Here is a 72,089-nt window from a genome sequence, read left to right on the forward strand (position 1 = left end):
CTCTCTCAATATCGTCCTAATTGCTTCGGGCACTGTACAGATCTGCGCAGAACTCCTCGGCCACTTTAAATTATCCGTATTGGTAACGCCACTGTACCGGTTATCTCTAAGCGCATAAATTGAATTTTTACCAATGCTTGATTTCCTCTTGACTGCATTAAGGCTACTTCCGTTCTTTAGAACATGCTAAATTCTCTTCATATTATGCATCCTTATATTCGTTACCTTGAGCGTACTGATTATCTGTGAAAGCTCGGTCAGTTCTATTTTGTCTGTTGGGCTAGAGACTCAAATCGTCTGGAACTCAGGTTTGTTAATCAGGTCTTTCGTCTCCAGAGAGAGCTTATTGGTACCCTGCCTAACTTGAAGGAGTGTACGATGGGGGGCTAGTTGGTAATCCATGAACTAAGAACGAAAACCACGCAAAGGACGATACACACGGAAGAAGTAGACAGGACGAGCGCGGACTTGCAATAAACAGTTGCAAGTCCGCGCTCGTCCTGTCTACTTCTTCCGTGTGTATCGTCCTTTGCGTGGTTTTCGTTCTTAGTTCTTGCATAACTACCCTACCACCCACTGCTCCGTAATAATATCTGCGTAATGATATCTGCAAGATTATGGCTCCTTGCTTGAGCACTATAACGTCGTCGCCCTCGGTTAAAACGGAATACGTGTTCTGCAGAGAGTTAGCCGACAAGAAGTACGGAAAGGCCTTCAACGTGTCCATCAACATGACGGGCAGTGTGACGTCGGTGCAAGCGCCGGGCCCATTGTCGACGTGTGCCAGAAGTATTTTTCAATGGGTATCACAGACACTCTGCACTCCCGTACAACGCTTTCCTACAAAGACATTGGATGACGGAGTGCGCTGACCTTTTCTTCGTATTGTTGACGGTAGCTATTTCAGCCCGTGCCATGATCGCGGACACGTCAGGCGGAAGCAGCTCCAGGCATCCGACGCTCTCGGTGCGCACTCCCTTCACCCTGAACTCGTTCCTGGTGAAGAATAGTTTGGTTGCAATAGCGTTCAGTGCTTCTAGGAGACCCTGTGTAGGCGACATAGTGCGTTGCACACTTTTTTCTCGCGAAAAGGTTGATAGGAAACGCGACAAGAACGGCAGCTATATATACTTCATGTCGCAAGTGGCCTACAGCAGCGTTAAAGCGTACAGCTGTCTTGTCCAATCAGATCCAAGCAAAAGAACAAAGAGTCCCTCAAATATTTAAGCAGTGTTGTGACTACCTTTCAAACAATTATTGCAGTAATTGAAAGGCAGTTCAGGAGAGTATTTTTGACAGTACAGCGAGCGTTTCATTCACTCGCTAAATTAGCAAGGGAAGTCCACACGAACTCAGCGCTACGGAGGCCTGCTGCTAAGTGGTGCGCCGCCATTTGTGAATAAGGCATCCTCAGAGTCGACCAAGACTCCTGTGCGCAGTAGCTGGACACTGGTGCGCTTTCCTTCCCGGGATGGAGCCACCCGTCATGGGGATGAGGGGTGCGGAATAACACGTATTGCAGCGTACGCAGTTCTTATTGGCTCAGACCTCCACAGCCTTCACAGCGCTGGAAACGCCTTGTGGTATGGAGTATACTTCTGCTATGCGAGGGTTTTAATGGGAGAGAGTGAAGGGTCTGATGTCGCAGAAAAGCCGGGGTCGTCGTCGTTGGTGTCGTTGGCCGTGAGCGAAAAATCCAGATGGAAGCAAATTAATGAAATTGAGCTGTAAATGAAATTGGATTTGGGTGGATGTGAACCCGAGGCCTTCGGATTATAAGACGGGCACGACACCCATAGGTCATGAAGGCTGTTTTTTTCTTTATTGCATGGAAAAATTGCCGAAAAGGAAAGTCTGCATATCCTCATAGACCATGAAGGCTCGTTGGTTTCGAACCGAATAAATGACCTAGTGATCCCGTTTAGAACTTTAACTTAGTGAAGTGTCTTAGTGACATATAATGGCGTGTACATGAGTAATTAAACTCCTGCTAATTAGGAATAAGGAAACTCAGCAGGCGATGCGAAAGGGACTCCATAACTCTTTCGCGCTCTGCTACTAAATGCGAAGCTTAGGCATCCCTCTCATTTTTGCCAGTGATGTTTGTTGCTTGGAAGGCGCTAGTGGTTACGCCGTCATGATGACATAATGACCACCGGTTTTTCACATGACCATGACATGAAAACCATATATATTTAAGGAAATGAAGATATTATGCGCGCCTGCCCGTCCTACAGTAAGCTATCCTGGTCTGATGGAGCAGCGCCTGCAGCGCCAGAAGAATTTCCCGTTTTCAGGTTTTCTGCTGCTGCACAGTTCTTTTACTAGGAATGAAAAAAAAATAAAACCGCTGTAACAAACAGAAGTGATTCCAAAGAACACGATGAAATAAATTAGAATGCTAAACAAGGCTCGGCTTACCTTTTGATGTGCGTTAAACTTTAGGAGCTAATCTGGTTGTCAGCAGTATTGTACTGGGACTCACAAGAAATCTTGTCTGTAACAATCACGCTATTTTTGGTATTGTGCAAGCACTTACGTGGGCATCATTGCTGATGGTGTCATGAAAACATTGTTCCCTCTGAAGACAGCGTACAAATTTGCCACACTCGACCAGTAGAGCTATGGTCCTTTGACAGTGTCAGTTAATTGTCATGAATCGCGAATTTTCATACAGGACGGTGCCTGTCGCTACAACAGATGCCAGCGTCTCTTAAAGTGCAGCAAGGGGCCTTGCCGCTATCAAAGGACTCTTCCGGACGAAGCGAAAGCGCAATGTTCAGGATATCAGAAAGGTAGCATTTTTTAAACTTCTTATTGACTAGTGTCCCGAATACGCCACGACCGTTCACACACCACTACTGCGTCAAGCTGGGATAGAAAGTTCAACGTCAACATGTTGTCCGCGTACAGCGCTTTCTGGTAAAAATGTTTGACGTCATTTTATTGAGCTGTGCGGAGAAATGAGAAAAAAGCGGCGCGATTAAGTGCCGACCAGTTAACCTCCTTTTCTTCGTTTTGCGACAAATGTTGCAAGGGAAATAGCAACACTTTTGTTGGATAAAAAAATGTTTGCTCTAACTTGGCCTTCGACTTCACTCGAGGCGTTCGATCTTTAGCCTTTCAGAAAACTCTCGACAGCATCACAGAATGGACCACGCTAAGGGTTGCTGATTGGGGGCATACCGATTTGTCAGGTTTTAGTGAGGTGAGCAAAATTTGAATATTGCCTTTTGAATAGGGGTACACTAGCTAGCATAACATGAACCTAACGACTATATTCTTTGATTCATTCATAATTTGGACATCATAGAATTTAAAAAGTTGAGCTCAAAGCTGAATAAAATTTCAAACACAGTTTATGCACTGTTTGTTTAAAAATGCAACGCAAGCTTTTTACACATGTCAAGAACTTTAGTAATGGTTGGAGCATGTTCTACAGAAGAAGAGTAACTTGGTGATCTCTCAAGCTTTACACTCGCGTCAAATACTCTTCATATTCAACTATATGACTTTCTACCCAAACCTTACTCAGACGGGGCCAGCCCTTACAGATTGTCCAAGATGTTCTTGCAGGCTTCTTTGGCCTTGTCGAGGGCGGCTGTCATCTCGAACTGGTTGCGGCTGAAGTTGTGTAGGCCGAAAGCGAACGCGCTGACCACCACAGCACTGACGGAAAAACACCAGTCGGAAACCTGCAGCACAAAACACCATGCTGTTGAAGACAATCTGCGCCGGCTCCCATGCCGCAATCCCATGCCGCAATCCACAAGTATCTGAGGACATATACCGTAAGGGTCTAATCTCGATTCTTCATTGCGCCGCCGCAGTGACTAAGTGGTTATGGCGCTCGGCTGCTGACCCGAAAGATGCGGGTTCGATCCTGGCCGCGGTAGCTGAATTTGTTGGAGGCGAAATTCTAGAGGTTCGTGTACTGTGCGATGACAGTGCACGTTAAAGAACCTCAGGTGGTCGAAATTTCCGGAGCCCTTCACTACGGCGTCCCTCACAGCCTGAGTCGCTTTGGGACGTTGAACCCTTATAAAGCAAACCACACCATTCTTCTTGAGAAAACAGTTTGGTCGTCTGAAACTGGTAACTTGTTAGTTGACTAGGCCGCGGCTTACAAGCGCCCATGGGAAGTGACCGGATCACTCGCTTATTGGTGACATCACCTCACCATTGCATGCATATCGCAGCCAAAAGTGAACCGGCGCAGGTGGCGGGTAGTGAAAGCTATCGTCGACGTGTGGGTTCACTAACTTTTGGTTTCTGTGACTAGCCGCTTGCTGCTTTCGTATGGTGTTGCCACCACGTTGATGTCACGCTAGTCAAATGAAAAATGGATCCTTATAGGATGCGTCCCCTGGTTATCTTTCTAACGTAGCTTGCACACCGCTCCTCGTACGCCGCATATGCCCGTTTCTTCCGCATATTCGTGTGCCTTTTCTTCAGCAGTTTGTGCATCTTCTTAGCGGAGTGGGTTTTATCCGCGGCTCTTTTCTTTTAGCGCGAAAGCGTTAACGCTCCCTTTCTGCAGAACACACGGTGTCGGCGTTATGAGCAATAAAGCAGAGGACCCTCCTGCCACCTAGGAAACGCGACATTGTGACGTCATTCCAACCTGCCCACCGGATTTTGCGCAGACTGCATAGCGTGACAGGTGGCAGTTAAATTACTGTCCGCGAGAAGTTACTAGGGGAGAGCAACCTGGGAATTACAAGCCCCTAGTGGTAGGTGTGGTGGTGAAAACATTTATCATTCCTAATAAGAATGGGGTGGAGCTTATATGGCAGGTTCTCTCAGATCATGAATGGCAGTTTACCAGTATCCCTGAAGAGGAAAGTATACAACAGCTCTATCTTACCCGGTACTCAGCTATGGGGCAGAAACGTGGAGGCTAGCGAAAAGCATTCAGTTTAAGTTCAGGGCAACGCAGCGAGGTATGGAAAGAAAAAATTATAGGTGTAATGTTAAGAGATCGGAAGCGGGCGGAGTGGGTGAGGGAACAAACGCGGGTTAATGACATCCTAGTTGAAATCAAGAGGAAGAAATTGGCCTGGGCAGGGCATGTAATGCGAAGGCAAGATAACCGCTGGTCCTTAAGCGTAACAGAGTGGATTCCAAGAGAAAGCAAACGTAGAAGGGGACGGCAGAAAGTTAGGTGGGCGGATGAGATTAAGAAGCTTGCGGGGATACGCTGACTGCAGCTTTCAGAGGACAGGGTTAGTTGCAGAGACATGGGAGAGGCCTTTTCCCTGCATTGGGCGCAGTCAGGCTGATTATGATGCTTATAGGGTTAGGGCCCTATTGGCCCTTTCCCCTCACAGTACTAGGTGGAGCCTCAATTCCGGGGACCCATTGTCAAGCATCGCCACGTGCACGTCCGTTGAAACAGCCACCTGCCAGGGCAGTGGCGCATCTCTAAACCGCTCCTTTACTGCGCCAGGAATTGTATGAAGACTCGCAGTGCGCTATGAATTTGAAGTAGAGAATGACCAACTCCTTATCAGTGGGCATGTAGGCAGAACCTTGGCGAAGTGGTATGCAAAGATTACCCCAGCGCGCTGAAGGGAGTCTGTCATTAACGCTATCGTATGACACCCTTAAAAGGGAACCTAAGTGTCCTATCAAGTCTTTTCTTCAGTGCTAGGAGAAAAGTGCTGCTTTCATTTGCATAACACTAGGATCAAATTTTGCATACTATAATAAAATATGCAATCATTCCGCAATGAGGTACTGAAATTTGGTGGTGAATTCGTGCGCCGAGAGTTTTTAGTCTGACGACTGAACTGATCTGTGTGGGGCCCAGAATCACTTAACTGGCCTTAGCAATAGATAACCACGTTGTAATGAAAGGGGGTTACGTTCAGTTCTCTTCTTCGTTGCAATATAAACGTTTTTGTCGAATGTGGGGCACGCACTGACTTCGTCTTTTAACTGGGATAATGACAGCGGCAGGATACATGTACCTACTAGATGAAAGTTGTGTTTTCCGATGGCGTATGCCTGGCGAAGATCGGTGCCTGTAGCCCTACAGAAGCGTCGGTGCCCGTCCGGTATGAAGCAGACGTGCGCCGGGACGGTGTCCAACATCAGGAGCCACATCGTCAGCCTCCGACACAGGTCCGACAGGGCATCCAAGACCAGGCTCTTGAAGCTTCTTGTCTCATCGGTGGCCATGGCTGGGATGAAGTTATCGAAGGATTCTTGAACAGAAAAATTTTATGTCCTCTTTTTGTTCAAATAGGAACCCTTATAGCACTCAAAGCTATTTTGTGCTTTCGGCAGCAATGGTTCTTACGTGACAGTGTCAAGATCACACGATTTTCTTTCTTTTTTTTCAGTGCAGTTGCTAATAGCTGAATACATGCACAACGTATCACAAAGAACCCTGGAACTAGGCCCCGTAACTTAAAGGGGCTGCGAAACACTGCTTGGGGGATATCGGCTATACTTCAGGTGGATTCTTTATGTCACACAGATGCCGACTTAAAAAGAATTACAGGAATCGATGCACAGGAATGGGAGTTATTCAATTAAGAAATTTCAAAATACAAGCAAACAAAACGCTGCCCTCAACTCGATTTTGGCGGGGCTTCCCACTCCTATTTCGCTCTCCCAATGACAGCACCTGGCGCAACCAATCAAAACAGCCTGCCAGAGCACGTCGCGGAAGTTTGCACTCCATGGTTGCCTGCTCTCTGTAACTCGTTCTTGCTGAGACTGGCAGCGTCGTTTCCATGTCAGAGCCCCTAGTGGTGTACTTTTATTTTACTTGCTTTGTAGGGCTTTTATCTAAGACGAACAAGTTGTTTTTGTTGATTTAATACAAAACACCGACAGGTGACAAAATGTGTCTCTATTTATTCACACAATTTGCAGTATATTTACTGTTTGTCCAATCATCAGGCTTGCGCCAGGTGATGTCATATCCGCTGCTAAAACCCGCCACGGTGTGGGGACCCCATCAGAGCCATGAATTTGTTTTTGGGAAGACATTAAAATATTAAAAAACGGAATATACGCGGTATTACCGACGCTGATAGCACCATTATAACTCACTGTATGCGATCAACAGGAAAAACCGTCAACTAAGGTTGTGTTTCTGGGCCCCTTTAAGCACCACGTGACACAGGCAGTCGTTTGCGGGGGTCTGGTCGCGCAATGCGCTCGGCAGTGCACCTTCGTGGACAAGCTGGAAGGTTTTCGTGCCTTGTCTGGACAAATGGAAGCCCTGCCCTCGCTGCGTGATGTTTCTGACAGCGTTAAGTCAGTGCCTTCTAATTGGTGGCTGAATGCTGAAAGCGCGCACGAGGGTGCTCCCCAATTGAATGCCAGAGCTGTTGCATCGGTGTGAGCTCCTGCTCTAACAAAGAGTAGAGTGTGCAGAAAAAAGAACTAAAACGGAAATTGCCAAGCCCGCAACGCCTGAGGCAAAATAGGCTGTGAGCGCCCTCCCTTCTGGAGCATTACCGTCACAGTGGTCTGTGTTAATTTTGATGAGGCATGGGACTGCAAAAGCAAAAATGCGCGGAGCTCCCGCTGTAACAGTGAGCTTCCTCCCTTCGGGGAATTGGCTTAGTTTCAATGTAGTATATATAGTAAAAGCACTGATGACGCGACCAAAGCGACTGTGCCGCGTCCATGCATTTGGCGTGGTGGCTCGCTGTTTATTGCGTCTGGCTGCTGAGCCGAGAGTCGTGAGTTCGATCCCGACAGCTGGAGCTTCATTTTAGCGTGCTCGAAATGGGATAACATGCCGGAATTAGAGATCTTGATGAAAAGCAGGTATTAGAAATTGAGTTATGCAGTTTTGGCACATGAAAATTTGTCCATTGGTGGAATAATGAATAACTGAATACTTGATTTCTGTTCGATAGATTGATCGATTGGGTGGTGAGTGGACCGCTCGTGCAACTAATGGTTCCTCCGATCTACCAATATATCGTTCGATCAATGGACTTCATAAATCAAACGCTGGGCACACTGATTTCGCCAATATTTTCATCCACTCCCAGCATCTGCTACTTTTGCCACCCACTTCAAAAAGATTACCGATCGGTCGCTCTCCGCAGCGTAAGTCGCTAATTTCGATCACTTCTACGCAGCAAGTTACGCAGCAGCGGCGGGGGCCCGCTGGGTAAACTTGGCAGCGAGTTAGGACGCTGCTGCGGCCGGCTGCGGCGAGGCGAGGGAAGCACCGCAACGGCGCTGAGATTGTAGCGTGGTTCGTGCGGCATGGAGTGTCACGATTTGAGATCTCTTCGATTGGGCTACGCTCGCTGGACTAGTTCCGCGAAGTTCCGCGGCGGTGCCGCCAGCGCACAGCGTCAGTTCAGGCAGTAGTTCAATTGTAGCTTGACACTGGCTGCTTCTAAAACAAAGGTTAAGTGCAAGGCCTGTCCGTCTCATAATCTTGGAGTTGACACCAAATTATGGCCAACGGCGTGGCGCGGACAACAAGACTCAGAAAAATCCTTAAACACATGATGAAATTTGAAACAGCAAATCACAGTGAAGTGTTGCCATGAACCAGCCCCAGGAAACCGTTGTTCCACAGAAAACAGAAGTCGGTGCATATATACACACAGACGATTTACGAATATGCGCTGAAGTGCTAGCAATGCGGCTCGACTTATCCGCTTAGGTTTAGAGTTAATGGCGCCACGAACAGTTACTCACCTCCTCCTTTCAAGAAGGAACTTCCATCATTCATAAAGAGGTTATATTGTTATATTTGTTTTGCTTCTCCGACCTACATACCAGTGGCGCCATATTGCTGCACTACAGCTGCACTTCCACTTGGGAGAGTGCAAGCCAGCCAGGAACTCGTGCTGCACTAGGATTGCAGTTGTACAAAACGAAGAAGTGCAGCGGGTGCGCGCTGCACTGGCAAAGCGAATGCTGAAGTACTGCACTCTGTTACGACCCATCTTGAGACCCGCGATGAAAACGGTGGTGGATTAAACAGCGGAAATTTCGAAAGGTCGTTTAACCCCCAAGATGACCCCGCCAAAAAGAATGACTAGCTGGGAAATGGTCGATGGAGCTCTTCCCACGCTCGGCTCGGTGCCAACGACCTTCTAGAAGGACCGACGACAGGGGAAGAAAGGATGCTCCTCGTCTGCGAAGACCCGGAACGAATCAGAGGAAGCCAGCGCAGCTGCGGCTGCGACGTCATCATGCCGCACCTGTGTTCGATGGACCCGAGCTGCCAACAGTATGGTTGCCTCGCAGTGCGACGGAGCTGCGCACTTACGTTTCCTCCTCGCCAGTTCCCACGGGTGGGCTCTACAACAGGTGTCTTCGTTGGCTGTGTTGTGTAGTTCCGATCTTTTGTGTCACGATGAATTGCCGCCTGGTGAAAGGGCGGAACCTTGGGCTATTTAACCTGCGACCAAAGTGAGCACGAACGCTCTGAACCTTGGGTAATAGGTTCATCCAGTGGCTCTGGGCGCTCATTCGCTCACTCACTCACTCACTCACTCACTCACTCACTCACTCACTCACTCACTCACTCACTCACTCACTCACTCACTCACTCACTCACTCACTCACTCACTCACTCACTCACTCACTCACTCACTCACTCACTCGCTCATTCGCTCATTCGCTCACTCACTCACTCACTCACTCACTCACTCACTCACTCGCTTACTCGCTCACTCGCTCATTCGCTCACTCGCTCACTCACTCACTCACGCACTCACTCACTCACTCACTCACTCACTCACTCACTCACTCACTCACTCACTCGCTAGCTCACTCGCTCGCTAGCTCACTCGCTCACTCGCTCACTCGCTCACTCGCTCACTCACTCACTCACTCGCTCGCTCACTCACTCACTCGCTCGCTAGCTCACTCACTCACTCACTCACTCACTCACTCACTCACTCACTCACTCACTCACTCACTCACTCACTCACTCACTCACTCACTCACTCACTCACTCACTCACTCGCTCACTCTCTCGCTCGCTCGCTAGCTCACTCACTCACTCACTCACTCGCTCACTCACTACTCACTCGCTCGCTCGCTCGCTCGCTCATTCGCTCACTCGCTCATTCGCTCACTCACTCACTCACTCACTCACTCACTCGCTAGCTCACTCGCTCACTCGCTCACTCTCTCACTCGCTCGCTAGCTCGCTCACTCACTCACTCACTCACTCACTCACTCACTCACTCACTCACTCACTCACTCACTCACTCACTCACTCACTCACTCGCTCACTCTCTCACTCGCTCGCTCGCTTGCTCACTCACTCACTCACTCACTCGCTCACTTGCTCGCTAGCTCACTCACTCGCTCACTCACTCACTCACTCGCTCACTCACTCGCTCACTCACTCGCTCACTCACTCACTCGCTCACTCACTCGCTCACTCACTCACTCGCTCACTCACTCGCTCACTCACTACTCACTCGCTCGCTCGCTCGCTCACTCACTCACTCACTCACTCACTCACTCACTCACTCACTCACTCACTCACTCACTCACTCGCTCGCTCGCTTGCTCACTCACTCACTCACTCACTCGCTCACTCACTCACTCGCTCACTCACTCGCTCACTCACTACTCACTCGCTCGCTCACTCGCTCGCTCACTCACTCACTCACTCGCTCACTTGCTCGCTAGCTCACTCACTCGCTCACTCACTCACTCACTCACTCACTCGCTCACTCGCTCACTCACTCGCTCACTCACTCGCCCACTCACTCGCTCACTCACTCACTCGCTCACTCACTCGCTCACTCACTCACTCACTCGCTCACTCACTCGCTCACTCACTACTCACTCGCTCGCTCGCTCACTCACTCACTCACTCACTCACTCACTCACTCACTCACTCACTCGCTCGCTCGCTTGCTCACTCACTCACTCACTCACTCACTCGCTCACTCACTCACTCACTCGCTCACTCACTCGCTCACTCACTACTCACTCGCTCGCTCACTCGCTCGCTCACTCACTCACTCACTCACTCGCTCACTTGCTCGCTAGCTCACTCACTCGCTCACTCGCTCACTCACTCACTCGCTCACTCGCTCATTCGCTCATTCGCTCACTCGCTCATTCGCTCACTCACTCACTCACTCACTCACTCACTCACTCGCTAGCTCACTCGCTCACTCGCTCACTCTCTCACTCGCTCGCTAGCTCGCTCACTCACTCACTCACTCACTCACTCACTCACTCACTCACTCGCTCACTCTCTCACTCGCTCGCTCGCTTGCTCACTCACTCACTCACTCACTCACTCGCTCACTTGCTCGCTAGCTCACTCACTCGCTCACTCACTCACTCACTCGCTCACTCACTCGCTCACTCACTCGCTCACTCACTCACTCACTCGCTCACTCACTCACTCACTCGCTCACTCACTCGCTCACTCACTACTCACTCGCTCGCTCGCTCGCTCACTCACTCACTCACTCACTCACTCACTCACTCACTCACTCACTCACTCACTCACTCACTCACTCACTCACTCACTCACTCGCTCGCTCGCTTGCTCACTCACTCACTCACTCACTCGCTCACTCACTCACTCGCTCACTCACTCGCTCACTCACTACTCACTCGCTCGCTCACTCGCTCGCTCACTCACTCACTCACTCGCTCACTTGCTCGCTAGCTCACTCACTCGCTCACTCACTCACTCACTCACTCACTCACTCACTCGCTCACTCGCTCACTCACTCGCTCACTCGCTCACTCACTCGCTCGCTCACTCACTCGCTCACTCACTCGCTCACTCACTCACTCACTCGCTCACTCACTCGCTCACTCACTACTCACTCGCTCGCTCGCTCGCTCGCTCGCTCACTCACTCACTCACTCACTCACTCACTCACTCACTAACTCACTCACTCGCTCGCTCGCTCGCTCGCTTGCTCACTCACTCACTCACTCACTCGCTCACTCACTCACTCACTCGCTCACTCACTACTCACTCGCTCGCTCACTCGCTCGCTCACTCACTCACTCACTCACTCACTCACTCACTCACTCACTCACTCACTCACTCACTCACTCACTCACTCACTCGCTCGCTCGCTCGCTCGCTCGCTAGCTCACTCACTCACTCACTCACTCACTCACTCACTCACTCACTCACTCACTCACTCACTCACTCACTCGCTCACTCTCTCGCTCGCTCGCTAGCTCACTCACTCACTCACTCACTCGCTCACTCACTACTCACTCGCTCGCTCGCTCGCTCGCTCATTCGCTCACTCGCTCATTCGCTCACTCACTCACTCACTCACTCACTCACTCGCTAGCTCACTCGCTCACTCGCTCACTCTCTCACTCGCTCGCTAGCTCGCTCACTCACTCACTCACTCACTCACTCACTCACTCACTCACTCACTCACTCACTCACTCACTCACTCACTCACTCACTCACTCACTCACTCGCTCACTCTCTCACTCGCTCGCTCGCTTGCTCACTCACTCACTCACTCACTCGCTCACTTGCTCGCTAGCTCACTCACTCGCTCACTCACTCACTCACTCGCTCACTCACTCGCTCACTCACTCGCTCACTCACTCACTCGCTCACTCACTCGCTCACTCACTCACTCGCTCACTCACTCGCTCACTCACTACTCACTCGCTCGCTCGCTCGCTCACTCACTCACTCACTCACTCACTCACTCACTCACTCACTCACTCACTCACTCACTCACTCGCTCGCTCGCTTGCTCACTCACTCACTCACTCACTCGCTCACTCACTCACTCGCTCACTCACTCGCTCACTCACTACTCACTCGCTCGCTCACTCGCTCGCTCACTCACTCACTCACTCGCTCACTTGCTCGCTAGCTCACTCACTCGCTCACTCACTCACTCACTCACTCACTCGCTCACTCGCTCACTCACTCGCTCACTCACTCGCTCACTCACTCGCTCACTCACTCACTCGCTCACTCACTCGCTCACTCACTCACTCACTCGCTCACTCACTCGCTCACTCACTACTCACTCGCTCGCTCGCTCACTCACTCACTCACTCACTCACTCACTCACTCACTCACTCGCTCGCTCGCTTGCTCACTCACTCACTCACTCACTCACTCGCTCACTCACTCACTCACTCGCTCACTCACTCGCTCACTCACTACTCACTCGCTCGCTCACTCGCTCGCTCACTCACTCACTCACTCACTCGCTCACTTGCTCGCTAGCTCACTCACTCGCTCACTCGCTCACTCACTCACTCGCTCACTCGCTCATTCGCTCATTCGCTCACTCGCTCATTCGCTCACTCACTCACTCACTCACTCACTCACTCGCTAGCTCACTCGCTCACTCGCTCACTCTCTCACTCGCTCGCTAGCTCGCTCACTCACTCACTCACTCACTCACTCACTCACTCACTCACTCGCTCACTCTCTCACTCGCTCGCTCGCTTGCTCACTCACTCACTCACTCACTCACTCGCTCACTTGCTCGCTAGCTCACTCACTCGCTCACTCACTCACTCACTCGCTCACTCACTCGCTCACTCACTCGCTCACTCACTCACTCACTCGCTCACTCACTCACTCACTCGCTCACTCACTCGCTCACTCACTACTCACTCGCTCGCTCGCTCGCTCACTCACTCACTCACTCACTCACTCACTCACTCACTCACTCACTCACTCACTCACTCACTCACTCACTCACTCACTCACTCACTCGCTCGCTCGCTTGCTCACTCACTCACTCACTCACTCGCTCACTCACTCACTCGCTCACTCACTCGCTCACTCACTACTCACTCGCTCGCTCACTCGCTCGCTCACTCACTCACTCACTCGCTCACTTGCTCGCTAGCTCACTCACTCGCTCACTCACTCACTCACTCACTCACTCACTCACTCGCTCACTCGCTCACTCACTCGCTCACTCGCTCACTCACTCGCTCGCTCACTCACTCGCTCACTCACTCGCTCACTCACTCACTCACTCGCTCACTCACTCGCTCACTCACTACTCACTCGCTCGCTCGCTCGCTCGCTCGCTCACTCACTCACTCACTCACTCACTCACTCACTCACTCACTCACTCACTCACTCGCTCGCTCGCTCGCTCGCTTGCTCACTCACTCACTCACTCACTCGCTCACTCACTCACTCACTCGCTCACTCACTACTCACTCGCTCGCTCACTCGCTCGCTCACTCACTCACTCACTCACTCACTCACTCACTCACTCACTCACTCACTCACTCACTCACTCACTCACTCACTCACTCACTCACTCACTCACTCGCTCGCTCGCTCGCTCGCTCGCTAGCTCACTCACTCACTCACTCACTCACTCACTCACTCACTCACTCACTCACTCACTCACTCACTCCTTTCAGTCGATCTTTTTCTGCCGTTTTCTCTTAAGGATTGAATTTTAGCGTAACTTCAAGGTGCACCCTAGGGCGGCAAAGACCCCTCCCAAATAGATGGGTGTTTTCGATCATCATTGGGCGTTAGGGCTGAAAACACGAAATACAAGTAGCTAAAGTCAAGCAAAATATTCGCTGGTGCTATTCATTAATATTCGGAGCACATTCATGAAAGGAAAAAAATGTGAAATGATTTTGAAGAAAAAAAAAAGCTGAAGGCGGTTATGCTAGCGCTATATTTCATTCTGATGTATGATGCCTTTTTTTCTTCTTACGCCTTCGACAGCTGCACCCCCCCCCCCCCCCCAGAAAAAAAAAAGAAATAACCCAACTATAGAATCCGGCGCCTCGCTGGCAAAATGCCTGGTGAATACTGAAGCAAAAACGAGTCCCTGATTAATATCGATATTACAACTGCGATTTCCCGCTTCACGTGCCCCGAAGGCGCGGAGAAGTGGCTCGTGCGGAACAGCGCCAAGTACGGTTACAAAAAATACGGCGCGCACGCTAGCCAAGTTGCATAGTTCGAACGTGCGCAACATAACCATGTCAGTGAAATGAAGTCGTGCGATACACCCGGAGTTAAAGGCACAGGTGTGAACGGAGCTGCTGCATTTCTTCTAGCCGTAACATGTAGGCGGTGGGATGAAAATGGCCACCGCTCATGTGCTCACTTTACTTCTGTCCGGGCCTGTACACAGCCCAGGCGCCACGCGTGTATCAAAGTGCAGACGGCCTGCTTCAACCGTTACCTTTTGCTACCGTTTATTGCAAGGGCAACAGCGGAGTACTTTTCATGATGGCTCAACACGTTTAACTTTTTACAGAACAAGGGACAAAACAATAACACCAGCACATAGCGCTCTGTTTTGGTGTTATTGTTTCGTCTCTTGTTCTGTAAAAAGTTAAGCGCGTTGAACCATCATGAACAACCTACTAGACCGAATTCTCGCCATTTTGTCCTACTTTTATATATTTATTTATTTAGATATACTGCAGGCACCAGCGCTGCCCAAGAAGGAGAGGGTTACATGTGTGGCAGAAAAAAACTTCAGCAAATAATTTTTCATCAAAGATTCAACAAGCAATGGCGGCAAACAGTTACACTGGTGGGTTGTGTGGGGAAAGCAGTATTTCTAATAAAATTTGGTCCTGGCGAAATTTTGGCATATTACCTTGGAGGGGTTCACTCTACTTGTCCTATGGGGGCAGTAAAAATGTAGCTACCGCGTGAGAAACCAGATGTGTTTTGATACAGCATGTAAAAGAATTTCAGCCTGGAAAGTTTGCGGCGAACATGAAAGGGTTCCAAGCCTAGCTGCCTCAGCCTATTAGTGACCGATGAAGTTGCCCGATGATCACAGAGAATAAATATGGCCAAAAGCCACCGTATTCGCTCTAGTTTGGCAATGTTGTTGGCATAGTACAGGTCCCATACTATCGAAGCATACTCGAGAACAGGCCTGACTGGAAAGGGGTATACTTCAAGCTTGAAGCCTGGAGTAAGGCCTTTAATTCCGGCGAAAAAAAGCAAAGCTTATTGAGTGTTTAAGTTCTAACGTTACCAAATGCGTCTCATATTGAGCTTGCTTGTAATAGTTATTCTTTTCTCACGACGTCGCTGCAGTCACCTGTCCGTTGACATTCATGAGGCCTATGTAAGTGCTTGCCTTCAAGAGTTGCGAATTTGATTTGTTTGGAACCACAAAGTGCTCTTTGAGATAGTATAAGTAAAGACGTAAACGACGCACCAAAAGCAGCGACGGTCGTTGGCGGCAATCTTCCCTGGCCGCCTGAAGCACGGTTGGGAGAGAAAATGCGTGAGTCGCGAAACCGGTACTGCCATTCGCTATAAGAAGGGGGGTGAAGAATAAACCGGACTGGGGTTGTGGAGCTCTTTTTAATAGCAGTTGAGTGTTCTCCCGCTAGTTGGCGATAGTTGTCGATGTGTCCAGTCAGTGAGCTGGCAGATATTGTCGTAGCTATACTTGTGCGCGCTTGGGTTGTGAATTGTTCCAAATGATAAAAAAGTGCTTCTTGCGCAATCGTGATGTTTGATTGTGCCGAATAGAGGTGTGGTATACGAGCTACCACTGAACTGCGGAAAAGCCCATGTGGGCCAAACGGGGCGGTGCGCTAATGACCGCGCGGCTGAGCATGCACGATTGCTAAAAAATCTACGAGGTGCACATCTTTCGCAGCACTGCGCTGAATGCTTCGTGGGTAATCGTGTGGCAGAACATGGGCCGGGGCAAAAAAGATGCCAGCAATGCAAGAAGTGTGAGCCACGGCTTCGGGAGATAAAGATTCTGGGCAGAAGCGGATATATGAAGGCGCGGGAGGTTTTGGAAGCATTTCACGTTAAAAGAAAGGGATTAGATTGTGTAAGTGATTCTTCGGTCCGCCTTTTCAAGGCTGAGATATAATATCTTGAACGGTTCTATTGATGCCTTGATGTACCAGTTTTTTTTTGCTCATGCATTAAATATATTTGCTGGCTTTGCAGTAAATAAACTCAGATGAAGTTAGCACATGTCCTGTGTCAGTCTTTCTTGTGTACATTTCGCTGTAGCGCTATTGCCATTTCAGTCTCAAACTACTGGTCTAATATTAAGGCGGAAGCCTTTAATGTCTCATCGTTGTAAGCAGCAGTTGTCGACAGAAAATGTCACGCTTTTCAATTGGTGGGAACGGTCATGACGTCACAGTGCGCGAATTTCAAACGGGGCCAATTGCACTTTGGCTAGTAACCATGCAACCATTGAAGGGATCGTATAGTGATGCTCCAAGCAATTGGGACTTAGCTTAGTTAATTGCTTAATTACCCAATTAGCCTAATTAGCTTTACTAGTCAGGCCATATAAATAAATAAAACCGATTAAGAAATTGGTCGAGCTCAGGAATCGAACCCCGGACTTCTGCGTGAGAGACGAGCATGCTATCCACTCCGCCATGCCAGCTCGATGGTTTGGAATGAACAAAGGCGCGTCTAGTGAATACGGTGTCTTCACTCACTCTCATCCTCCTCCATTCCCTTCCGGCGAGGTTTAGGTGTCCACCGACAAATGATAGACAGATACATTTCCTTTCCTCAAAAACCAATTTACCGACGAGCGAGGCGTAGAACCGAATGCGCGATGGCGTTCTATGGACTCCTTGGCAGCGTTGCAAGACGCTGTCGCGTTCCACTCTTAGGGGCGAAGCTTAACATCTTAACCACACATCAGTGACCACACTTTAGGTCAAAAAAGTGCCCCCCTGAATTTTGACAGGTGTTCACCGTGATATGTGAGACAGTTACTGCGTAATTTCCTTTCCTCAAATACAATTTTCATTTTCTTCATTACGGCTCCTCTTTATCTATCTTGTTTCACTCCCACTTCCTCCCTTCCTCTACGGTGCGGTTCAGGTGTCTACCGAGATGACAGAGAATTACTGCGCCATTTCCTTTCCTCAAAAAGCGTTGCGTTCAAAGGGCAAGGCATCGCGCCGAACGGGTGGTGGCGTTCCGTGGACTCCCTGGCAGCGCTACAACGCGCTGTCGCGTTCCACTCCTAAAGGCGGAGCTTAAGCGTCATTAATTAGCAGTTAATTAGTGTTTAGGGATTAATCAATGATTAACAATTAATTAGTGATTTTCCACCACTTAGTAATTAGTACTCAATTATATGTGACACCAACAGTGCCACAGAAACAGCGAAGGTGGTGCGGAAAACGCTTCCGCCTCTACCCACTTTAGACAGTCAAAGTGCCCCCTGAATTTTTTGGAGAAAAGCGGCGGCATATCTGTGTGTGTACTCGCAGATGGCACAGAAAATACCAGCGATGACAAAAATCGGGTGATGTCATGAAACCGCCATATGACGCACGCCGTCTACTGCAGAATCCGTGCCGCTTTCGGTGAGATTCTACCCTTTCCAAAATTAGAGATGGCCGTTTTGCTATCGCTAATTATAAAATTGACTTCCGTTCCAACCCAAGCGAGCGCTATCGCAACTTCTGTGTTGCGAAAGGCCTTTGGCGTGCGGTGGGCGTAGTCAGGCTGATGATGATGATGATGAAGTGTCCTCGGCGGCTGGTGGCTGGTCGGCCACATGAATAAAATTCCTGGTACTAAGCAAGTGCTCGTACTTGGTGTTCAATGGCTTCGTCAGGGCACGCGGTTTTGTTGTCGTCCGCAGGAACATATAGTCATCCGAGAGAACCTCTGGCCGGCTATAAATGAACGACGCGTTCCCACAAATCTACATGCGCCTGGTAGGTGTGTCTTCGAGAGCTTTATCTATTGTTCCTAGACCCAAGCAGCGACGGAAGTTGCCCAGCGCTTGTGGCCCAGAATGCATCAGCTGCACTGTCCGTTGTCTGACGCTGCCTGCACATAGTAGTGCAAAAGGTGGAGCTGACTGGGCAGGCAACGCATGCCATATGACCAGCAACGCATTCAAACTTCTCAAATCGGCACTGTTGATCCATGACTATGGGCAGTAGTTATGCTTTCGACAATGCCCTTGTCTCGTACCCACTGCGCATCTTCCCCTTTGGATACTTTGCTCAGCCGACGAACAGGCAGGCAATGATTGCCTACGGAGGCCATCAGTGAGCACTTGCCCAGCGGTTACTCTTTCAATAGCGCCTTTTAAGGCGAAAGCCTTTAATTACTCATCGTTGTCGGCAGAAGGTTGTCAGCAGAGGTGTCACGCTTTTCAGTTGGTCGAAATGAGGGCGCGGATTCGATGTAATGAGGTCATGATGATGATGATGATGATGATGTAGCCTTCCCTTTGTAACGGGCGGGCGCCTACCAGAGGTGCCCTGGCTTGATAGATACACACATAAAAACACCACTATCAAACGCGAAGCGGCAAACACAGACGCAAATACCGACGAAACAGTACTGGTCTAATGTCGCACCAGCGTCCACCACTCTGTCAATCGGCGCTTCGTCGCTGCAACTGCCGCATGGTTTGCCGCATCCGCTGTGCAGCCCTCGTTCGAAGAACGGAAACCCAGCGCCTGCGGAAACGTAGCGCCCTCGTGCGGTGGCGTTGGCAGCTTCTCGCAGAGTAGGACGATGTGCTCCGTTGTTTCGTCGTGCTCTCCGCAGGCTCGGCACTGGGTGCATTCGACTGTAGTGTCGAAGCGCTTGCTGTACACAAGCGTTGGCATGGCACCCGCGCGTGCCTCAAACAACAGGCGGCTGCCTACACTGTTGTCGTAGAAGCTCTCAACGCAGATGTCCTGCTTGGCTGCCCGGTACACTTCCAGTGTCGACTTCCCCTCCATGGCAGCCCTCCACGCCTCTCGCTCCTGCGCATGCACTTGGGTATTAACTGCCTTGGCCCATTTCCTCGCGTTGTCGGCTTGTACTTCATTTCTGAAGAAGCCGAACTTGCGACGAAGGTGTTGGAGCCGCTTCACCCATGTAGTCCGCAGGCAGTATTGACTTACATAGTCAAAGACTCTGCGCGCCCATCGATTTTTGTGCATCAGGCGCAGCCGGCCGTCGTAGGCTATTTTGCTTCTTGCCTCGCGAGCCTCGAAGGTAGACCAACCGAGGTCTCCCTGCACTGCCTCGTTAGCCACCCGCCCATGACACCCCGGCGCCAGACGTCCCACCGCTCGTTGACCACGCTCGAGCCATTCCCTTGTGGGCGCTGTCAGGCAGATAACTGAGTTTGCAAATGACAATGCGGGCACATGAACTGCCTTCCACAGCTCGCGGACCATAACAAATCGATTGCAGCCCCATAGGCACCGCCTTCTCAATATGTTTCCCGCTCGCCGCGAAGCTTGTTTCAAGTGTTCCTCATGTTTTGCAGCATATTCTGGCTGCGTGCTGAACCTAATGCCTAGGTATCGGTATTCCGTTGCCATCTCGAGGACGTCCCCGTTTGGTAGGTGGACCGGCTGCTCGGCGTCCAGCGGCGCTGAAAAACACAGCACCGCCGACTTCTTTGAGTTGAAGCTCAGGCCAAGTGGCGCCATGGTCTCAGCGCATATGTTGATGAGAGCCTGGAGGTCCGCATTGGTCTCTGCCATTAATACTACATCATCGGCAAAGACTAGGCCCGGTAATATCCATCGGTCCTTTACACCACCGCTTATGTAGCTTAGCGTGAACCCCAACTGCGCTTCCAACAGCTTGCGCTCCACCCCTGCAGCGTACAACATATACAGAAGAGGGGACAACGGGCAGCCCTGCCTCAACCCTTTCTGTACGGCCACTGGCTCCGAGCTGACGCCGCACACTGTGGCCACCACTGTGCAGCGTGCATAGAGGCGACGAAGCACGTCGATCCAGGCGGTGGGCATTTTCAATGACTCTAGGCGTTGCATTAGAGGCTCATGTGGTACGCTGTCATACGCCTTCGCGACGTCCATAAAACAGCAGGTCAGCCCACGAGCTTCCCTTCTTGCAACCTCAATACACTGGGTGAGGACAAAAATATTATCCTCCAGCCGCCGGTCTCGACGACCCACGGATGCCTGACGCCCCCTTTTGGAGCACACGACAACTAATAAAATAGTTGTCGTCGGCTCCGACAGGGGGCGTAAGGCGTCCGAGGGTGACCACATTACATACTTCATTACTGCGAACAGAACCATGGATACAACCGAACTCATCGAAGCAGAGAGACAGTTTTGCCAAAGAAGCCGTCTAATACCCCTGTCACACTAGCAAATTGAATGTCATTCGAATCGAATGACATTAGCACCTAATGTCATTAATCGGTTGCTACACGAGAACATGTAATGTCATTAGGTTCGAATGACATTCGCCATCGAATGAGTTAGGGGAACTCATTCGCATTCGATCTCGAACCGAATGCGTACTCTGGACACCAGATACGCAGCAGGAACAAGCGACGCGAAAAAATAATGTGCACACTGCCAAACTTAGAAAGTGCATTTATTTAGTTTTGATAAAAAAAAAGGTAATGTTGGTGTGAATATGTTCGCACTACAGGCTGTCGTGGATAGCTATTACTCTCGGTCTCAGCAGCAGCCAACAGCAGCGGCCGAGCGTGAAGCAACGTCTTTCCCGCGACCGTCGGTCATTTTGGGTTGCGTGATTCTTGCTGGTAGGCGTGCCGTGTTTAAGCTCGAAGGTACTTAAAGACGTAACTGAGCAGTTCACCTTTTGGAAGTCATTTCCAAGCTCCGCGCGTGTCCGCGCGCCGCCATGTCAACCATTTTGTTTGTTTACATTTATCGGATTTGTGGTTGACTTTGTACTTGGCTTGGCTTTTGATGGCTAAAGTGGTGCAGAATGGCCGGAAATAATATTTTAAGCTTATAATACGGCGCACAAATGTTCTCACTCGCTTTTGAAACACTGCACAACAATTTCAAACATCTTTTATGCGCGCTGATGTCGTTTAGTTGGACTATTGTTTCTTCACTGATCATCGACGCCATCATTTTCGAATGACATTATTTTTTTCCGTGTAGCACCGAAAGAGACCAAATGACATTCGATGCATCGAATGCCATTAGGTTCGAATGACATTAAATTTGCTAGTGTGACAGGGGTGTAAGTCGGCAGTCAGAGTGTGTAGTTGTAATGTGTAGTCAAACATAAAGCACTAGTACAGGACAAACAGCCTCGCAGTCAATGCCAAACAGTGCGTCAGGAAAGGCTTTCGCCTTGCAGCACTTTCGAGAGCCAAAGTGCCCTCTGAATTTTTTACTGCATTTTCGAGTCAACATGTTTTATCACAAGGGCGCGTCGCGAAACTGAGAGACGCTCTTCGACGTCTGCGTTGGCTGGAAGCCCGAGCTTGTATTAAAATTTGGTGCAGAATTTTTTTACTCTTTTAGGTTTTCCCGATATTAAAACCTACACTATCGGCTCCCTCTCCCAACTTATCTTATGATACCTTTGAATGAAGGCGTTTAGAGGTTTATTGAATAAATACAGTAAATTAACTTTGAAATCTAGCTAACGCCTTCCATCTAGGATTTGCAGCAACGACGTATAAAAGCCTGACTGGAGCTGTCGACTTCAGTATATGGCTGCTGCGGAGTTTATTATTAACTGCTAATTCCCCTGTTCAATATTTACAGTATAACGTGTCACACATACGCATTATAGACGGAATAATGCGGGAAAGTGATTTGAAGTAGACCAATGTGAGAGCCCTAAAGATATTTGCTTGTGTGTTGCGTTCAATCGGTAAGTATTACAAAATTACAAATATTCTGCTTGCTTTTGCCTGCGAACTGCGAGCTCTAACGACACTGCATTATGCTTCAAAAAGTTAATTTAAAGAAATAATGAACGGATACTATCCCGTATCAAAGTGAGCATGTGAAAAAAAAAAATTATATGGTTGCCACATCAGCGGCGACGTGGTAGCAATATTTTAGTGTGATTTCACAGCTTCACTTCCACTTCTTAGTTAGTAATGTGCTCATTATTTGTGCCAACATATGTGGTCCATGGTACGCGATGATAGTGCCAACACATAGTGTCCGAAACCCTCAAATTATGCAGACCTATACTCTAGTAATAAAGCAGCGTTAGCCCTTCTTCTCTTCCCCAAGTGTCCGGCTGCCTTTTTCCTCGACTGCGATGCACAAGCCTACAACCCTGTTCTGTCGTGGTTTAGCGAACAGACAAGAAAGAGGTGCGGGATTGCTCATCAATAAGGACATAGCTCAATTGGGAGCAATACTGTAGTATTAACGGAGCGTGATTACGCCTAATGAGAGGTATGAATTGAAGGATGTGCAGGCCTAGGAATCTAGGCTCACTTGTGATGTCGAGATGGTTTGGTTTGGTTGGTTTATTGGGGTTTAACGTCCCGAAGCAACTCAGGCTATGAGGGACGCCGTAGTGAAGGGCTCCGGAAATTTCGACCACCTGGGGTTCTTTAACGTGCACTGACATCGCACAGCACACGGGCCTCTAGAATTTCGCCTCCATCGAAATTCGACCGCCGCGGCCGGGATCGAACCCGCGTCTTTGGGGTCAGCAGCCGAGCGCCGTAACCACTGAGCCACCGCGGCGGGGCTGATGACGAGATGGTCGAACAGTTCTATGAAAAAGTAGAATCGGCAATGAGTGAAGTAAAAACGCAGTACGACGACATCTTTATTTTAGAACACCAAAAACTGCTCTCTAAAGAAGGCAGTACTGCATGCAGGAACATTTTGTGCGTTGTCAACAGCTTAATGACTGCGAAAGAGAAACTGCTTAATGAAAGATAGACTAGACTGCGTTGAAAAAAAACGGTAACAAGTACGCAGTGCGTTCGGGAGGAATTTTGGGGAGAAAGGCGTAGATAATAGAGAAATTTTTAAATAATTAGAGGGAATAAATATATGCGGTGAGTAAATTTTGCTGAGAGCCTTATATTTATAAAGAAAGAAAGCGCACAGCCATCAATTCACTTTTTGCGCTCAAATGCTTTTCCGGCCACTGCATTCATGCTTTCTGCAGACAAATGGACAAGCGTGCTTTTTCCATAACTAGCCAAAATTATTTTCAATGAACCAGAGCTTCTGTGTTCGCATAAGCTTCCCATGTGACATGCAGAACCGGGGAGTGCTCAAATACGTCTGTTTTATCTTATCAAGCTTACTGAAGTCCATCGACAGCTCCTGGGAGCAACACATCTTGTGGAAGAACCTTACATTACACTGAGGACTACAGTTGCAGCTTGACGTTAACAGTCAGCCATTGCCGATTACATTTGACAGACACGTTCTGTCGACACCTGACACGGTTTTTGCACGGCCGGGAGGCGACGAAAATCTTCTCCAGTCACGTTCATTTCAGAGAAATGCCTACGATTGAATTTCAAGGTAACACTCGCTCAAGAGTCGTCTTCGAAGAAAGCAATCTTCTGTGAAATAGCCGCGTTCCTGCACGCGCCGAAACTACTGTGCGCCGACCACGCCTTGCATCTGATTTCAGTACGAGGTCCAGTGTTTGACGTTGCGAACCTGGTAGAGCACACCTTCAGGTGAGAAGCTTTTGGCTTATGTTTTGAGACGTAAGAATACTTGTAGAGACGCAACGTTGATGTTTCTTTGATGATTTCATTACTACTCATCAACGAATTCATTGCATTATCTTTGTTGAAATGATTGTTAAATTATCTCCACTGCCGACTGTTTTCACGAATACAGCAGCAAGAATATTCAGTAATGTGGCAGCCTGATGTGCCCATGAAGAACACTGCCATGATACTAAAAGTAGTCATTATCCAGTATCCTGCCTACTTCTCAAAAGCGAGCCATGCATAAGCACGCTTTTATTCATTATGTTAAGCATGAAACATACAACGTAGCTTCATGGCTGGGACCGAAGTTTAGAACAAAGTAACCATTTTTCTACTATCGGGCCAATTTTTTATTTGAGTGGGCAAGTCATAGAAAAACCCAATCAGAAACAACGCAGTTGTTTACTCTGGCAGACGTGCCACGTTTTTAGTTGTTTTTGAAAAGAGAATGCCCTTAACATGTCCATTGATTCTGTCAATCACTGCTACGCGCGAGCGCGCGCGTGTGTTTGTGTGTGTGTGTTTATTTGCAAGAGTCCGTGAGCCAGGCATAACATCATATTCCTTTCAAAACTTTTGTTCTAGCACAGCAACATCCCTTGCTCTAAGATGAATTTTCTCGAGCTATTCACTACATGCATCTTCGCGATCGCTGCCTGTTGGGCGACATATCAAGATGGAGAACTACTGGGAGATCGTGAGTAAATCTTTATCTCGCATCGATGTGCTGTCTGGGAGCTGTTTAAGCGTTCCTACAGCTTTTTGTCATCCTTATTATTTCTTTAATTGAAGTTAGTATTTAATTTTGGAGGTGTCCCAGCTCCACAGAAGGCAGCAAAGTACCTTTTGCCTTACGGCGAGAGAATATAACGCAGAGTAGGACAGGACACAAGAAGACACGAACAATACGAGCGCTCGTGTTGTTCGTGTCTTCTTGTGTCCTGTCCTACTCTGCGCTATAATCTCTCGCTATGATTATGCATCAACAATCCAAAAAGCCACGCTTATTTGACCTTTTGCCTGTGCGAAGAAACAAAGTTGTTGACCTTTAGTAGTCTAGTTAACAGCATGCATTAATAAACAAAAAAGAACTGTCAAAATTATTTCAAAGTGCCATTTGTTCGTTGTAGCATCCCACGAGCGGAAGTTAGTATATAAGCACATCCTACGCTTGATTCAGCATTAAACATGTACTTCTGGCCATTTTCAGATAAAGTAAAGCGGGTCGTTTGCAACAGTGAAGTCTGTCAGGAAAGAGGTAAGCAAATTATGATAAATTGTCGCAGAAAGCGCTGGCGAACAATGCATGTCTTTCAAATGATACGCTTTCATATTCTGTTTGGTATGGTATGCTGAGTTTGACGTTCGAAAGCTATATGGTCTATGAGCGGCGCCGTAGTGGAGGGCTCTGGATTAATCCCCCCCCCCCCCCCCGCCACCTCCTGAATTTCTTTAACGTGTACTGACATCGCACGGCCCATAGATATCTTTGCATTTCGCCTCCATTGAAATGCCACCACTTGTGGCTTGAAATCGATCCCGCGATGGACTGAGCCGCCGAAAGCCATAGCCACTAAGCCTATAATACTGGTAACATTCCTATTCAATTTCGATGCCATTTTTGCCCTTTGTACTTTTCACCTTTCGTCCTTACACTCCTTGACAGTCTAGACACGCAGCCCTTGCTTTTTCTAATATTTTCCTCTTCGAAAATGGTACGAAGACTAGTTCGGCCTTTATCAAAAGTAAAGAAACTAAGTGCTTGCTTCTAAGCTTCGTGATGAGTGTCTCGTGACATTTGTGGAAGTCGTCACTTTGTGAGGGTCAGGACTACAGTTCACCTCGCTTACAACACGCTTGGAAACCTAGCGCTGTGGGACGAGCCACAAAGCATTGCCCATAAACACTCCGTAAATACTATAGCTTTCATGCGGCCCATACACTTGAAAGAAAAGTATACAAACTTAAAGAGCGAGTATTTAATTACACTTTCCGCATGATATCAAATAAACGCCGAGCAATGCTCGCAAGCTGTTTTTGAAGCAAGGTTTCGCACTTAAACGCGGTTCCATTACCTAACAAAGTGCGGCTGAACACTCCTAATGCGCTTTTGTTCAGAGTTATTCATCTCAAAGTTTCAACTCAATCAACGCAGTTACGCAAGCAATGCGGTGATAGCTGAAATTAAAAGGGGCAGCAAATATGTCTTAACTGTTGAAGACAAAGCACCGTACAAAAACCTGCGTCCCTTTGCGAGGAAATCGGCGCTGGTCCCCACCTCTGGTCAAGCAAATTGCGGATATTTACCTGAAAACTGGACGGCAAGTATCTTGGGACACGCGCGTCGCAGGCAGATTCTACCGAATGGAGTAGTCTTGGAAAGCGACCGCCGTCGTTTCGAATAGAAGCATGCGCAAACGCTGCAGGGGCTGAGGTTTGTAACTGATTTTAGTTAATTATTACGTTACCGACACAACTGTTACCTCACTTTGGGTCGCAAAAAATTCAGGAGAAAATAGCTTTCGTGTTATTTATAAAAACTGGGAAGACTTAATTTGAACATCCCATATCGATTAAAGTTTCAGAGACCTTACTCTATTGCTTCAATCTGCACTACTCTTCCTTCCTCTCTCTTTTATTGTCTTATTCACATTAGCCTTTTTTTCTGTTATCTTTGACTAATGTGACATACGATGATGTTCTTGCTTTCTATATATAATAACTCCAGCTGCACTTCGAGGGTAAGCTACTCAAGTATATCTCTGAATCACACCAGGCCGCAGCTTAAGTTCACAAAGCTCTAGTGGCTTTAACGATATGCGATGTAAAAGAATCGTGTTAATTTTTTTTTAATTTTGCCGTTTTCTTAGATTGCCGGTAGTCAAGACGCCCGAGCCGCCACTGTCGTGGTTGCGCTTACTTTCCGACATCACCTTGAATTACTAGCAGCGGCAGAGCAGAGGTGGAACACGGACTAGCGCTGCTATCGAGGACGGAGTCAGTGTTGCTCCAGAGACAAGAGAACATGATCGGAATGAAATGAGGATTGCCATGTCTTCATCTCTAATGTCTGCTTTTCATTAGCTAAGCCTTAATATAAGGAATTAGCTCCCAGTAGAAAAACACAACAGAACCACAACCTTTAGAGCACAGCTATTATGCACGCGCCTATTCATGGGTTAAGCGGCGTCCCTCGCCGTCGCCGTTGGCGTAACCGGGAACCCGAACATAAAAACGCAAACGCGTGCGCGCACATAGAGTGCCGCCGCTCGCTCAGAGATGGCGCCAGAGTCGTACGCACTGTAGCGCGCCGAAAGCTGGCGCGGTGCGCAAGGAATCGTGCCCGCGTGCGCCGCAGAAGGAGCCTGAAGCTTGAAAAAGCAACACCTGTTGCACGTAACCTTGTGTGTGTTTGTGAGGCCCTTTTCACTTCACTCACGCGCGGCGGCGCCGGGTACGACCGAAGAAACTCGAAAGCTCTGGAAACCTCACTCCTCGCTTGACCTTTGGCGACGCAAGCTTCGGCCAGAGGGTGAAGCGTTTGTACTGTGAACACTAGTGCGTGCGAGCCTACATTGACGCGAAGTGATGAACAGACGAGGCGAGCCAATATTAACGGCATTTAGCGCCGTCGGTCAGCCCTTGTCGTAGTTACAGCTTCGAAGTGTGCGAAAAATAAAATCTTCTAAAGAGCAGCACTCAGTTTTTTCCTTGAGAAGCATCGTAATCGACGAGAAATTTTTCTTGCCATCCTGTCTTTACGACGAAGTTTTCTGCAGTATTGCGAAATCGTGAGTTGTCGCGACTACCTTAGGGTTTGCGAGCCGTGTTGTAGTGACTTTAAGGGGTGGTCTACAGAGGCTTATCGAAAAAAATATTTCGCGCCAATCTACAGGTGTATTAGGTGCCCCTCACACTGAAAGACAGAGCGCCCCAATTGATTGAAGGGTATGCAGTGGCTTTTTGATTCAGGCGATTAGAAACAAGCTTTTTAGATCACGGAGTGCGCATCGAGCCCAAAGGTGGAAAATAGATTTCCTGTTCGCATTGTTTATTAAATAAGAAATAAACTGGTGATACACATAGACCATAAATCAGACAGGGATTATTCGAAAAATGTTTTATACCATGGCAGACTGTTTGCAAAGTCAGGTGTACTAAAGCGTTCGTAAATTCCAGACCCCTTTATACAATAACATTTTGCGTCTTTGATTAGTTAATTGCCGTACCCTTAGTTTGTGAATGCATCAGTGCACTCAAAAAGACTGCAGAGAATTGTTTACACTAACCTCATAAGCTATTGTACGTTGTCATGTGCAATATGTTATGTGATAGTGTAATTCTAATTGCCATTGTACATAAATAATACTGGCTGTAATAAATATACCGTTGCCGCGGCAGATGACGTATTTAGCTTCGCATTCCTCAACAGTTTTATTTCTACTGGCATTGTTTCAGCCAAGATTATTTTGGCTTCAATCAACCAATCCGCGGACCCTTGCGAGGACTTTTACGAATACGTGTGCAAGAGGTGGGCTGATGCGCATCCCATTCCGGAAGGCTCGGACACCTTGGGCAGTTTGGAAATAGTGACTGCCGAAGTCGAGAAGGATCTTAAAGGTGGGTGTCCACAGGGAATCTTCCTCTTCATATTGCCGCGAATATTTGTAGCGTTTGTTTGTTCATTCTTCAAAGCTAACGGCGCGCCACTTTATCGCTTTGTTTGTGATGCATGACGCACCCAGATTTATTTCGTTTGATCGCATCCAGGCGGAGCCAATTCTACGTTGTTTCAGAATGTTCTAGTAACTTTGCAATCTTTATCTCGAAAGTCCGCTATCAGCTTTAAAAAAGAGCACGGCCGAGAGCGGCGGGCGTTCGGTTCGACGACCGCCGAGCGCACTTGCTGCTACGTCGCCGCCGAATGATTCAATCCTTTGCGGGAGCAAGTCAGCCCAAACAAAGAGTTTAGTTTAGAAGCCATTTTCGCTGCCTTCCTGCTCTCCGGACTGCTGTCTTCTTTACGTGAAATTATAGATCTTATATTTTTTAACCTGCTGAAGCTGCTTGATGGCCCACAATTAAAGGCAGCACCTTACTTGTTACCGTGTATCCGCTAGAATTAAAATTCAAACCTGCAATCTTGCAGAATACTATTTTTTCAATAGCTGTGAGCCTTTCACGTTGTATTGGCCACTTCTATCTAGCATAGTTGAATAAGCGTTGGAGTCAAAGCGGCTTCGATGATATTGAGGTGTTCTCATTTCGAGTTGCGCTTGTGCATTAGGCATTGATTTTGATTCTGCTTGTCAGATTATTCATGCAGTTTTATTACATTCACTCGGTTGCGTGTATTATATCATTTATAGAGTGCGAATGCTGATACTAAGCAATGTATAAACATGGGACTTTCACAGCGTTGCACAGCGTCCTGCTTTATTCTGTTAAAGATGAGAACGAGGTGTGTTGAAAAGAAGCGGGGAATCTTTCTCGTTCACCGCCATTGATCCTCCGGCACTTCAAAGTGATCTCATGGATATCTTTTTTTTTAAATAAAGGGTAGATTATCCGTGTTTCTGAATGGAGTCTACTGATGTCGGCATCTATGGTTGTCTTTTACAAAGTATAATTAGGAGGAAAGGATTTCACCTAAAACTGACTTTCTTTTCTTTTGGGAGCAGGTTTGCTAGAAGCGATAAAAAACACGACGCGTGCCCGCAAGTTGACAGAAAAATTGGGCATCGCTTACCGCACTTGCAAAGGTTCGTGTAAGTATACGTGTGTTTATAGTATTTTTTAACCACGCCGATTTTCTGGTAGCAAAGAAACTGTTAGAGCACTACACACACCGTTGCATGTTTTCTTCACTGTAATGATTTATTTATTTATTTATTTATTTATTTATTTCAGATACTGTCAATCCTATTGGGATTTCGGTTTCCCTATACACAACAGCTTATTAAAAAACTAGAAGGAGTGCAGCGAAAGCCAATTAGATTTATCTTTAACAAATACAGGACCAGTGATTCACCATCCCAACTACTAAAACAAGCATGTATTCTTACTTTAGAGAAACGCGCCAAACTAGCACGACTAAAATTATTGTTCCAATTACTACATAACACGTTAAACATACATGCTTCGTTATATATATATGTACATGAATCAAGACCATCCCGGCATAAACACCCATTAACCCGAATCGACTGTTTCAGATATTCATTTTTCCCGCTTGCTACAAAAGAATGGAATAGTTTGAACCCCTCTATCACTACTACTATCACTACTACTTTGCAGAACTTTGTAACGCTGGTAGAAGAACAGTTGCGCGATAATTAAAACATAATTAGACAAGTACAACAGACCACCCGTATCACTGCATATACGAGGTCTGTTAGAAAAGTATCCGACTGTATTTTTTTTTTTGTAAACACCTGATGGATATGAAACAAGCGCGCTTACAGCAGCCGACCTTGAACCCTCGTGCGCATGCACGAATTTTTTCCCGCCTGCCGATAGCGTCAGTCGCTGGGAAGCAGCGTTTGAGTGAGTCAGTGTGCAGTGCTCTCGTCGGTTTTTTATTGCAAGTAAAATGGCGGAGTGAAAGGAGCAGCGCTACTGCAACAAATTTTGCCATAAACTTGGCGACAGCCGAGTGGAAACCATTCGAAATATTCAGACGGCTTTCGGTGAAGATGCTATGAGCAGCACACAGTTTAAGCAGTGTTACAATTGTTTTAAAGATGGCCGCACATCGGTGGAGAACGAGCCACGCTCCAATCGGCCATCAACATGCCAAAATGACCAGGTAATTGCCGAAGTGAACGCTGTGGTGATGCGGGACTGTTGTGTGACTATCCGAGAAATTGCGGAAGAGGTGGACATCAGCAATTTTTCTGCACATTCCATTATCACCGAAGATTTGGCCATGGAGAGAGTTGCGGCGAAATTCGTGCCGAAGCTGCTGACGGTGGAGAAAAAGCAGCTTCGTGTTGAAGTCTCACAGGAGATGCTGGATTCCACAAACAGTTACCCTGACTTCACCGACGCCGTAATCACTAGTGACGAGTCTTGGGTGTACGGGTACGACCCGGAAACCAAATCCCAGTCGTCACAGAGGACGCATTCCACGTCACCAAGACCAAAGAAGGCCCGACAAGTGCGCAGCAATGTCAAAGTGATGCTTACTGCTTTTTTGACTCCCTCTGTGTGGCACACCACGAGTGCGCACTCCACAGGGTCAAAAAATGACTAAATAGTACTACAGGGATGTCCTCCATCGCCTACGTGGTGCTGTGCGGCGCAAGAGACCGGAATTGAGGTCAACAAGAAATTGGCGCATCCCTCGCGGCATTGCTCCTGCACATTCCTCGCATTTGATTCAGACTTTTCTGGCGACAAACCAGACTCCTGTAGTTCAACAGGCTCCTTACTCTCCTTATATGTCCCCCTACGACTTCTGGCTGTTTCCTAAAGTCAAGAGGTCATTGAAAGGAGCGCGATTTCAGAAAAGAAAGGACATTATGGCTGCAACGACAGCAGAGCTAAATTTCATTCCGAAAAGGGTCTTTTCGGAATACTTCCAACAATGGCAGCACCGCTGGGAGATGCATATGGAGCCCCAAGGAGACTACTTTGAAGGTTATTAGGTTTCTAACGCTCCAGTTATGCCAGTTTTTTTTCTTCGGCCAAAGATCGGATACTTTTCTAACAGACCTCGTAATAGCATCTGTATGAACACATTACTTACAATGTATAAAGTTGCAGCCTTTTCTGTGAAAAATGCTCTCTCGTTTTGTGTTTTATTTTCTGTTATCTGTATTTTTTTCCCATACTCATGCAGTTATTTGTAACCAACAGTGTTTTTAATGTATTCCATTGCATTTGTATTCGATTTGTACCTTTTTACTATGTGCCCTGCCCAATACATTAGTAGACATAGGTCACGACGCGGCATTAATCGATGGGCAGTAAGTAATTTCAAAGCGAATCTTTTTCCTCATGCTATTTCGCTTGCAATTTTAACACCGAAACGATTCATGTGATCTCAAGGTTCAGCATAGGTTACTTAACCCCCCCCCCGAAAAAAAAAAAAAACTTTCATGAAGTGTTTGCTTGTTCAATAGTGGTCGTTCCGGGTCTTGAGGCAGGCTGGCTAAGGGTTGGAGTGGATTAAAGTGAAGGAGCAGGATAATATCGCAGTTTTCTTAAACTTACCCTGCCAGCATTAAAATTTGACGTTACAGACATCGTTCGGCTAACGAAACCGGAAGAAAAGCACCACAAGTGAAGAGATAAAAATTTCCCTCAAATTCTTATTTGCCAGTCACAGATGAATACCACGTGGCGATCCACGTGTCTTAGGCATAATTATAGAGAAAAATATACGCAATAAAAAAGCTGGGTTTTGTTCTCCTTTGTGCATTCTAGTTTTCTAGGATCCTTTCTTCATTCTCTATATAATCGCCCTAACCACCGCCCTACCATTGGCTCAAGGCGTAATCCTCATAATCCGTCAACTTCGGCCCACTGCAGGACAAAGGCCTGTAGGAGTCGTCCCCAATTATTCCTGTATTGTTCGCTAGCCATGGCAACCCTATGCAAGAAAATATCACATTTTTTTTTCGCTCCTTGAATTTTTGGTGTCTTATGTTACGTAAGTGCTCTGGTGAAATAACGATCGGTATTTTTTCTTCGCATTGCGTGCCATCTTAGAGTCCATTTCCCGCGGTTTCCTTCAGCTGTGACAGCATTGAATGATGGTTAATGTCCTATTCAGTGTCCTCTCTTTTTGTCTTACCGGTTTACTCTCACCAGTTCTCTTACCAAATCTCCTTGCACGGTCCTTAATCTGACCACAATATTATTCGTTGCCGTAAATATTCACCCTTATGATTGAGAAAAACACGCACGCACGCACGCACCCACCCATACAAACACGACGCACTGGGGCCGCAACCGGGAAATATTACTTTCTTGTTCCTTTATTTCGCCTCCTCTCAACTGGACAGCCCTGCTTTTGATACAAAAGCAGGCGAGAAACATTTGCATGCTGTCTCTCTGCCGTCATGTCCTAAGAAGTAGCTGTCGTATCTGTCAACCACAATGGCCCCTGAGGATGAACCAGGAGAGGAAGAGTTACAGAACATGGTTTTCTGGTCTCGAAAAAAATGTTTTCATGGCGCCATTCTGATATGTGAACTAAAAGCTTGGAGTACTTTCCGAAATTAAACGCACGCACTAAAAGGAACCAGGGCTTCCACTGACGTCATGAATAAGTTTCAAAACACACTCATAACTTGAAAAAAGGCCTTGATTGGCCCGCGTCCTTGCTGCAATATCGCCGGCTATTGCGATTCCAGCGAGAGCGCATCAATAGAAGTTGTTACTGAAGTCAAAATTATGTCCGACTTTGGTTTCGATTGGGTAATTCTTCTACCAGCGTTATACCCAGTCTATTTGCGTACAAACCAAGTAAAAAAAGAGAAAAAGAAATGGTAATAACAATGAGAAGTAAAACAATATCTAAAGCTATGCAAACAAGATCAGTGTAGAAGTGCTGTAGTGCAAACGTAGCTGATAAGCGTGAGCGACCTAAGCAGGAAATAGCCTTCTATATAAGCTCAAATAACAATCTCCCGTTTGCGAACACATACCTTACCTTGAACCCTTGCGCTGACCGCGCGATATTTCTTTTCTTTTAGCGGCTCAGACCGACAAGGATAAAGGACTCAAGATAATTAAAAAGCTTTTGGCCAAGTTTGGGCTGGGCCTGTGGCCGCTCATCGGCAATGCAACAGGACACCCATTCAAGAACTCTGTGGAGGTCCTGAACAAGACCGGAGGCTTGTCGTTAATTCTCTCATTCGTAGTCGTTAAAGACCTGTCAGAGGGAAAGTCAAAGATACTCCAGGTAACACTGCTTCTTTACCACTACTACACAGTGCGAGGAAGAATGCAACAAATTGCGCGAGCATCGAAGCAATTGATATCGGGGACACGCTGAAGTATAGGCAGAAGTGGAAGGTTATAATCCCGCACACTATTCAGGCTTTCATATTTAACCGCGTTGTTACGAGCCATTTTTGTTTGATTTTGATAATAATCGCGCACGCTGTTGGCGCTCCAAATCAAAAAGCTTGTTAGATTCGCGTCTGCTCTATTTTCTGGGATACCACGCTAGTAATCCACAAAAAATGGGGGGTGAGGGGAGGCAGGCGAACGTGGTTCATGCGAAAGGTGCTAGCAGCTGGAAAATCTCCTGGATGTATTATATCATTAATTTGGCTAGCAGTTCGTTAAAAACAGCCTCGCTGCTTTCGTAAGCGTAAATTTGAAGGGTACCGATAGAATGAAAGTCAAAAGTACTCCATGATTTGTCTTTGAAGTGCAGACACCAATGTTTTTTTTATCGGCATAGGAGGGTAATTCATTGCAATATTTTATTAATATATACTGTTCGGACTATTAGGTCATAATATTGCAATAGCTAGGATAAATGATGTTACAGAAACATCTTAAAGGGAAACTGAGGACAAGTGTATGGAATTAACGTTTTCAATAAAAATTGATTTCCTGGATCTTTCTGGATATGTTTACGCTTTATCGTATAGTAAAGCTTGTATTGATCACCTATAAAGTCGGATTTAGCAATCTTTCCGCCAGTGGCATTCTGGCGTTAGGGGTTCGTGGAAGTGAATGGAAGTGTAGGATTGCCTCTGGGATCCGCACACAAAAATTCGGCGTTGGCGCAGGCATTTTACTTGCGATATCTGCCGCTGATGCCAACCCCTGTATTTTGATTTTCTTTTTTTGATAGCTGATAAAAGCTCCGTTTTCGGTGAGATCAGTCTTGTGATTAGAAAGTGGTACCCTATGGATACAAGTTGACTTCTATCAGTTTTCAGTCTGCCTTTAACTGTGTAGCTTGCAACTGCCATTGCCACTTCTTGATCTCTGATAAAGGCAAATTAAGCCTTTTTTGTTATGGAAGCAGATTCATTTTTGTGAGCTTATATGGAACTATTATGAGTCATTATTCTTTTTGTAAGCTACTTCGATATCGCTCTCTGAGCTGCTTTGATCCTTGTTATCGGACTCCGTAGAGGGGATTGAGTACCATGGCAATGGTTCCTGGTTTAATACCTCGGTAAAAACGAATGTTGTCTATGCTCTAAAACAGGCAAGGCTCTTAATCGGGCTAGTTGGTTGCTATAATTCTACATATTGGCTAGCGCACAAGGACGACGCACACAGAAGGAAACCAGACAGGACAAACGCTAGCGCAAAAGTACTCAGGGAATATGTACTCAGGGAAATCAAGTTGACATAGGAAGTGGAAAGGTTGTGACACACAGAAGAGGGGGTAAGAGGGCCGACAGTACAAGAAATAGTAACAACCTTTCGAAGAATCAAGTGGGTCTTTCTCCTGAATGCACGAACACTGATAATGAAGGTGAATGTGTCTTTTGAGTCAGTATTAAATTAAGCGCTTTAATGGACATATATTTTTCCGTTGAAACAAATTTTCTGCCTGAACTTTAGCAGGATGAGGAAGAGTTCACTGTTTGCAATAAGTGAGTGGTGTTCCGCTCTGCAGAGTAGCAGCTGCTGCTAGGATGACTCCATGCTCGTGTATTCTTTTAGGGCGGGGACAACGGCTTCTCGGGGGGAAGGCTCTATTTTGTTCCTCAAAGACTGCGTAGACCACTGATGTGAACAAAATGCTGGTAACTTCCCGCCTAATATAGGACTTCCATGGCTAGAAACCGTTTTGGACGATCATGTGCTTTAGAAATCCGAAAATCGGGGCTTCGGAGTAGTATTGCGGCTGCCCAAAATTGAGCCTTTGAACAAAAAAGGGCGTGTCATCACAGTGAAAGGCAAACACGAATATCGAAGTTCCCGTGCAGCTACGTCGCCCGAGCGGCGCCTGCTAAAGGGAACCACTTGTCCAGAGCGTAAAAGGCACTTCGCTTTGTCATGGCAACCATCCTCAAACTATTAAGCCAATCCTGACGTAATCAGCCGGTGATGGTCCGTAAGAGCTCAGGCGACGTCACGTGATCTGCGCGGCGCACACACTTGCCAGCTCTACCCAGCTCACTCAAAGAATCGGAGTTTACCTCTTGTCCAAGAGATTAGCGTCGCGAGCACAGGTGAGGCAGATACGAGCAAGCTATCTTCTTAGTGTCTAAAGCCCTGATGGAAACTTTATGCCATCCCCGGAATTACACGGTTTCACTCTAGGCCCGAGTCCGTCAAGTGGGAACCGTCACTCTGATTCCTCTTTGGCGCACTCCAACAAATGATACACCGTGTCTGTATGCTACTTGTATTGAGCCGGCTAAACGGCGATGTTGCTGATTTGTTTTTGCAGCTTGAACAGTCTGCGGCGCTGAAAGACGATGACGCCAAGAAGCCGGATCCGAAGGAAAGCAATGATACAATGGATGAAGCCATAGATGATCTTAAGTCTATTGTGGCCATGTTCACGCCAAACGCGACCGATGAAGAACTGGCTTCCTTCGCTCGAGAAGAGTTGGCCTTCAGAACAGCGCTCGCCGGTGTAAGTGCGGGTCTAACACTCGACTGTGTATTAGGGCGCTTAACCTGCCACAAGCAGCATTTTATGCACTTTTTATTTCATTATTTAGATGACATTGGTCTTCAAGACGAACTAATCCGTCCGTTCAGCATTCTCACTGCGCATTCTCTATGCAGTGATCACTGTCATCCCATTTCCTACATCTCTCTCATTGAATTCCTTCCCCACGCAGAGTAACAAGTCAGTGGCTTTAAACGCTGGTTATTTCTCTGTTTTCAAGTGACAGAGCTTTTCTCTCTCTCAAAGAGCAGTAATGAACAAACAGCAGAGCAGCTAGAAATTTGCCAACTGCCATCATCTGGGGCTGCAGTGTGTGCGACCTTTACTTTGTAGCTCTAAGAGAAACTGATTTTGAAGTTGAATTCCTCAAAAACTGTCAACTTTCTTTTGTATACAAATGAGCTGTTATGTACTGCGATGTTTTTTGCGAGCAATACATGGATTCCCCTCATTGCTAGCATAAGCTAAGAGATGAGGTGAAATGTCTGCTTCCCTGTACAGTGTGCTACATTGCATTTCGCTTTTATGTCACTTCGGTTAGCTGAGCACTTTAACCTTTTTAATGCGTCAGCTTAGAGCACGCATTATCGCAGAAAGTGTCCGGCGTTGGCGTTGCTGTGTGAAGCCTCCGTTGGCAGGAGGCAAAGCGAAGTAAGAGGGAAATACCTCTCCACTATCAGGGGAGAAGGAAAGCTGAAAAGGGAATAGAGAGAGAGGGTGGGAGGCCACTAGAAAGGGGGTGTGACGTGGCACACTATGATTGCTAGATTGGATCGGGAGAGCGGGGCGGGAGTGCAGCGTGTCACACGATGTTAGATGGACTGGATCAAGCCACCCGCTCGCACGCTCTGAAACCGTCAGCAGCAGCGGCTGCTCGGCCATACCGCTAAAGAATACCTTGCCGCGCGGATCGCATTTTTCGCCTGTACATCACGCTGTTAATCCACCGAGTAGCTCATGCCAATGTTAAAAAAATCAACAAGCAACCACTAACAAAGGTTTGATTATCATCGTTTGTCATACTCACAGCATCTGTTGGTCTTTTTTTTCTTCCTGTGTACCCTTCATCCCTTAAGCTGGTCCAACCACTAGCCGAAAGGCGGAACATATCACGGAACTTGGCAAAGCGCACCATCAAAGAAGTGGAGGCTGACCTAGCCGGGGTAAAGAATGATGCTGAACTAAGCGTTGACATTTGTACGCACAAAGAAGTAGCTAGTGCTTAGAAATTTTCAAGTCAGTGTTATTGACGCGTGTTATTGACGCTTTATGTAGTCTTAGCCAAATCAAGAGTTTATGTATTTATACTTTCTCTCACGTTTAAAGTTTCCGCTTCTCGAGCTACTGAACAAGGAGTTCAACAAGGCTAATGTGACGCTACACGACAGCGACAAGATTCTGGTCAACGCCGTGGACTACATCAATAACACCTTGAACTTCATCAGAGAAACAGATCCGTGAGTATTTCGTTGGTTTTTACTTCGATTAATATTAAAAAACAACAACTGATGTCTAAGGTTATGCACGAGGGAAATGACCCTTCTCACACCTGTAGTATATTTGTCATGGATCCGTAAAACACTCTCCGGGGCATGTTGGTTCATAGCTAGAAAGAATTAAAGCGCAACAAGACGACACAAAGTAGGAGGACAAACGACAAGATAGCGCCCGTCCTGTCGTTTTTCCTCCTACTTTGTGTCGCCTTGTTGCGCTTTAATTCTTGTCATGGATGTTTTCAGTGCGCTTGAGAAATGATATTTGGGCTCCCAAATATGACTCTGATATGTTTTGCTGTGTTTAGAATTTTATACCGTGTGCTTTGATGTGCCCAAGATAAAGAAGATATTAATTTCCGAAGCATAGGGAGGAAATATTGAGGTGCTGAAGTAACGTTGGGGGGAGAATGTGATAGCATCATATCTCCCATTTGTCGCAGCTTCTCCTGGAACACTGTGAGTGTTTCCACCAGCTTACTTGCAATTTTAATGGGATAGAGTTAAGAAGCACAAAAAACAAGCGCCTTCGTTGCGTCGGCTTCACTGACCGTGAGAGAAAAATCCACGAAAAATCCCCGGAGCAGTAATCCAGGTGGCAGGCGGGCCACTGAGGTGACGTCATCACAGCCTGCCCACTGGGTTGTGAGGAAACTGGTTACCGTGGCAGGAAGCAGTTAAGTTAATGATTAGTCACGAGCGGTTATTCGAGAAGAGCAACCTGGCTCGCGCAAGCCCCACCGGTGGCAGTACCTGACACCCTAGGTCAGTGGCGCATCGCTTGACTGCTGCACCACCGCACCAGGAGGGGTGCGAGGACCCCCAGGGATCTATAAATGTACAATAGAGAACGACCAGTTCGGCATGTATGGGCATTATCTCATTAACGCTACCGTGCTGTAACCTCAAGGCGGACCTTTAGTGTCTCCTCAGTTTTTCGATCCAACTAAGAAAAAAATTATTGTCACCATCTGTTTCCAACATTGGGCAACCGTTTGTATACCATGTTCTGACATCATTATCACACAAAACCTAAATGAAAACTGCTGTAAAAGAAGGGCTATATAGTCAGCTTTACTGCTAACCGAACGCGCATTGATGTGCACGACTGTTTCACGAAAACGGTGCTGAATGTCCGTTTTGGATGGTAAGACCGGTTGGTGATAGCTCATTTTATATTTGTTTTCCATTTGGATCACGCAGCTAACTCTTTGCACTGGATGATCCTCATTACTGGAGGAATACGCAACCCTATGGCCTGGTTGGAAAACATTTTGTCGATGTCAAGTGCAGTAAGAATCTGCACAGCCGCCGTGCCATCGGCCTGCTTTATGAAGATATTCCAGTTGCTTGCTCGGGCTAATTTCCAATTACTTCCGTACAGCCATGGTTTCTTTACAGCTACAGCCATGGTTATTAGCTACATAAATGCTGGACATAGGTGTTAATGTGTACGTGAAGGAGGCTCTGAAGTATTAAGGTCAACGTTGCTGTTCTTATACTTCTTGCGGGAATAATTGTACTTGCCTGCTAGAGAAATAAGTTGTGAAGATGAGAAACGCTTCGTATACATATAAGATTTTACTTCCGGGCGGTGCTGCGCCCAGTGTTGATGAAGACCGGACTCCGGCCGAAACGCCAGCCTGAAATCAATCCCAACATAAATAGTTTATAAACTTTGCAACTTATTTATATTTACTGCTACAAGCAGGGGTTTATTCACTTCTGACCGGGAAATTGAGGTAAGCTGGGTCTGCCTGCAGAGTTTAGTATGAGACGCCTCTACGTCAGTCTCTTCGGCATCGCCTCTTCGTGGGTGTTACAGTCCCCCTTAAGCAGTGGAAGCCTGTAGGGTGAGCTATAAAGCGCCGCGAGGATAGTAGGGCTTCTAATTGGCAACGTGAGTCACTTCAGTTTTCGCAGAACGAGGCCCGCTGGCATTGAGGCGCGCTATGCGGTAACCGAGGCCTCAAATTTGGGCAATGATGACGTAAGGCCCATCGTAGTGGCACAGCAGCTTCTAGGAGAAACCTCGTTTTCTGATAGCCCCCCCCCCCCCCCCCCCCGCCCCCCCCCTCCCCAGCAAGACAAAATCACCAGGGCTGTAATCGGCGGATGGGACTTCGGTGGGCGCCGTAGTGCACTTTAGATCGAGAACGCGCAGACGTATAGGCAAGGCGCCGGGCTTCTTCGGCAACAGAGAGCCTTGACCAAGAGACAGAGACTGGGCTACGGAGGGAATAATCATGAGAAGGTTTACAGCGGCGGTTGTGAAATCCTCTACTTCCGGGGGTATTTGTGTTGGGTGTATTCGAACGTTGAGAGTGTCCACCAGAGCCAACCACGTTCGTAGCGGCGGATGTACCACGTCCTGTATTACCGCGACTCTCCCGTGGTACGTGATCAACCGGTGATGATGGAAGCTATGCGACAACCCCCTTACGCTACCTATGGCATTAATACTGCCAGAACCGAGGCCCCCAATTGTTACGCTATTCAGCAGCGTTATTCAGCCATGAGGGACTGGACTTTGCCAGACCGCTCTCTTTCTTAATACGTAATGGCTGGCTAGTTTGATATACTTAAAACTTCAGCGTAATGGCAACACGGACAGGGCAAGAAAAGACGTCATACGCAGGAGCTTACGGAGCGCCTCTCTTTATGTGCCAAATTTTACCTATCTTATTTTCTTGGACAAATGGATGCCAGGTCACCTTGTTTAACTTGTGCGCCTTATTTCCTATTGCTATCTCGTCCCCGCGTTGTTTTCTGGCGGCGACTGACGCCATATAACGTTTCAGCGTCCGAGTATACAACTACATCGGAGCAAAAGTAGCGGAAAAGCTCGCAGTGTTCACCTGGATTCCAGAAGGTACACCACCTGGCAGCAACAAGAACGATTCTGAGATCGTCGAAGATGATGACGTCACTGCTGCTTGCCTTCTGGCCCTGAAGGCATATATGCCAAAGCTCCTTGGCCGTCTGTACCTCCAGCACAAATTTCCGGACCATATGAAAGCTGAGGTGAGCTCTGTTCTCTTTTGGAGCGGTTCTGACGCACCTCAGCTAGAGGCGCCTGAGACACCAGCAAGGAGTTCTAATATAACGCAATGACGAAGTAACCTGCGATCTTGGAATAAATAGTGAACGCTTCACCATTTTTAAAAGAACGCATATGAAACATTTGGAATTCTTTTAATGTGTTTGTGCCGAAAGGGTTTGGTTTTTGAGTACTACGCCACAAGAGTGACCAGTAACTTCATCACTGTCTGCGAAATGGAGAAAAACTTAATGGAATGTTAGGATTTTCTTGAGTCGATCATTCAGATATGAGAAGCAGTAAATGCGAGGATGCTTTTTGGCTCAAACTCGAACCTGTTTTATACGTCATAGATGTTTTTTGCCCTGTTCTAACATTCATATATAACCTGTTTGTTATCACCGGCATTTGCCCTTCAAATGTGAAGACAAAAGCGATGATTGCCTGCAGAAATGACCCTATAAACGTTCTAAGCAACCATATGCCTATATCAACCCTGCGAATATTATCTTAAGGAATTGAAAAACTTAATTTTTGAAGGCTTTCCACCTTTTTTCACAAACGCAGCATCATAACGTCTAGTCAGTGGGGCTATAGGCAGAAATCTTCTACCATGCAGGCACTGTGAAATAAAAATAACTCATTATTAGTGATATAGAAAATTAGAAAATGACACTTGGGATCTATATCATTTTTTTCCAAGGCATTCAGCCGAATAAACCACGTGTCCATGGCCAATAAGTTTTCAATACATCGGACCGGGGAAACGCATATGACTTAGCTGCAAATTATTTAAGAGACCATACTGAGGGTGTCCATATTGGGTAATGACAGCCAAGGTACGTATAAACCAATCAAGCTTGGAGTGCCTCAGTGCATCAAACTAGGACCGCTCCTCCATAATACAAACATAAACAACCTAGCACAGATCGATACAGGGGCTGGATATTTTATATACGCGGATGTAATCACCAACTAATCTTCGTAACCAAAGCAAATTGTCTTATTAGCGCGGCTGATGAAATACTGCCCAAGTTACACGCGCGGTCACACAGAAATGCCCTTGTGTTAAACTCTAGCGAGACTTAAACCAGACTTTTAGGCCTAAAGGAGTGCAAGCTGCGAGTAACATCAATCTCACCCTTGATAAATGCTCCTCAAAAATCACTAATGCAGTACAAACAATGGCTGTTCACTTTAGCGACGCCATCCTGCGGGAAAACTGCATAGAACATTGGTATTTGCAAACTAAATTAGCTCGTGTAGTAAAGGTCATCCGTGTACTGCGACGCACATTGCTGGTTGGACTCAGATTTTACTCTATTGCGCTCCGTTTAAATCACATATCAAGTATTTTGACGTAGAATAGGGTACCACTGCACAGAGAAACTTTAACCTTACTACAAAAAAGGTGCATTACGAGGCACAGTCAGCATTCCATATTTCTCCTTAGGGCGGAGTTTTAGTATCTCCTCGAAGTTTTACCCGTGTGTCACGCACGTTTAATGCATTTCTAGTGTCTCTTAACAAAGTAGGAGCCTCCACAACGGTTTTGTGCTTGCTGCTTTGTGAGTGCGGCTAATAATTTCTTACCTGTGACATCATTATAGGAACCCGGATGTCCTAGTTTTGGATGTCATTTGTGCCGGTAAAGGTCCTACATTCCGGTGTCAGTCAGTCACGCTGTGTAAGCTCTCCTACCCAGACACCGCTTTCAAACAAGGCACTGCAGAATAGCCAAATGGTATCTGCAATGTACGCTTAGCTTGATTTCTAGGAGTGTGGAGAAACGGAAGAGCATACGGAATTTTTAAGCAAAAACGCTTTCACACTCATTGTCTAAAGCACTTCCAGTTTGTGACAGGTCATGCTTGTCATTGGATATCTACAAACCGGAAGGCGCTACCGTCTAAGGTGCTGGGAGGTAACCCAAGCCTCAGTAATGAATAGGCATTCATTCAAAGCATTCTATTTAAAATTTCTGAAAACTCTGGAAACGTAAGAAAGAATCCATTTTTTTGTGCCCGTGAGGTCATCAGACGACAGAAAGCAAAATAATTCTTTCGTCGTTACGCCCATATTGAGCTATAAATACTTTCAACTCCCTTTGCAGCAAGCTCTGATATCTTTTACATCAGGTTAGGGCCATGCTGTCGGACGTTGGAAAGACGTATTACAGAACCCTTCGCAATGTGCCATGGATGGATATAGTGACTAGAAGGAGGGCTATCCACAAGGTACGTCCTATTTTCCGCAGTTAATTATTGCAAGTTCTATTAAAAAAATTTCCAAGATTTGTTTTTTTCAGCGCAAATTACGATGGCCTGCGCGCTGCTTTTAAATCTGAAAGATGGACAATTCTTTTTACTGCAGGAAGAGAAAAAGTATACGGTATCAAGGCGATCGTTTCCCCTTATTTCTTACAGTTGTGGAAGATGGCGCCGTATGTGGGGTATTCTGGTTTTAATCTCAGCGATGATGCACTGAACAAGCACTTTGATCATGTAAGTCAGCTCTCCAGATGCTAACCAAATTTTCGCGGTTTTCCGGAAAAAAAAAATTCACTGCATTTCTGAGATCTGTGACACAAAACACCGAGACACACACACACGCACCCAGCAGATAGACTCTTCCATTTAAAGTGGCCATTCACATTGCAGCCCTTACTTGAGTGGCAACAAGGCTGATGCGGATTAGCTGTAAAATGTTCTCAATCGAGAAGAGTTTTCGGCAGTGAGTGTACGAAGTACAAAAAAAAAAACGATTTCCCTGTTAACCACAGGCTGGCTGCAGATTTATAATAAGTGCTTCTCTCGTTGGCCTGTATCTTACCGCATATCAAGAGAATAAAATTGACTTCGGCGGATATTTTAAAGCGGAGAACAGGCAAGCGATGGTCTGCTAGGGTAACCAAGGGGACTCCTATAGAAGGGAAAGAAAAGGGGTGCTAGGTTCGGGCTGAGAAGTTGGATACGAGCTTTGCTGAGAGAATTTATAATGCAGCTGGGCGCAGGGCAAGACTATCTTGAAGTCAATAGCCAAGGACTAGTCCTGCAGTAGATGTAATCTGAACAGTGCTGGTGATGATTGTAACTTCTTTCGTTATTATTTTAAGTGAGCATTGCGAAATCTATCACCGGCAGGTTTCGAAAATAAATTTGATGTATTTTTCGAGAACACCTTATGCCATTCTTTGCTTGTGTATAGCCTTCTAAAACGTGTCTTCTTTCTTTTATGCTATCGCAAAAAAAAAAAAACGCTTTTCCTGACCCTATTCGCGAACTCACACTGTAAGGGTTTTGTCGTGAAGTTCACAGACCTGGATTACCGCTGCGTGAATGAATGTCCGTGTTTTACTTTTGAAAGTGATGTACAAAAAGGTAGTTTTGCTGTTATGAAGTCACGTTTTCGCTAAATGTTGCCATTTCTTGTAACATTTTCAATATCTCTTTTAATGACGAAAGTAGATCTGTAGAAGGGGATGAGGGCAAAAGGTCGGCACCATCTATTTTCTTCATGTACCATCCGGACCAAATAGGCTTCCGTCAGACCTTTGGCTTCAAACTATTTCTTGTAATGTGTCTGCCGGTGAATTAGGTGCGCTGACTCTACAGTTACATATATGTTGGAATTGAGTAAGCAATTTGTATTTTGAGGTGAATAACGAGGAATGCTCACGAAACTGTATTCATAAATCAAATTGCTGTGCCAAAATGATGGTACGGTGCATATGAGGTTGAAGACCCCAAATCTGCCTGCGCTCGGGGGCTACAAGTGGCGTTGTAGCGGAGGAGTGCTCCTGCATAATGTGACCACGTGGCGTTCTTATACGTGCACTGGTGCCCCGCACCCCATGGGGTTTTTTTCTTTTCGACTCCATCGAAGCACGGCCTCATGAGTTGGGATTCGATCCCGCGTTTTTGGGCTCTGCAGTCGAACCCCCCCTGCCAAGCTATCGCAGCTGGTCACCATATAATACTGAATTCACGCAGCTGGGATTTTTGAACTTGAACTTGACAGAGCAAAAGGTATAATCCCTTTTCTGATTTCAGGTCGGAGAAATCACCTCTAATGACTCCTTCGCTGAGATTATCCTGAAGTTTGATGAGAACTCTGCCTTGAAAATGTACGCCTCTCTACGCGACGATGGCCCGCTGTGAGTCCTATTCATCATTTTCTTACAGACAGGGCAAACGAAAGCGCTAATATTTGGGTGAGTTCTAATGTGATAACGTTGCAGTTCACGTGAGGAGCAAAATCCGCCGACCGGTGTCCCGAAATTCACTGATTAGTTGAGAGAGGTTGAGACATCGCCACAGCATGCCCAACGCGGTAGGTTCAACCTGGCCAACGAATTCTGAGCAACCTGCCGCCGTGGAAGATGGCAGTTTAATTAACAATCGGTCGAGAGAGGTCAGGTAGCCCTGTGACGTGAGTTAATTTTTCGATGAGCAACCCTGGGCTCTGCGGTGTCACGAATGAAATCCGCTGATTGGTCGAGCGATGCACGGCATCTCAAGGTCATTTGATTCCACAGGAGGTATGACTCTAAAGAGTGACGTGACCTCAAAGGAACTGAAACTAAAATCAGAAAAAAAAGTTCGACGTGCTAATGTCGGTCGGCACCGTCACAGCATAGCGGATACTTGCTACTGCAGAAGAACTGAGGATTGGGCGAGGTTTAGGCCTTTGCGCGTCTGTGTGTAAGCTTATAAAATGACTTTACTTTGGAATAAAATTCAGTTGTAAGTACAGCGTCTTCAGTTTGCTTCGTCTTGTCCTCTGTCTGTGTTTGTAAGCGCTGGTTTTTTATACGATGAATAATACGCTGCTATACTGTCACTAGTTGCCCGAATATGACGGTTTATGAACCGAAAATTGCAACAAAATTGTCGAGAACACTCTCAGAAGTTGCAACAGAAGCTGCGACAAGTGTGAAATATGATGCTATCGTATTCCACTCCTAAGGTGACTTAGCTGCCCCCATAGTTTGTAATAAAACACCTGTAGCTTTGCGCTCGTGCCAACAATGACGGAGATGACATACGTCTACACTCTGGGCCAAAAATGAGTGAAAAGGTTAATTCATGTTGAGACTAGCCGCGGCTGATCTTCGCAGCTAATCTCTCAAAGAATAATGACCGTTCTTTGAGAGGTTAATGGTCGTGGAAATTTTGTTGGTACCCAAAAGACTAACACCGGTAAAAATTATAATTGTTTCTGGCTTAGACTGCAGATGGCTATTTGTTGGCATGCTTTCTTTACCGCGCGTTTTGCATTTCTGCTCCTCGCTACGCAGGTGAAATTTTAGGACATGAGGTTCAGGCTGTTGATAGCTACCGGTTGGATCAGTGTTGTAAATGTTCTGCCGGAAACTGCTCCACCTTACCGACACTTAAACGTTAATTGAAATCGACAATTCCGGGCATGCATCTGTGACCTGGCAGACCTTCGTCGGCAAGCGCACAATCCCCACAGTAGTCATCAACTGCTGCTGTAGCCATCTGCAGTCCAGGTCACTGTCTTGAATAAATTTTAGACGAAGGCGGGATGCCTCCTTTCTGTATGAGTGTTGTGTGTCCGCGAAGGTAAACAAGGGCTTGAAATAAAGCGTGCTGCCTTGTGTACGTGCAAATTTCCTTGGCAGCTTCTAGAATCTTGGAAACGTTTTGCAGTTTCCCCTTTGGCCGCAAGTCCCGAAGTACAGTGGCTGCTCTCCTCAGCAGTGACGGAGACCCGCAGATATTCAAGTAATAGCGAAATGGAGACTGCGTAACACCAGTTCATAAAGGCCAAGTTGTGTAGTTTAAGTCGCTCTCGAATTCAGACGTTCTGAGCCCGCACGTCTGGTATATCTAATAATTAGGACACGGAGCCCTGTACCCTTCGTAAATAACAGCGTGTAATGTTAGTTTTTTTTTTTTTTTTGCCGCTGGAGAGTCGGCGTTTCGTGTTTCTCATTCCGTTAGCAATCAACAAAAAACTCCCGATTGTGCTTCTATAACAATGCGTCTTCTCTCAGATGGTTACCACAAGGTGGTCCAGAAGTCAACGCCTTCAACCTGATCGCGTTTAACGAAATTGGTAAGGGTGAATACGTCGTATTCTGATTCCGCTGGGTTAAATTTGCAAGTACCACTAGGATGTGCACTCTGCCCGAAGTGCACGATAAGAACGTTTTCGGGAAAAGGCATGCCATGAGATGAGGTGAAGTTTGCTTTCTTCATTACAGAAAATAGAGTGGGCCACCTCAAGGTGGTTTATGGAGAATTAGTAAAACGAGGAAAAATAAAGGAACGCAGAGACAGAAATGGATGACGCGGTATTGTCCACTGAATTCTTTGTTGGAAATCCGGCGCTCTTTATTTTGTCGCGAATATCTCTTCCTTCGATCTTCCTGCGGTATCGCAAAAAAAAAAGAAATTTTTTTTTTCTTAAACAAACCACTGAGGACAAGTCAGACAATTTTTTTTGTTAGCAAAACGCGGTAGTTCGGCATTTCGCGGCTTTGTTACCTCTTGTCCGGCAGCAAAAGATGCATTTATTGCTAAGAGATTCAGATTAAAACTTGAAGAATTTTTTCCCGCCGCTCTGATTCAAACTCTGGCCACGCAGTCTTCAAAATACAAAGCGAAGAGGCCGAATCGTCGACAGACGAGCACGTTTGAGAAAATATGAGCTAACGAGAAGATAAGACGAGTTAATTCTTGTTCAAGGGGTAGGTTTACACGCTTGAACCGATAGGTAAATTACACTTCATCCGTTTCACACCTGGAATTTAGATTACTGGCAAGTTAAAGCAGGAACAGGAACCCACGTTAACAACCCTCGCCGTCACCCTTTCGACGGCGCGTCCCACTTTGATGGTATCGGATTCACGCCGCAACGTATACAGACGTGAGCACGCTTATGGCGGAGCCATTGAGCGGTCCTCTTCAGAGAAAACGAAAAGAAATTTTACAACAGGTACTGGTTTTCACGATCGGGGCTTGCGCTGAAGCGAACCTGCACAGAATGAAAGCAAAGAACGAGCACAGCGCCCTTTATCACAGGACTTGCGCGCTACGGTTTGTTACGCAGCACGCCGCTCCGGCGCTCTAAACAAGTCTGCACACGAATGTATGTACAGCCTGTGCCAAAAGTAACCAGGCTGCACGTTTTACTTCTCAGTCGTATATTAAAGCTAATATGCCAGCCCTCAACCTCTAAATCCCTGTATGGTGAGAAGAACCACTGTTCTCACCTTCAAATAACTTTTTGATCTTTAGGGTAGCCGTGAGGGCTCTGTTATACGAATGAGAAGCAAACCATGGAGCCTGGTTACTTTTGACAAAGGCTGTACATACAAGGGCGTTGCTTGCTCGACTGAAGCGACCAGGATTAAGCTAGCTGAACTGAAATCTAAGCACACGACGGTCGAAAACGAAACCATTGCAAACCATTTTAGTTTACAGCTTTATGCCAGGTTATGCAATGATTTCGCAAATCCTTGCTTGTCTATGACAATGTAGCAGCAAAAGGGGGTCGTGCTTGAATTTTTATTACTTCCTCGCTGTGTAGAAACTCAGCCCTGGCAGTCGTGACATCGTTAAAAACGACCTGGAGGCGGGCGACGATCGTGTGCGGTGGCGCTTGCACGGCGGTCGTTTGCCAATACAGGTTGACGACATGTAGTTTTTTATCAGTTCTGTGCTTCACACTGACTAATGACTAATCCAAAGTGCTTAGCGCAAAAAAGGCACTCACATTTAGTGAAAAAGCGTGAGACAATCGTGCAATGAAGGAAGCTTGCCAATGCAACCAGGCTGATCACAGACGGCCTGCTCTTTACGGCTGACGTAGTGGCTCAACTGCGGCGCCGCCTACATTTCTTGCAAATCACCAATTGAATATTTTTTTTTATCTTCAGACGCAAAACTCGGTAGCAAAGCGTGAAACTTGGCTGCGATATTAGAGAGTTCAGCGTAGCGTCATTTGCGGCCCCTACAGTGACCAGCTTACGTGGAGAGAGAGCTGTGCCAGCCGCAGGTCCGTTGCAAGTTCGCCTGCACCTGGTCTCCGCTGGCCATCTGCGCATGCGCAGAAGACTTGCAAGCATGCGCGATTGCCGCGTCGTGATCTGGATCAAAGATCGCGCTTTGGCAGATCTCTTCATTAAAGATTCTGCTGTAATTTAAATGACGCAAAGCATAAGCTGAAACTTTCGGAATAAAGCCACTACAGCGCTGACGCCACAGTGTCATAGCGGCAGTCATGCGCGAAGGCGTTTACAGTTAGTAGCAGGTCCCCAGAGGCCAGCAGTTGTTGTGGTTGTGGTTTTGTGGGGTTTAACGTCCCAAAGCGACTAAGGCTATGAGAGACGCCGTAGTGAAGGGCTCCGGAAATTTCGACCACCTGGGGTTCTTTAACGTGCACTGACATCGCACAGTACACGGGCCTCTAGAATTTCTCCTCCAAAGAAATTCTAGCCGCCGCGGCCGGGATCGAACCCGCGTCTTTTGGGTCAGCAGCCGAGCACCATAGCCACTGAGCCACCGCGGCGGCGCCAGCAGTTGTGTCTTTCTTACCCGCATACTTAACAGTTACATTGCCTGCAAAGAAATTTAGGTTTTTATTGACTCCGGTGCATCTATGTATTTCTTTTCAGTTATTTCGGCGGGTATACTAAGGGGCTTGTACTTCCAGCCTGGGTTGCCGTCGTAAGTTAAGCTGATTTTACTCTTATTAACAGTTATCAACGTACTATTTTCGAAGGACACCGCTAGTTTACTCACAATACTGAAGTGGAAATGCGGTGTGTATTCTAAGGTTCCTTTGTGTGGACTCTCACCAACAGGTTTATCAATTTGGGTGCGATTGGAATGGTGATGGGTCACGAAATCTCGCACGCCTACGACGACCAAGGTGAGAGAACATTTAGCGAAGAACACGGCAGCTATAAACACATAAGGTGCGATTTTTGAGCGTAGCTTTTTCGGTACTCGAACCGCAAGCGACTGGAGACGAAAGACGCAGTGCCGAACTGAGGCGTCTCCGGGTTTCGACTTGGGCAGCGCGCACAGCGCTTCACCGCCGACAAGCATCGCCCCAGGCGAACCGACAGAGCATCATGGTGACTCATGATGACGACGTGACCAGTATTGACATAATGATTGCAGGAAGAAGAAAATGCTGCTGCTTGCGCATGTGGACGTTGCCGATAATGCTTCAGTTGCATTTTTATCACATTCACAGCAATGCTTTTCATTTATGCTTGGGTTGAGTAACGCAGGACAACACATCTGTCGACCTTCAAGTGCGAGTGTTCATATTCCCTACAGGATTCGAATACGACGCCGTCGGACGTCTCGTTAACTGGTGGACCAACTACACACGAAAAGAGTACGAACGGAAGCGAGACTGCTTCAAAAAACAGTACGGGAGCATCGTCGACCCTGTCGTCAACATGTCGGCAAGTTTACGTTGCTTATTTCTGATTTCTTTTTTTTTTTTTTTACAGAGAGCCTGCATCACCAGAAGCCCTTCTGCAGTACTGACTTGCAGATGAATACATACTTGGTGACCACGCTGATGCACCAAACTCTGTAAAAATGAAAGCTGTGATAGCTTTTTACAAGCCCTTTAATATAAGCAGTTCACGAACAGTTCAAGTTTGCCAGCCGAAACCACCCGTTCGTCTTGAGGAAAGGAAAGACGCAAAAATGCTTCACTTTATTTATTCATTATTTACAGCGCCTTGTAAGGCATTACAAAAGAAGGGGAAGGCTGGAGGATAACAGATTAAACTTCTAACAATCTGTAGGTACATTTCACATGAGGCATACATAAAGAACGAAAAGAAAAAAAAAAGCATCAACAGGCTTGAAACGAAAACGAACGCTTGCACTGCAGCAAATACGAAAAACAAAAGATACAGAAAAGAACGTTGAAATATACCAACGTGATATCTTGCACAGCAAACACACAAGTAGATAAGTACACGCTAGGCGAGAAATCCTTTAGTCACCGTGATCTACTCCGAGATCTACTCCACCTCACCGAGGAGGTGGTGTGGTGAACATTACCCACTCGTCCCTCAAAGCACGATTGAGGCGTCCGCCTGACCCTGTAGGCCACTGATGCGCCTTTCCTTGCCTCAAAACAAACGGAGGGTTTAAGACGGCGAATAAGGCAACACTGGGAACTAGACTATTAGCTTCGTAAAAGCCGGCCCTCGGGCCTGTGAAGTGTACCGGGAACGTAATCGAACTGAATAGCACAGGTGTAAGTAGACTGAGTATGCATGTGAACGTATAGACGATTAAACGGGCCTGTGAGGCGCCCAACCGGTCAACTGCTCGTGAAATGCCGATATGGTCCTGCCACTCCAGACCTCTCGACCGCTAATGCCAGTCAGCTTTTTTCTGATTTACGAATTGAAAAAAACAGCGCAATCAAAGACGAGACACAAGAGAAGGACTTCCTTCTCTTGTGTCTCGTCTTTGATTGCGCTGTTTTTCCAATTCGTAAAACATGTACCAACCAGCCCGTATTTGCCCTCTTCTGGAATTTTTTCTGATTATTGCCGTAAGCCGGTAAGCTTGGATCTAATAATTTTTTATGCTACTTGCAGCTGAATGGAATCGCTACACTCGGAGAGAACATAGCTGACAACGCTGGCATTCGTGCGGCGTATTACGTGAGTAAAATAATTCTTAAACTACACAATTTTTAATGTGACCATGTTGTAGAGTACCACAAAATTTTTGACGTTTCTTTTTTTTTTTGAGCGTTCGATATTAATCTCAAAAAACAACAAAACTCCTTCCATTCTAGCTTACTGAAGGCTTTCTACAACCAGAAGCAACTGCAGTCTGTCAATATCTCTGCTCTTTTTTCAATGTTGAGAAAACGGCGCGTACATAGGACGTACGAAGTTTTGTATCTTACGTCCTGTGTCCGTGCTATTTCCTCAACATCATCACGCACCAACCTCAAACTACAGTGAAGTCTATCTGTAAGTCAGCGATTCTTTCCCTTATGCATAGCGTGTCATTTTCGCCGTGTGATCACTATTGGCATTGCCGCTTAAACTAAAGTATGCAACAGTGCATCGGTGCCTAGTTGCCGAATCACTAAAAATAAGAAATCGTAAAAGGCAGATGGAATACATTTTACAGAATTCCTTCATCCTAAATTATGTGTCCTCTCCAGGTCGGTGATTTCCTTAAGAAACGGGGCAAACAATTTCCAAGTATTACTAGTGGTTTCTGTGGAAATGAAATGGCGCAGTAACTGTCTCACTTCTTGGTGGAGACCTGAACCGCGCCGTGAGATAAGATAAGAAGGCTGGGACCGAAATAAAAAAGAGAGAGAAAGGTGCCGCAGTTGAGACCACCTTGAAATATTTAGCAAGAATTAATATCGCAGCACGCACATGCCCCTTTTGCCTTTCGCCTCCATCAGAACGCGGCCGCCGCGGCCGGGTTCTAACTCGGGCACTACGGTTAGTAGCCGAGCGCCCCAACCATTTAGCCGTCGCGGCGGGTAATAGTTCTTTTGTTGTTTTCGCTCTCAAGTCGCATTCCAATTCTCTACCATCTCTTCTTTTTGTTGCCGGTGTGCAAGAATAGCTCGCTTGTTTGGTGCTTTTTTTTCCCCAACCGATACAAATGAGTCGTTTCAAACCTGCAGACGCACCAGTCGCTCGTGCCCGACTTTGAAGAAGTCACTCTTCCCGGCCTGGAGAACTTCAACCGCGATCAGCTTTTCTTCATATCTTTCGCACTGGTAAGAGCTGACTTTGTAATTATGCTGAATATATATCTAACGAGCAATAAGGAATATTGCTAGGGTGGTTGGTTCACGCCTAACGCAATAACAACACGAAACTCGGGACAAGAGCGCAACAACAGGCACCGATGCAGCGCCGATTGGCGCTCTGTCTGTCAGTTTTTTGTGCCGTCTTGCGCGCTACGTTGATGTACTAGATAAGCAGCCCCTGCTAATTATAGGAGAAAATGTTCGCGTGAAAACAAAGCACTGTAACTTCAGAGTGAGATCTGTCTCTGTTTTCCTCAGAATAGGCAAGCAGCCACAGATGGTTACGCGCGCACGTCTGTCCCAACACGGACATTCACTGAAGTACAATATTAACTATTGATATTATGGGAATGGTTGGCGTTAAAGTGCAGATGGTATTGTCGTATATGTGTCACAACAGCTCCACCTTTGTCTCATAAAGAAAAGTAAATTATTTACTAGCAATGCCCCAGACGGCCAGTGTCCTTTAAAGATTTAGAGTCCCTTTGCTTTATTATGCGTCTCAATGTTTCTTGAAAAAATGAGTAAATGGATGAATCAAGGACTGCTACATAAAATTGAACCTAAAGACAGAATGAATGAATGAATGAATGAATGAATGAATGAATGAATGAATGAATGAATGAATGAATGAATGAATGAATGAATGAGCATGCAGCAGTGAGAGCAGAGAACTGTGCCCAATGTGTTACTGGCCATATTACGCTAAGGCTGAAGCTTAGTTCATCTTGAGTAGGTATAGCGCATTTTTAGTTTTGGCTTGCTAACTCCGGTACTTTCTTCCTGTACGTATTCTTCTCTCGTCGCCACACCTATACGGCGTGAATCCGCCCTATCTCTCTTGCACACAACCGGGCAGGCGTTGCGCCACAGGTGGAGGGAGCCACCGGTCTAAACCCCAGTCGGCTTAGCCTCCACCTGCCAGTTGTGACAGGTCGTGTACGGGAAGATTAACTTGGTTCTGACAAGCCCCACGAGTCAGTTCTGGCAATGGCATCAACAGCTTCGTAGACTACCGCATTGCCAACACGTATTGGAATTAAGCGTTCCGGTCTATTTTGCTTTCGTTTTTATTCAGGCCTGCTTCCAATAAGAATTTTGTTTTTGTTTTGCGGTCTCTCTTTTGGCCTTGCTTCTTCTCAGCTTCCTGTTTCCACCCGGCTGCTTTTATATTTTAAATCCTTTAAGGTTCACTCAATTATTGGAATAGTTATCCCCTGCTTGAACAATTTGATGTTCCTCAGTGATCTACCGTTTACCAAATGAGACATCAATGACCACTACACAGGTGTGGTGCGAAAACTCACGACCGGCACACACAGTGGAGAAGATCACGGGGCATGTCCATAGTCCCAACAAGTACAGGTCAGTATATGGCAGAGCAGGTAACGTTCAGACTGCCTTCTTGTCTGTAAACTTTCTTGCTACTTTCTGTTGAAGAAGGATGCTATTACAAGCACTGGGTCAGTTAAATGAAGTCAGATCATATTTATTGCGTTCGGATGTAACAAGGCTGTTTGTACATAACGCAAAGAATATGGGTCCCCCACTGAAGCGACTTTACTGGTGTCCCATGAGCTGTCTCTAAAGATTACAGGCAGGAACAGAAAGTCCATATTCAGTCGTGAAAGTACTGGGATATCAAATATAAAGTAAATAGGACCGCAGAAATACATTAAACCCTGTTGATCATTTGGAACCTGGTGAAGGGGTTGTAAGAGTGTGTTGTGGTGCTTTTGTGTGGCAGAGAGCCACGCGAATAATTATTTGCATGTTGTTTATTGTCAGATATGGGCACGTCAAGTCAGTTCACACTTCGTTAACATCACAGAGATGTCAAAAGAGAGAGAGAGACTCTAATGAAATGCAGAGAATTTAGCCGGCGTTTAAAAATCGCTGGCATGCTACTCTGCGCAGGGAGGGGAATTTGTGAGATAAAGACAGAAGAGAGCAGTGTGGAAGAGGTAAAAAAACGAAGATAAAATGATGCTATGAAATGGGTACTAAGGATGAAATGGCGAGTATTGATGTAACCTATGGAATGATGGAGTGCATAGTCCGACAAATGGGCTGAAGAAGTTCACTGCATGAAGAATGCATGAAGGTAACGTGCAAGTGAATTTAAAGCTTATCGAGATGTCCAATGTCTTTTAAATATGTGAATGGAAAGTTCATTGCAAGTAGTTTAGTTTATGGGGTTTAACGTACCAAAGCGACTAAGGCTATGAGAGACGCCGTAGTGGAGGGCTTCGGAAATTTCGACCACCTGGGGTTCTTTAACGTGCACTGACATCGCACAGTACACGGGCCTCGAATTTCCCCTCCAAAGAAATTCAGCCGCCGCGACCGGGATCGAACCCGCGTCTTTCGGGCCAGCAGCCGAGCACCATAGCCACTGAGCCACCGCGGCGGCTCATTGCAAGTCTCTGTTGCCTAAAGCAGGCTAAGGGACCTAAAACTTTGTCCATTGTTAGGGGCACTGGGCAGAGCTTCTGCATGCAATGTTCATAGTACGCACGCTCGTTAGCATACGCAGGGCACTCAAGCAAGATATGTTCCACAGTTTCTATCGAGGCACAGTTGTCACAATGCGGACTGTTCATTTGTCTAAAACGGTATCGCAAGCCGTTTGTGTATGCAGTAAGTCTATAGAAGGCTTGACGAAAGGCCTACCCCTCGCCAAATAATGTCAGCACCAATGCGGTTTTTGTCACGTCGACCAGGAAATCACTGACGCGAGCGGGATGTTTGCCACCGCGCGGTGCAAACACGAGCAGACCAACGGCTGCTCGAGGGGGTAAGGTGGCCGTAACTGGCCCAAAACAGGGTTAATTGAAGAGGTATGGGAGGGATTTTTGTCCCGTAGTAGACGTTGTCAGGCTGCTCATGACGATGACAACACTGGTTGTTAGTCGGGCATTGAAACGCCAAAACTTTTGCTCCCCTTCGACGTCATATCACTGTGCATTGATGTCTGCGTAAACAAGACTGTAGAAATTACTCGCATTCCAGTATTAAACATTATTAGGTATAACGCTCTGCCCTAGGCATCCAACTGAAAGTTGCTGTTGCTAGAAGGCATCTTTATGCGTTGAGCAAACAAGGCGAATCAACGAAGGCATTGTAGCACGAATGAACGAAATCATAAGACAGAGATAACACAGCGCTAATGTAACAGGCAGTGCATGTCCTCAGACAAGACACGCATTGGACATCGGCCTCCGGACGTGCGCTGTCTGGTTAGTGCTGTGTGTTGGCCCTCTGTTTAATAACACATTCTTCAATAATTTCATCTCATTTCTAAAACGTAGCGCGTTTTTGAACGTGCTGTTACAGGTACCCGTTTCATAGTTTGTCTTATCGCAAGCGCTTTATCCCAAGTAAGAGGCTTTTATTTTACACAGGTACAAAGGTCATCCCTGAAGACGTGTGTTGTCTGTATCGTTAGCGCTATTTGTTGTCCCTTTATCATGGCTTCATCTTTTCCCTCTGTAACACGATGGCCAGCATGTGCAACCAACTGGTCAAAGAATCAGCTTTGTATAGCCAAATGGTTTGTTAGGATTTGAAATTTTGTGTCTTTAACCGCTTTTGACATGGCAGTTGCGCGAAACACACACACACAAGACAGGTTACGGGACGAGCGCAATCCCGCTCGTCCCGTAACCTGTCTTGTGTGTGTGTGTTTCGCGCAACTGCCATGTCTGAAGTATTCAACCAACTAGCCCGACAACACGTTCTACTTAACCGCTTTATCTTTTGAAACTACAATCTTTCAGTATATCTTGTCAGTAGCCTACTGAAGCTTTCAAACGACGGTCATTATTTGGTTCAAAATGTCAAGCTATCTCAAAATTAATTTGCACGAAAAAGGAATGTCTTTCATCTACGGTCGGTATGAAGCTGCGCCAGTGACCAGCTGACATTTGCAGCTGATCATAAATGCACTGCCCGGTCCATAAAAAAAAGGCCTAGCAGAACAACTGTTGTCGCATGTTGTAACAAGCGTGATGTCTCCTCGAATGTACAGTTGAGGAAAATCCATTTGAAACAAGAAGCTCTTCTTTTATTTTATTTGCCAGCACTTTGAGTCTTGTTTGCTCCAGCTAAGTCTTACTGCACAGTGAAGACTAGGTGTTAAAGAAGCTGGCGAGCAGAGGGACACGATTTAAAAAAACAGAGAAAAAAGTGCACACGAGCACCCAGGCGATAGTATTAGACTTCAAAAACAGAAATTCTGCGGGCATACTGTTTTCCAATACATGTATATTGTCTTGAGACAATACACATTCGCCGTGATCACTAAGGAGGTTATCGATCGCTCATTGAATATTAGGTTACTTAATGTAGTCAAGAGTTCGACGGAAATCCGTCTGGTCAGGCATGGTGATGCAATGAAGTGAAGTAGCAGTCACTGACCATAGTCGAAAAAAAAAAAGACGTTTCGAAACCCGTACGGGTTTCTTGTTCACAGTGAGCAGGACAAGAGCGGTGGCGAATTTATATCCGGAGAATGTGACGTAAAGATCGGGCGTAGATGCCTGGCATGGGGCCAGCGTTCTTGTTTAATGTTGCTTGTGTTGTCTGGATGAATAGCGATTCCAGCAGAAGGCGCGTCGTCAGGTTTCTCTCCTTAGATAAGATGGAGGCATTGCCCCAGTCAATCTGGTGGCCAGTGTCGTGAGCATGACCCGCCAGCGCATTTGTGGCATGCTTTTCGTTTTTCACATCACGTTGGTGGTCCTTTATGCGTCTTGAGAACTTCCCTGTCTCACCGATGTAGGCATGATTGCAGTTCAGGCACGGTTTTTTTTTTGGGGTTACTTAATGTGTGACTTCTGGTATTTTCTAGGAGTCAGTGATCGGTACGCTTTTAATGGTCGCTCTACAAGATACACTTGCAGTCTGCTGCAATTGCGCTAGTGCCGTAAGCAAAATGACGTACCAGAATTATAAACAGGGTGGATGACTCGTGTAGCGAAGTTTTCTCGCCTACGCCTCTATGTATGCCGCTGTCAAAATCGAGCATCCGCGATCACATGACCACCGCGTGCACATAAGCCATGTCTAGCACTTCGCGTTATCTTCGCCGTCACCAGGTGAGGCTCGGGGCAGCAGCGAAATACCGCCAAGTTCCTTTCAAACGCCTGATAACAGAACATGTTGAAATAACTGGATGGGACGGCAGCCTGCCCGCCTACGCTATAGCGGCCGTAGAAATTACGATAAAGCCTCCAGCGGCGACGTGTCACATCATTCGCCTTTCGGAAGCGCCACGTATGCAGCCATGATGGGGCTGCATACCTCTTATCGGGCGTCGTGCTCGGAAACTTGCACGTATGCGGAAGACCGGATGAAGAAACCAGTGGCGGGACGAACAAATGAACGCTCTCGGAACGGTGCCTGCAAACGCGCTGCACGACAGTATGCTGAAGTCCGGGCTAAGACATTTCGAGCACCGTAATGTACACGTTGCGACTCCCCCAAAACATAACCACTATATTGACGCATTCATGTGAGGCAGCAGGATTCAAAGCACGTGCAGCAGTTGCTAGCGCTAATTATCCGAATTACTGCCATTCAAGTATTAGATTTTTATGCCGACGAATGTACAGAGACAAAGATAGTCTGAAGAAATTGAAGAAAGCTAATACTACAGCTGCATCTTCAGAATGTCAGTGTAGAGTGTGCCGAAGAATCTCATCGACTCCAACTTCTCTCTTTTTTGCATTGGCATGAGCTTCTTATGTGAATCTGCGAGTTCCGACATTTATTACAAGTCAGCACACGCTCTTAATGCATTAGTTTTGTTTTGTTACTTTTGGGGCATTTTTTGGAACTTTGCTTGGTCTCCCGACAAGTCTACATTGTTGTCTCTTCGCTTAACGGAGTACACTGCTAATTAAACGTCATTTCGTTAAATGGAAGAGTGCTTTCTATGCAAACCAAACACACAGGTTGAAGCGAAATGGCAGCCTAAACATGAGGCCGAGACATTGCTTCCTAACAACTCAAGCAGCAAAGAATGCCTGTAAAAGAAGTGGCGCTGATCTGCAGCTTTTATGATCATGGCCAGAAACACATCGTCGTTAAGCTCGCATACGGTGTGTAACATAGTGCTTCGGATCCAGTTTTTAGAGTTTTTTTTTTTTTTACTGGTAATTCCTTTCCTTGAGTTAGTGTATCTTGCAGGTGTCAGAAGAATAAGGCGCTTTTATCTTACGTTACTCAGCCTTGAGCTCCTCTTAACGGTAGTACTATCTCTGACGTAGAGCTGGAACTGAGATCGATGGTTCTGGGTTATAGTTTTTGTAAGAGTTGAAATGCCACGGCAACATAATAAGAGAAAGAATAGATTGAGAGTATTGTTTTATTCTTATCTTATGTCATCATCCCATTTCTGCTGTCACGCAAGCAATGATCCGTAATCCGTCACAGAATATGCCCTGCCTGTCCTGCAATATAGGTCCTGCTAGGAGTTACTTGGGGCGGCGAGAAAAAAATTATTTTTTTTTTGCACAAGAATTAGCGTTACACTACTTCATGCTACATCTTTCGCTTCAGGCAGCACTTCCCTCGCGAAAACCTAGGTTCACGGTCTATTTTTTGCAGTAGTTTACTTCCTCAACGCAATCTCGTTTCTTTTACACAAAGATGTCATGAACGGCATAATCGATTGCGTCGAGCGTACAAGAACAAACATGCATGAAGACACTGCACCGAAAAATTCGCTGAAGGCAAAAAAAACGGTCAAGTTTTCAAAGCAATGCACGGCATCAGGTTTTTTTTAGTGGCCTGTAAAGTTACCTAATTGTGGCCATTTTTATACATTGGTGAAATAATCTTTTCTGTTTACCTGTTTCCAGAGTCAACATTCCCCTGAAGAATTTGGAGCAGTTTTCTGCTGCCTTCAGCTGCAAAAAAGGAAGTGGAATGCGTTTGCCACACGCTGAACGATGCCTCCTGTGGTAGCAGTGCCATAAGTCTGGTTTCCCCCACTTAAATAGCCTGTGCTTTCGCTTCCATGAATACAGTTGGCAGTCTGTGCCCATAGTGTCCCGTTCGTTTTCTTCCCTTCTGTCTTCGACCTTTTGCGCAGTTTCTAACCTTTCTCGATAATGAAGGAACTACTCGCAGGAACCTCCTAATATAGGAGCAGTTTAGCTTACGACTAGCTATTCAATAATAAAGGATTTTCTCAACGAACAAGTACGGGCTTTGCTTGTTCTAAGAGTTTTGAGCCAGTACTTTCGAAAGCATCCCGATGTTGTGTTGAGCTATTATCTGGATGATTCATGTGAGGAAGAACGAAGGGCGTTAAAAAATTGTATGAAACTCATTGACCAAAACGAGATTAGGGCCAGGAGCGTCATTAGCTCATAGAGGATCTTGTATGTGCATACGGGCGCATGACATTCGGCAACTGCCCCCCCCCCCCCCCCCCCTCCCTGACAATAACACAAAACGAAGTTCCCGATTTCAAAGCAGAGCATTGTTCGCTCTCCTATGTTTCCTACTGACACTTTTTGCTACATTATCTTCAACAATGAATCACTGAAAGCTTGTCTTTCCACACTTTTGCAAGCTGCAGTTTTTATCTCTCTAGCTTTGAAGAGGTGGGCTAAAAAGAACCACATGATGAGGAAGTCCTGTGTACAGTGTGGAAAACGTTACCTTTTTATGCGCAGGAGAAAATGTGCTGCCGCGAACATGGATATGCGATATATAATTAACCCTCCTTTGTCACTGCTGTGCACAATGACTCGCAGTTCGGTGCTACTCGAGCCAGTTAGCTGCTGTCAACATTACGACTGTGCACATCTGCCATTAGATCCTCAAGGAAAAACGAATTTTAGACAGGACATTCAGCGTGCTTTTCTTTTTTACTTTAAAGATGCTGCGCAAACATGCGCTTTTCTGAAAACAAACCATTTTTTGTAATAGGTTGCCAAGTATAGCGAGCGGAGTTCTCCACAGCTCTCAGCATACACAAACTGGAAACAGAAACTGGGAGCGTTACGTTAGGAACACATGAAATTATTATGCAGTTCTTGTCCATTCATATACTTATTTCTGGCTTCTTATCTGATAACACGTTTAGGCGGGCTAGTTGGTTAAGCATCTTGAATAAACAGCGCGAACGAAGACGAGCACAAAAGACAAGAAAATGGACGTCACAGCGCTGTGTCGTCCATTTTCTTGTCTTTTGTGCTCGTCTTCGTTCGCGCTGTTTATTCAAGATTCTTATCTGAATCTCTCAAATTAAATTTAACCTTGACGTGGTTATTTTGGAGCGTAGGCGTAAAATATCCCGTCTTATTTCCTTTCAAGGATCTTGCGGATTGCTTAATACTCAGCGCTGCATATTTTCTGTCGTACTGGCCATAACTTAGGTTAAACAATCGCTCTCATGCGTAGACCTCCCATAAAAAGCTTTCGCTATAATACTGCCATAATTTCTTCTCCTACTTGCGATTAATTTGCCGGCTGTCACCGGTGAATTTTTTAACATTTTCTCTGTAAAACTGTGTTTATTGTGTGTGTATGCGCTAGATACAATAATCAGAGCTCACTTTGTGGCTGTTTTATTGCCTTGTAAAATGTATCTGCCGCTCATAAGGCTTATTCTACGACACAGTGTGCTTCCTGATGGCCTGTGAAGTAAAATGTAAAGTAAACACAGCGGATGTAACCGTTTAAGTTTATTTTCCGGGACCTATCATACAGGACCGGATCATCATCGTTATCAAGTACAGTCAGGAAGCAGACACAGTCTCGGCTGTGTGGCTTCAAATCTGCAACCATGCGTCGGAAAACGTGCTAACATTAAAGTCACCAGTGAGCACAAGAGGAAAGTTTCCGCACGATGAAACCACGTTGTTAATTTGTACGCTTCGCACGGCGTTGCTGCCTCTGTACGTTTGCACACGAACTCAGTTACTTCTTCCAGCGAATGGAAGCGACTGCCTGCAAGCGTAATTTGTTTTTTTTTTGAACTTTTCACTCTGCCACGTAACACGTTTTACCACCACCTTGGTCACTTGTTAAGCGGCCGCTGAGGACTGAGAGCCGAAGGTTTATTGGTGTATTCATAGAGGACATTGTGGCCAAGTACTACAACAGAGTGACCAAATTCTTGCTTGTGAGGGAGCGCGTTTTCGGCCCTGGCCATTGAGATCAGGCCGCACTCCAAGCCTGGATATGCAATTCTATCGACACGCCCATTTTATTGCGAAAGAAATACTACTCCCAAGAACGGCTTTGGCCGGTAGTCACGTTTGACCTTTAGATGACCTATGACGTCATACCAGGGTGAGAGAAGGGCTACCAAATCGAGTCGTCGCGCAGCGGCGGCCGGTAGCCACGCGTGACCTTTAGACGCGGCGCGCCGCGTTCCTTCCGTTAGAGGCGCTGCGCTCGCTTTCGCAACCTACCAGGCTTAACCAAAGCTAAGCCTCCGCCAATTTTTTTTCTTTATTTATCCGGTAGAAAACTGCGTGACACCGGGATTCAAACCACAATCCTCTTGCATGCGAGGTGGATGCTCTACCTCTACGCCATCTCTGCTTCCTAGGCAAGCAGTGACCACTGGTCCGGACGGCGAAAGTGATGTAACTACAATAATTACAATGGGGTAGAGAGAATTTGGCCGGTATTTTCAGAATATGAAACCAGTTTACCAGCATATCTAAAAGTAAAAGTATATAACAGCTGTATATAACCGGTTCTCACCCATGGGGCAAAAACGTGGAGGCTAACGAAAAGGGTTCGACTTAAATGGAGGTCAACGCGGCCAGTTATGGTGAGGAAAATGGCAGGTGCTGCGTTAAGAGAAAGGGAGAAGGCAGAGTGGGCCAGGGAACAAATGTAGATTAATGATATCCTATTAGAAACCAAGAAGAAGAAATGGGCTTCGGTAGGACATGTAAAGCGAAGGCAAGGTAATGGACGGTCGTTAAGGGTAACGAACTGGATTCCAAGACAAAGCAAGCTTAGCAGGGGTGGCAGAAAGCTAGGTGGCCGAATAAGATTAAGAACTTTGCGGGGATAATCTGGCCGCGGCTGACACAGGACACGGTTAACCGGAGAGATAAGGGAAAGGCCTTTGTACTCCAGTGGACATAGTCAGGCTGGTGATGTAATGGCTCACCGACCTGTGGGGCTTGTACCGGCCACTGCAAGTGCGGGATATCGACGAGAACGGGGAACTTTACGGTTGCGGAACCGACTGCAAGCTGGGTGTCGAACTCGTACTTCCTGAAATCAGATGTTCGGGAAGCACACTACTAGATAACGGCAAAACGAAACAATGAAGGGAGGACAACTCTAATCGGTAGCACTCCAACTGACGCAGCGAGGTATTTCATCGGTCACTGATAATGGCGATAAGGGCTTCTTTCATGTATTCTCAATGCATGCTTTCCAAGTGACGGTCGTCGGGGGCGGCGATAAGAGGACCAATGGAAGTCGGCTTGCTGATATATTTACCAACGTGAACCTCATCAGAGAAGAGGTCTCTAGAAATGGCCACTCGCGTAGCGTCAATGGTCATTGTGCTCTGCACAGCCTTTGTGGTGTCCACCTGTGCGCAAGATGCGACTCTCCAGCACGCGAGGGCCACCAACGCTTTCGGGCTATCCTTGTTCAGGGAACTCCGTTCCGCGAAGAAAGGCCAGAACGTATTGTTTTCGCCAGCGAGCGTCAGCATCACCCTGGGACTCCTATATACCGGCGCCCGGGACAAGACTCTTTCGGAGCTCTCCTCCGTTCTCGGACTTGCTAAAGCCGGACTCGTCGACAGGAACGCTGTGTTGTCCGCCTGCAAGTCGCTCGTCGAGGTCAAATCGCGGAACGCCACTCTGGACATAGTCAGCATGGTTCTTATTAAGCAGGGCGCCGAAATCCTGGATCAATACGAACGCGAGGTGGCCCAGTACTTCCACGCGGAGGTACGCTCGGTAGACTTCCTTCAGGACGGCTCAAAGGTGACCGGCAGAATCAACGAATGGTTCAGAGACAAGACGAAGGGAAAGATTCCCGAACTCCTGGGAGACGCACTGCCAATGAACAGCGTGGTGTACCTCATCAACGCTGTCTACTTCAAGGGGACTTGGCGGAAAAAGTTCCCAGCCAGGGAAACGAAGCCGATGCCCTTCTACAACCTCGGTACAGACGAGGTAAAAGTCCCTACCATGTCAGTTCGCCGGAAATTCTCATACGTTTACGCAGAGGATGTAGGGGCCAGTGTCTTGTCAATTCCTTATGCGGGAGACAGGTTCAGCATGATCATTGTGCTTCCCAACAGTATGACAGGGCTTTCGAATGTGGAGTCTCTCCTTACAGTTGAAGTCGTGGAAAAGCTGGTCAATGATCTCGTGGTTCAGGACGTCCTTATTCTGCTCCCGAAGTTCAAGCTTGAGACCGACTACGACCTGGTGACCTCACTCCGCAAGCTCGGCCTTGAAAGCGCGTTTGATAACAGAGCAGATTTATCGGGAATCAGCCCCTTGAATGATCTTATGGTGTCCGACCTCAGACACAAGGCCATGATCGAAGTAAACGAAGAAGGAACCATGGCGGCTGCATTCACATCAGTTCGTTTGTCGAACAGCCGTGCGCCATCTTATCGTACACCAGCCACAATCTTTCGTGCTGATCATCCTTTCTTGTTTTTCATTTGGGACAGTGTCGGCAATCGCGCTCTATTTGTAGGGGCCGTCACGAACCTCTAAGTGACCAGCCTCAATTTGCAGGCGTTATAACTGTTCTCTATATTGCTTCGAACATGCTTTGGAGTTGTTAGGCGCCTCTACCTTCAGTTTACTAGCAGAGGCCCACGTGTTCTTTCAAATGACGACACTTTGGCTAAACGAGCGAATTTAGAATAAACTTCTTGCGCGCTGTTCCCCTTAAAGTGACGACGATGTGTGATTCTTAATTCTGAAATAAATGACCGCTTTGTGTTCTCCCTATCCAATGCTGTGCCCAAGAGCATTTAGTGGAATGATGGCAGGAAAGATTGCAGTGTTCATATTGCTTCTGACTGAACGCTTGTGCCAGGCTTAGAGCCAATAGGCAAGTAGAAAACTAACGCTTCTATGTGATAACGTGTTGTTTTCCATTTCCTGTGATATATCCTTTCACTGACGCATGAGAAGTTTTACTTATTCGTCCTGTTTCTGTGATGGCAGCACAGTGACTGTCCACTGCATTCAGAATTGCCTTCTTGTTAGCTAGTTGGTGCATTTCGTTAATTTTCTGTCATTACATAAAATTACTACAATTACAATCATTGTTTCGTCCTTTTTGTTTCTTGCAGTTTGAAAACGAATACAATGAGCACTTCCTGCACTTGGCCATCCGGCTCGTTCATGGCAGAAGGATTTGTTTCTGAGTTAGTGGTGACATCACTAGGAACAAAGTTCAGAAACATCGTTTGCACGCTACAATGCCATGCACAATCATTCCGCAATGAGGTACTCCAAATTGGTGGTGAATTCATGTACCAGTTTTCTTTAGTTCGGCGACTGGAGAAATCATTTGTCTGGGGCCCAGAATCACTTAACAGACACTGAGGACGGTTTTTAATTGGGCCCTAGCTACAGATAACCGCGTTATAATGTCAAAAAGGTCACTTTCAGTTAACACCAGGTGGTTAAAAGCTAGAAATAACAGTTGAGGATTTATAGCGTTTAACGTTTAAAAGCGATTCAGGCTATGAGGGACGCCTTAGTGGAGGGCTCCAGATAATTTTGACCACCTGGGGTTCTTTAACGTGCACTAGACATCGCACAGTACACGGGTCTCTCGAATTTCGCCTCCATGAATATGCGATCCTCGCGGCTGGGGTCGAACCCGCGTCTTTCACGACAGCAGTGGAGCGCCATAATCACTGACCTTTTGCGGCATCTATTAGCCACTTGGACAGAGTCCGATGTTTGCAGACGCAAAAAAAAAGTCGACCAATTGTTGGAAAGAAACATGCGTTACGTGGAATTACAAGATTGTGTGTAACGACGAATAAATTTAACTGCAGCTAGTTACGATGCTTAATAACAGTTGTGTAGCGTGCTTTATAAATCGCCGCTTTGCGGTGAATCTTAAATACTGACTAGTTCTCAACAGCTGCCTCGCCAGTAAGGATGCACTGTTGCGGCGCAAGGTAGCAGATCCCACCGCTGCCACCAGTTGTCGCGGCTCGAGGTAGCGTGGCCAGTTGTTGTTGCACCAAGGGGGCTCGTCCGGGATGAGGGAACGGTCTTAACTTCAGATGGTTAGAGATTACAAAAACAAGCAGATTTACTGACAAGAAACTGAGACACTTATTTACAAAAATTTACAAAGGAAGAACAAGGAATCAAACGTTAAGAGTTCATAGCGTCGAGCGTCTGGATGAGCCTGATACCCAAGGCTCAGAGCCACTGGATGAACCTATTACCGAAGGTCCAGAGCGTTCGTGCCCACTTTGGTCGCAGGTTATATAGCCCAAGACTCCGCCCCTGCACCAGGGGACCTTCCATCGCGACACAAAAGATAGGCACCAGCACCGCCATCGAAGACCTGTTGAGCCCCCTCACTAGGCGGTAACTCATGGGGCACAAAAGATCGCCACCACACGTCACAGACGCAGCTGGCCAAGACACCTGTTTAGAGCCCGCACGTGGGAACTGGCAAGTCCGCATTCCTAAGTCCGCAGTCCGCATTCCTATAGCATTGTGTCGTGTTGACGTCACAGCCGCAGCTGCGCAGGCTTCCTCGGATTCGTTCCGGGTTTTCTTTTCAAGACGAGGGACACCCTTTCTTCTCCTGTCGTCGGTTGCTTCTCGAAGGGGAGGTCGTTTTCGCCGAGCCGAGTGTGGGAAGAGCCTCGTCGGCCACTTCCCAGAAAGTCGCCCTTTTCTGTGAGGTCATCGAGGGGTCAAGTTGAAGTCAAACGACCCGTCAAAATTGCCGCTACGTGGAATCTCCCTCCGTTTCATCTTGTCAGAAGTGGGATCGTAACAGCTACCTCCCCCGCCAGACGAGTCTCGGCGAGTAGCAGTCATCGCTGCTGCACGAAGAGACGACTTGCAGAAGCATGCCAGAAGTATGCCAGAAGCCCTCTGCCGCTCGCAGCGTGGTCTTCTATTACGCCGGCCAAATTCTTTGAGGCGTCTCTGAAACTTCAACCACATGCGCAAGCAAGCACTCAACTTTCCTCCGAGCAAACCAGTTCCAAAAGAGGGTGCTATAATCCGGTTAGTATAGCCGTTGTGAATAGCCCACACTGAAAACTCCCAGGACCCACACAAGCTGAGAAAACCCGAACCTGCTACTGTGCCCTTCACTTTCAAAAACGCACGAAAAAACTTATAGTAGCAATTTTGGTTCATAAAGAGCATTCCGGACCGCTTAGAAAGAACAGCAAAGCGCGTCCGCATTTTCATGCAATGTACCCTTTTTGCACGTACTCTTTAAAATCAAATATCTTTAAAAGCAGCAAACTGATCGAAAATCATCAAGGTTACAAAAACCACTACCACTAAAACTGAAACTGTGTTTGCCTTCATCCCTGTCCCGGTTTTTTTCTTTTTTTCTTTTTTTTTACAGTGAGTCAATGTAACCAAAAAAAAAACTGGCAAACACTTATTCCCCGAATTGGACATTCTTTAGCCGCGCCCTGCGCGGTCGTGGTCGGATGGCCGGTCCACAAGCAGGTGCTTCAAGAAAACTGCGTGCTTGATTGGTTCCGCCTCTGCTCGACCTACTGCGGAAAGGGTGCCTCCACCATTTCTTTGTCCCTGCCTGCAGCGACCCCCTCCGACTCACGCGCTCTCTGCGGCGACCCTTTGTGTGGCTGTCGAGCCCTATTCTTCGTAACGCAAAGCATGCGTCTCGTGTCCAACGACCACGCCGTCTGTCGCTCTTTCTGCCCGCAAGGGCAGTCACCTGGGCTTTCCTCGTGCCCATACGCCTTCGGGAAAATGACACTGTGGGTTTTCCCTTTCCCTCAACAGTTCTCGCGGTGCTGTCCCGCGTTAATTTGCCGGCCCTCGCATCAGCATTAACCTCTGCCCTGGCACTTCTCAATCGCTTGTCACGTTCGCGATGTTTCTTCAATGGACAATGGTGCCTTCGGCCTGCAAGGGCAGTCACCTTGGCTTTCCTCGGGCCCAGCCGCCTTCGGGAAAATGACACTGTTGGTTTTCCCTTTTCTTTCACAGTTCTCGCGGTGCTGTCCCGAGTTAATTTGCCGGCCCTCGCATCAGCATTAACACCTGCCCTAGCATTCCTCATTCGCTTGTCGCGTTCGCGGTTTTTCCTGCGCCGCGACGCCACTTGCGGTTTACTACTCACAGTGCCAGGCGGCGGCTCAACTGTTGAATCGTCCACTCCTGTGTTTCCATCTGAGCACCAAAGCTCATTTTCCTGCTGCCTTTCTTTCGGAGCAGCATCAAACCCATTTCGGGTTACAGAATCAATCGCGTTTCTGTGGCACCTTCCGGCGAGCGTTGGGCTCTTGCCTGGCGCTTCACTGTTGCCGTCAGGCAATTCCCGTTCACTCTTTGTGCCCCTTAGTACCGCCTCAACTTCCCGACTGCTAGCGCTCGCCAGCTGCACCAGCGGTGTCCCTTCTCTGGCTTTGTCATTGCGTTCACACCGAACCTCGCTGCATTCTTTCTGGCGCGGGACATCTGTCTTATCTGCCAACGCGCTATCTGTCTCAGGGCTAACAGTACGCGCGTCACACCTTTCTTTTTCCTCGCAAAGGTTTCGCTCTTCCTGTTCTTTCTCCACGCGGAGGCTTTTCTGCGGAATAGTTTTACATTTCTCGCCTGCCTCCTTGTTGAGAAGAGGTACTACTTGCTGGGGACAACTGCCCGACCTCTCGCTCAACTCTTTTAAGTTACGGAGCTCAATCGCCCGCTGCAGAATCTTTTCAGCCCTCTCATCTGCCATCTTGTTGAGAAGAGATTCCAATTGCTGGGGACAACAGCCCAACCTCTCGCTCAACTCTTCTTCTAATTTACTGAGCTCAGCCCTTTTTTTCAGTAATTTTGCTTCCCTCTCACTTGCGCGCTGACGCCACTTTTCCTCTCTTTCTCGCTCTTCCTGCTGTCTGAGCTGCTCTTTCTTTTTTTGTTCGATGAGACTCCACTCTTCAATGAGCTCCTCATCATCTGCCCCCAAATCAGTAATGGCCTGAATTATCATGGGTTTTCGTGCCAAACCCCTTGTCTCAATTCCCAATTCCTCACACAACAGCAACAGGTCCGACTCCTGCAGTCTCTGTAGGTCCATGACAGTTCTGAGTCTGAGCTATTTCCAAAACAACTATGCAAAAATACCAAACCTGTAAGATTTAAGCACAGGTGTCTACCAGTTCTAAATTTTAACCCTCTTTTAGAACCTGGTCCACATCAAAGGAAAAGCCAAGCACTCACCCACACACGTGATCATGACCCAAGACAGCTGCACTCTCGCTGGCCGACCGTTGTCGTCGCTTGTGGCTTCAGATTCCCATCGCTGATCCACAGTTGTTGGGTCTTCGTATCTCACCAGTCTTTGTTCCACAGATGTCGGGACTTCCAGGCCTCGAATCCCAAGGCCTCGGATCCCAAGGCTTCGGATCCCACCGCTGTTCACCAGTTGGGTCTTCGTATCCCAGGCTTCGGATCACACCGCTGTTCACCAGTTGTTGGGACGCAAGGTAGCAGATCCCACCGCTGCCACCCAGTTGTTGCGTCTCGAGGTAGCGTGGCCAGTTGTTGTTGCACCAAGGGGGCTCGTCCGGGATGAGGGAACGGTCTTAACTTCAGATGGTTAGAGAGTACAAAAACAAGCAGATTTACTGACAAGAAACTGAGACACTTATTTACAAAAATTTACAAAGGAAGAACAAGGAATCAAACGTTAAGAGTTCATAGCGTCGAGCGTCTGGATGAGCCTGATACCCAAGGCTCAGAGCCACTGGATGAACCTATTACCGAAGGTCCAGAGCGTTCGTGCCCACTTTGGTCGCAGGTTATATAGCCCAAGACTCCGCCCCTGCACCAGGGGACCTTCCATCGCGACACAAAAGATAGGCACCAGCACCGCCATCGAAGACCTGTTGAGCCCCCTCACTAGGCGGTAACTCATGGGGCACAAAAGATCGCCACCACACGTCACAGACGCAGCTGGCCAAGACACCTGTTTAGAGCCCGCACGTGGGAACTGGCAAGTCCGCATTCCTAAGTCCGCAGTCCGCATTCCTATAGCATTGTGTCGTGTTGACGTCACAGCCGCAGCTGCGCAGGCTTCCTCGGATTCGTTCCGGGTTTTCTTTTCAAGACGAGGGACACCCTTTCTTCTCCTGTCGTCGGTTGCTTCTCGAAGGGGAGGTCGTTTTCGCCGAGCCGAGTGTGGGAAGAGCCTCGTCGGCCACTTCCCAGAAAGTCGCCCTTTTCTGTGAGGTCATCGAGGGGTCAAGTTGAAGTCAAACGACCCGTCAAAATTGCCGCTACGTGGAATCTCCCTCCGTTTCATCTTGTCAGAAGTGGGATCGTAACAGCACTCAATTCATCGAAAGCCAGAAATCTCGTAGATTTAGGGGAGAATCGATTTATTTGATGTTTACTGTTCATATCTGCATTTCTCGCCGTCTCGTCCGGCAAAGTATTTTGCGCTTGAAATATAATGGAAAACTGAAGAAATGCTGCAGTCATCACTAAGTGGCAATATTTATATTGGTGGTAGGATGTCGGAAATATTTATGACGCATGGGACGGCGACACCACATCTCTAAGCGACTTGCTGCCAGCTAATGAATCCAGAATTACAAACCTTGAAAAACATCGTCGGCAGCCAATTATGTTGGCATACCTAGAAGTGAAAATTTTGATATTTAGCGCTCGCAGAGTGAACATGACGATAAAATTGTTAACATGACGCCGGACGCTCACTTTATGTTTCGTGCGATATTACAGCGTTATGCTGCCGGTGTGGGAATATCATCGAGCTGAGAAACTGAAAACCGGTTCCAGGCAGGCGACTCTGGTTATGTGCCTGTTTAGCGACGTAGCAGCTCACTGGATACATTTAGAAGACTGGGGCTACAAAGAAAGAAGTCAGTAATCAAAGCCGATGAAGCTTGCACAGCGCACGCGCACTATACGCGATTCGAAATGAGCACACTGGTTTCGCCACCGGAGGGGTAGTCCTCGTGGCACCTTTACTTGTTACCGCACTGTGGCGCTACTGACTTTCAGTACGTTCGCAGTTTGTTATCTATAGTGCAACATAGCAAAACTTGCTATGACGCAGGCAGTATTGTGTACCATAGCATGCGCTGTAGACATTGGGAGATTGGCGTTAAGAGCTAGGAAGCAGTCTCAAGACGCAGCCGCAGCCCCCGCTGGAGCGAAGCGCAAAAGGCCTTGGCCGGGTTTTCGCTTCTTTATTGACTTCCTCGGGGCGCCCTGCCTTCGTGGTGGTGACGACGCTAACGTAATCTTCGGTCAGCACGTCTGGCCTCTCGGGCAGACTCAGGATGTACATCTGCTCCAGCAGCGACGTCGCCGACCGCACCGGAGACACCGGAGGGTTGGAGAAAGGCAGGGGGGACGCGCTAACGGCGCAAGCCGTGGCGGAGACGAGGCGTCGGACGGCGAGGTGACCAGGGCCCGAGTGGACGACAGGGCGTCCTCGGCATGCACGACGATGATTCCCTCTGAAACGTTCATCTTGAAGCCACGCCTCCGCATGAAGGCGGTATAGTT

At 47.1% G+C, this 72,089-nt stretch overlaps 2 protein-coding genes and 1 pseudogene across 2 annotated transcripts in view; 2 read left to right on the plus strand and 1 right to left on the minus strand.

The window, feature by feature from the left end:
• Positions 1-6,204, minus strand: part of LOC149365365 (dehydrodolichyl diphosphate synthase complex subunit DHDDS-like) — a 14,506-nt gene extending 8,302 nt beyond the window's left edge. Inside the window, exons 1-3 of the mRNA XM_089568456.1 lie at positions 5,977-6,204; positions 3,553-3,695; positions 874-996 (exon numbers count right to left, since the gene is read on the minus strand). Coding sequence (XP_089424582.1) covers positions 874-996; positions 3,553-3,695; positions 5,977-6,183 — 473 coding nt within the window. The 5' untranslated portion in view covers positions 6,184-6,204. The remainder of the gene's footprint in view (positions 1-873; positions 997-3,552; positions 3,696-5,976) is intronic.
• Positions 6,205-25,016: 18,812 nt separating this feature from the next.
• Positions 25,017-60,321, plus strand: LOC149365366 (neprilysin-1-like). The gene is made up of 20 exons (XM_089582370.1): positions 25,017-25,104; positions 25,618-25,665; positions 28,866-29,027; positions 30,089-30,175; positions 34,112-34,320; positions 36,787-36,975; positions 38,091-38,177; positions 38,341-38,471; positions 41,309-41,531; positions 43,686-43,784; positions 43,974-44,051; positions 45,600-45,703; positions 47,570-47,631; positions 50,195-50,246; positions 50,384-50,451; positions 50,868-50,998; positions 52,160-52,225; positions 53,221-53,316; positions 54,638-54,714; positions 60,216-60,321. The coding sequence occupies exons 1-20, from the start codon at positions 25,017-25,019 to the stop codon at positions 60,319-60,321; spliced, it is 2,163 nt and encodes a 720-aa protein (XP_089438496.1).
• Positions 60,322-63,872: 3,551 nt separating this feature from the next.
• Positions 63,873-65,081, plus strand: LOC149365367 (iripin-2 pseudogene; annotated as a pseudogene).
• Positions 65,082-72,089: the final 7,008 nt, after the last annotated feature.

Source organism: Amblyomma mixtum, chromosome 1 (assembly GCF_055824585.1).
Source record: "Amblyomma mixtum isolate Tamu chromosome 1, ASM5582458v1, whole genome shotgun sequence".
In the NCBI taxonomy this organism is placed as follows: Eukaryota; Metazoa; Arthropoda; class Arachnida; order Ixodida; family Ixodidae; genus Amblyomma; species Amblyomma mixtum.

Bases quoted from the DNA above. Each gene is read 5' to 3' on its own strand.
- LOC149365366 (XM_089582370.1), top strand. From the start codon at position 25,017: ATGAATTTTCTCGAGCTATTCACTACATGCATCTTCGCGATCGCTGCC. The intron at 47,632-50,194 runs GTAAGGGTGAAT...ATTTCTTTTCAG, and splicing joins GATCGCGTTTAACGAAATTG to TTATTTCGGCGGGTATACTA. The intron at 50,452-50,867 runs GTGAGAGAACAT...TATTCCCTACAG, and splicing joins GCACGCCTACGACGACCAAG to GATTCGAATACGACGCCGTC.